The sequence below is a fragment of the Phyllostomus discolor genome, chromosome 2 (genome assembly GCF_004126475.2).
Source record: "Phyllostomus discolor isolate MPI-MPIP mPhyDis1 chromosome 2, mPhyDis1.pri.v3, whole genome shotgun sequence".
Classification (NCBI taxonomy): domain Eukaryota; kingdom Metazoa; phylum Chordata; class Mammalia; order Chiroptera; family Phyllostomidae; genus Phyllostomus; species Phyllostomus discolor.
This window is the reverse complement of record NC_040904.2, coordinates 39,105,472-39,177,560: the sequence shown is the minus strand read 5'-3', so window position 1 is coordinate 39,177,560 and position 72,089 is coordinate 39,105,472.

Below are 72,089 nucleotides of genomic sequence, written 5' to 3'. Positions count from 1 at the left end.
AGTGACTTAGCGATATTGCCTCTGTTTTATCTATGATAGCTTTACACCCCCTGCTTAAAATTTCTTCCCCTACTCCAGGGTCAACATCGTATGTCCTTGAAAATTCAATTTTGCCTTTGATCTATATCTGAGCTCCTTTTCCTTGAAAAGACTGTAGTGGGGGCTTATGAGGAATAGAGCCTTGAGTTTCTCCAAGAATTTAGAATTTATGACTACCAACTCTTTTAAATACTTTCAGGTCATTCACATCAAATACATCAAATAATAAGACAGCAGCTCGTCTGTCCATCACAGGCAATTCCTCTTCTCAAAGGTTGACAAAGGAGGTTAAAGACTTGTAGGCAAAGCTTCTTCTGGATGGGGATACAAGAATGGCGGTGAGAAAGAAGGATTAGGTCCGCCGAATCTCTGGAAGTTGGAGTTGGGGAAGATGCAGTCCCTAGAGGAGGATGCAAGGTAGTTCAATGACCTTGCTCCCTGGTGCTGCAGATCTCCCTGGGGGTGGGGGACGGTTCTCAAACATTAAGGCACCCCCAGCCCATCCTTGCCACTCAGGGACTAGAGTTGAGATGACCTGATTCCCATGGACTCTACTTAGTACAACACAATTTTTCAGAGGATTCCTGCTTACTAGTAGTCATCAGCTTTGGCTTTCCTGTATGGCAGTTGTGTTGAGGTAGCAGTATATACTGGCTTTGGAACCAGACAGCCCTGAGTTCTAGTCCTAGGTCAACTGTTATTAGTAAGTGTATGTTCTTGGATTGTAATAACCTCTCCAAACCTTAAGTTCTTTACTTATAAAATAGAGAGGCTGCAAGACTGTTATGTGAATTTCAGGCAAGAATCATAAAGCCATGGCACATAGTTAGGTCTTAGATCAGTGTAGACTTTCTTAAGAACAATACAAGGGATCATAATACCTATGTATACAAAGTCCTTGCATGTGTCCTAAGCATAATAGTGAGAAGTGTCTTTCAGAAAAGCCTGGAGCCTGATACCATGGGAGAACTGAGCGGGGCCAAATCCATCAGCATTCTTTTTAGGTTATCTCCCAGTGTGGATTGGCTCACGGTTAACAAGACTGTTTCCCGTGTGTATCAGCTAGAATTTTACAGTGATATAATGGTTTGGATTCATGTCCTTTGTTATTGAATTTTTTTCTACTTTCATAACTCAAAATGTACCGGCTCTTAGGCCATTATTATCCTGAGAACACCTGCAATATTGTGTTTTCTTTGGAACTTAAATGGCCAGATATTATATGGCCAAGGGCGAAAACTCAATTCAAGAAGTCCCTCGTGAGGTCCTCTCTGACTGGGCTGCTATCCTCACAGGCAGCATGCTTGCTCACACAGCCTGCATTTCTCTGACTTCCCTGCCCAGCATTGCATGTCCACAGGCCCCCCACCATGGCTGGCTCCCACCACTGCCTGAGGATATCGGGCAGGCAAAATGTGACTTTTGTTCTTTTTTCTACCCAGTAACTCAAAGACCAGGGCTGTGCTGTGGGTGGATGTTGCTGCAACAGATTCACGTGGGCACACATCTCCTATCACTGCCACACAGGAAGGGGGTGTCTCAAGCCAGCAGCCTCAGAACCTCTCTGCTTTCCCAGCATGGTTGCTCCAACCCAGATGCCTTCACAAACTACACAGGACAAGTAATCTGTCACTCAGGTGCAAGGGGATGGGAGTGGAAGGGACTACGTGAACAACAGAAAGCATGCCCCACCTTAAGGCCTTGACCTTGGGTTACTTTTTTAAAGAGCACACTGGCCAAAATAAATGAATCAGCTTGTTGTGAGCCCCACCCTTACCTAAAGCCAGTGCTTGCTCTTTGAGGACCTTAACATGAAGACGACGACGTGCCAGAAAAGCAAGAGATGGGGTTCGATTCTTGGCCCTCCCACCAACAGGCTCAGAGAATGTTAAAATACACTGGAATTCTCTAGGCCCAGTTTCCCCTTCAGCAAGATAAGGACATGAAGTCTCAGGTGAACATGAAGGTCCTCCACCACTTCTTGAGGCTCAGATTCCAGAGTTGTCCCGACCCACCTCTCCAGTCTCTGATCCTACCCAAGGCTGAGCGAGGTTTGGGGGTACTTGAAGCTTAAACAACTTAGGGAATCTTCTTTAAGAAAACTAATGCAAACTCATAAATATACAAGTAGACCAACAGTGAACATTTACTAAAAATGAGGAAAAAACAAAAACATCAACTTTTAAAAGCCAATGAATATCAGAAATATTATAAAACCCAGGAAAAAATAACAAAGTCTGTGTTAATTATGTGTTTGGCAACTGTATAAATGCTTGTATACTACATTTTTGGTGGCATAATCTTTAATTGTCTTTTCTTATGACAAAATTCTGTAATAGCCTTTCTACAGAGAGACAAAGATAATTCCATTTTTTCTGCAACATGGTTATCAAAATGTATTTACTATGATAATTTAGAACACTGTGACTTCACAGCTCATCATTGGCATTGTCATATATATTTTTAGTATTTTTGTCAAACTCAAAAAATTCTCCCTCATGTGTCCTTTATATGTCAGCTGTATGATTTCAAGCATTCATGTTTCCTTGGACAGAGACTAATCTGAAATATTCTTTGATTTGTGTAACATTGCCCAGGGGCTTGGAAAGGCCTCTGCTCTAATAACTTCTTACCAGGTTCCCTGCAGCCCCACCCTCATACAATGGAACTTCTCAGGGGTCCCTGAAACAAGGTAACCTTCACGATTCTGTGGCTTTGCAAATGCTGATCCTTCATTTTGAAGTGTCCCCACCCCTATTACCCTTCTTCAAACTGCAAGCAGACTCAGCGACCAATGCTCTGCATCGTCCCTGTCTTTGGCTCACACCACTGGGAGAGAATCCTTCCCGCACTGTTAGAGTTCTCTGTTCATTTGTCTGCCTTCCCTAATAGACTCAGATTCCCTCGAGGGAAGACAATGGGTCTTCCATCTGCCCAGCATAAGGCCTAGCTCAAAAAAGATGCTCACAAGTGTGTCACAAATAGAAATTGCTCTACATCACGAATTACAGGAATGCCAGAGTTCTTTACCTTTCTAAAACAAAACTTATTCTTCTCTGAATCCATATTTTCAGTTGGTGATAAAAAAAAAAGCCTATTTGGGGCATGTTCTTCCCTGGAGCTCAGGCAGCCCATGAAAACGGGGGACTCGTCCTTGAGGACGAGTCAGCAATGGTCACCCTGGACACTGTTTCCACTTCTGCTGCTGTAGGAGGTAACAGAACTGTCGTCCTCTCCACTCACCTTTGGCTGGCCCTCAGGAAGCCCCTCCCCCTGCTTTCAAGGTGGCAGCACTTGGTGGCAAACACCTATGCCACCAGGGTGGCCATCTTCCTTCTGAGGTGCTATCACCTGAGGAGGGCACTGACAGGAGCCAGGGACAGGTCTGTGCCAACTGCAGAATATTTCAGACTCATTTCCTTTAAGGGCCTAGAATCCTCCCAAAAGGGTTGAGTAAAGAAGTCATCAAATTTGTGCATCCCCATCAGTCTCAGAGGAAAAAGGAAAGAAAGAAGAAAAGAAAAAGAGGAGAAGGGAGGGGAGGAGAGAGGAGGGGAGGAGAAGGGAAAGAAAGTAAAGAAGTTCCTGGGCAAGGAAGCCCAAAACCCAAGAACACTGAGGCCTGGTCACCCTTTCGCTGTGGGTGAAGGATACAAGGCTTCTTCATCCATTTTCTAATGAGTCTGCTCAAGCAAGAGAATAATAATAATAATAAAATAAGGCACAGGTTAATTTCTACATTAATTTATTAACAGATCAGCCTGCCACAAACATTTATTGAATGCACCAATCAGCAAATGAGTTCTCGTGGTTAGTTCATGATCATAAATCTTTTTTAAAAACTACATAAGTATCATTCAGGGGAAAATAAACAGAGTCCATCTTCTCACACTGACGTAATCACCAGGTGAGAACAAGGATTAGCAGCCTTTCCCTCTCTGCCCTGGGAACACAGACGAGACTTGTTCACGTCGGCTGCAGTGACGGACTTTCCTTCAGAAAAGGGCTTTATGTTGATTCGGCATTTTGCAGAAAGTGCGTAAGGCAGGTGAGGTCTTGCATTTGGCTTGCACTGGCAAATTTCACAGCTGTATTGTTACACAAGAAAAAAACAAACACACTCCCTCACATCATCTGGTCATTGACTTATGTAGCAGAACAAAATGGCCCACCACGCTTTTTTCTAGTTAGCAGGATTTATTTCAATTCCTTTTCCTCCCCCCATCCTCCTTTTTATAACCAGTGGCAAATTACGAGTATTGATAAACCATTAGAAAATAAAATGAGACAATTTTATTGACAGCCAAATGAAGTAATGCCTAGGTTGTGTTGGTTTTCAGCAATCGAGCTTTTTGTATTCATTAAAACTCTGCAGGCAGCATGTGTTAAATTTTTGATATATGCAGTGTGAACTGAAATCTTTATCTATGTGAAGGGAGGCACCGATTTGCACCCCTGTTGCACCCTAATAGGCTGATTTATTGTGGTTTCCCAAGGTCTATCGATGAAGGAGCTTGGAGTTTTTTAGTGACCTGAATCAACTTCATCTCTGGGCTCAGCAGAACCCATCAAGCCCAGGTTCTCCCACTTCCTCCACTGCCAGTGTGGATGGATGGTGGGAGCTCCTGCGGGCTGTGCCGGGCCCCTGACAGACTGGCATGTGAGCTGGGGACGGCTGGGACATCTCCGCATTTCAGAGAATGGAATGACAAAGACTTGTCACAGGACTTCCCAACTGTCTTCCAGGGAGAGAAACACCTACAAAAAAATTCTTACAAAACAAATACAAATAAAGGACAAAAATAAAACCCACAAAGCACCAATCTAGAGGGACAATGGTCACTCTGCAATTATTAGCGCATCCTTGACACCCCCACCCCTGTGATGGCTTCTAATTTTCTTACTCCCCTATTTGAATTTAAGCCTCCTGTGGTTCTAATTTATTCAGTGATATTCCTGTAGCATGCAGTCCGAGCTCCTATTATTATCAATGGTTGACTTCCTCACAAGAGGGAAAAGAGAAAAAAAATCATTAAATAATTACTTTGTTTAACCAAAGTTTATTACCATTAGGGTAATGGACCTTAGAGAATCTGATGAAGGCTACAACCCCTCCCTCTCTCTCCAGAAGGATACTTGGCCGCTCATGAACATTACATTTTCAATACAATTTCAGGCTCCCCTAAATCCCTCTGGTTGGTGGCAGACCTCAGGGTAAAATCCCCTCTGGTCCACGCAGTGCCAAGAAACAAGGGTTGTTTCATTACTAGAGTTGAAGGGAGGGCATAGGCAGGGATATGTGAAGAGTGGGGGAGCAGAAACTGATCCAATTGGATGAGATGATCCTTTGCTCACCGTTCCTAGACATCCTGCTCAGTCAGTCAAGTGAGCCTTCCAAGAATTAATGTGATATACTAATCACTGTTCACAGCCCAGAATATATTAAAGAGATAATGAGCAAATTTTTTAAAAGCCACATAAAAGTGTCCTCCTTTCTCTTCCAATTTTGTTCGTTGATTTATTCCTTTGGTTGACTGAGTTACGGAGTTCTCTTTAGTGTAGCTGCCTCTTTATGGAGGGAGCTCGGAATACTCAGGAGCAGGCCTTCCTCTCCTGAAGCTGACTGATCCCAGAATTAAATTACTCCACAATTTTGCTGCCTTGGAATAGAATCCTGAGGACCTCTGAGCACTCAGCTGAGTCTGTGGGATCACAAGAGGAATTGGCTGCTGCCCTTCCTGCGGGAGGAAGGGGGTGCTGCTGGATTTGGGAAATGTTGGCTATTTACGTTGCTCTTGTTATTTTCAAGGCATTTCTCAGCAAGTCCACCACCTGATCAGGTCTATGGATTCCTGGACGAACACTGATGTTAGCATTTCCACATCACGTACTAAGTTAGGTTTATTTTGCCTATAGTTTCAGTCCCCAGGAACCTAAAAGACCGCATCTCACCCCACACAGACATGTTCTGATGTTTGTTGTGTTTTACGTCGTATGAAGGAAGTCTGGCGTAGAGCCAAATGTTGCCATCAGGATTACGAAACAGAGTCTATCATTAAATCCTGACACTTTGGCAGAATTCTAACAAGAAATACACTGACCACAAATTTAGGAGAACATGTAATTTAGGAATCAACAAAAAAAGAAACTGGTGACTCTGTCTCAGATGTGGTACAGTTTGAAATAAGACATGCCAAAATATCATACATCGAAAGCGTGGAGAATTGAGTTCATGGACATGGTCATTCTTGTGTGTCTATGTCAAAAATATAATAAAGGTGAAGCAGACTGGAAATAAAAAATAAATTAACACATTCTTGAGGAGGCCTTAAATATTACTTTCATAACAAGAGGAGTTTTTCGCAGTCAGGTAAATGAAGTTATACATTTTAGCTTTGCCACTAATTGACTGCATAACCTCAGGCCAGCTGCCTAATTACTTTGGTCTTTGGTTTCCTTACCTTTACAAGGGTAATAATAGTTACCGTATTTTTAGGACTATAAGATGCACTGGACTTTGCATCTAGAACCTAGATGCACCTAGGTTTTAGAGGAGGAAAATAGGAAAAAAAATTTTTGAAGCAAAAAATGTGGTAAAATAACCTGTGACCCCACTCCACCACTGTTCACCACCACCCCACAGCGAGCCAGGTAAGCTACATTTGGAATATAAGACACACCCCCATTTTCCTCCTAAATTTAGGTGAAGTGCATCTTACAGTCTGAAAAATGTGGTATACGTTGAAGGTAGTAGGAAGGAGTAAGCAGGATCATGTCTGTATGGCACTTAGAGCAGTGCCCAGAAGCACCAAATGTTCAATAAACAGAAGTTGCCTTCTTAGATCACTAAGGACCAATGAAGAGCTGAATAAAAGGAAAAGGGAACCACAGGGACTGACAGGACATTGGTGGGCTGTCCAGTCTTTAAAATCAAATCAAGGAGTAGCAAAAAAACAAAAACAAAAACAGAGATCTGTCCTTCAAGGCCATCTCCTTTGAGGTACTGTGGGGAGGAGCAAATGTGACTTCTAATAAGAGATGAGAGTGAGCAGAGTATCTCCCTGCCAGGTAAGTTTCTAAAAAAACAAAGTAAACAGACAAAACCAAGACAAATTTGTAGATATAGGGAACAGACTGATGGTGGCCAGATGGGAGGTAGGTTGGGGACTTGGTAAAAAAGGTGAAGGGATTCAGAAGTACAAACTGGTAGTTACAGCACAGTCATGGGGGTGTAAAGTCCTGGGTGTGAGAGCATAGGGAATATAGTCAATAATATTGTAATAACTCTGTGTGGTGGCAGGTGGGTACTTGAAATATTGAGCGAAACACTAGGTAAAATATATGATTATCTAACCCCTGCACGGTACACCTGAAACTAATATAATATTAACTGTCAATTATGATTGACAAAAAAATGTTAATTAAAGAGGGAGATAAGGGTGGTGGCAGGGAATGAGGCATTTCAAATTTATGACAGAAAAGGCAGAACAGTTGAAGGAATCATAAAAAATAAAATAAAACTGAAGTCCTACTGGTTTCACAACAATAAAATGTAGATAAGTCACTTTAGAAGGAGAGACAAGCACTATTGAAGCCAACAGAGCCATCAGTGTGTGCGCTCAGAAGGACAAACACGGCGGGAAATGCTCTCAGTAAATGAAAATAGATCCAATTCACAACAAAAGAAACACTGTGGGCCCGAAGCCAGAAACTATTCTTGGACTGAATTTTTTATGACACTAAATTTAACCAACTGGAATTCTTTTTAAAAATAGCATTCTAATCAACCTTTTAAATGGAGTTTGCAGTTAATGGGAAATATGTGCTTTATCACAGGGACAGAACTCCTGGTTTGGGTTACTCTTAAAAGAGCAAGACCCACATCACTGCAGATATTTTTCAGGCATGAGCGACGAAGGCACGCCCTTGCTCCTTTTCCCTACAAGTTATGCCCCATGGTGAGTCTTCTCCAAAGGGAGGTCACCAGTCTTGTCTACGAGGATAAAACACACCAAGAGAAAAGGCATATTTGTAGAGTAAATGACTGGTATAATTAACATATTGTTAAGGAAGGACTTAGTTATCAAAAGCTAAAAGAGTCAGCAGTAAGATTTAGCAATGAAATAATGTGCCATGGGCAGCTTCTGAAATTCTTGCTTACTTTTGGAAATTATGATGGGCTAATCAAAGAGCACCCTGATCCTATAATAGTCAGAGAGAATAAAGGGACTAGTGTAGGACAAAGGAACCCAAATGATTCATTTCTAAGACAACATCTAATTCTGTTGCTAAAAGCATCAGCAGGTTAATTAAGAAATCTGTTAGTGATGAGGCTGGCACATTTTCATTTCCAGAAAATACTGCTCGTTAACACATGAGCATAACTAATAGTTGTTGAATAGTGACATGCTTTTGAAGAAAGGAGGATTAAGAGATGTCTTCTTAGCTCCTGGAGGACAAGTCTCCCCTTGCTCACCCTACCCACCCTATTGTTACACTAACAAGAAAGTAGCCCTCCACCGCTGTGTCTATTGTCTGCCTAGGAAGAGACCAGATAGAGAACTCAGATGGCCACACTTCATAGATTTTAAACTATTCTATCTCTTTTCCTTTAGTAGTAAAAAAATGAAAGTTATTGACTGTAAGATATTCATAAACTGTATGCTATATCATTGCAGAAGCTTTTGATTGTAAGAAACAGAAAGCCCCAACTTAACAAAGAATTTATTACTGATTTCATCAAATGGAAAACACCAACTATGACACACACCTTTGTTTTATAAGCCACTGAGAAAGAAAAAAACCTACCAATTAGTATTAACACAATGCTCTCTAATGATTGAAACTTTTATTTTCTACCTGTTGAAAGAGAATTGTAAAACTCATTGAGACAGTTATTTTAACATATATCACAAATATACTATATGCTCTACAGCAGAAATGTATGTATATATACAACCATAAATTAAATATGTTGGTTCACATTCTTAAAGCATTTTCACAGTGAGTTTAAATGTTCTGATATTGTTTTAAGTTCAGAGCCATCAATCCTCCACCTTTTCTACCCAATATTATCCTTTGTGATATGGTGAGCAGCATTTCTGAAAAGATGGCTTCACTATAGCCCCTTGAATTTTCTTCTGAGCATTGACACTTTTATGGAAGTTTTGATGACGGTGCTTTCTCTGTCTTTCTAGAAGGTGTCCACGCAAGATGTTCCGACAGAAAACAAGATCCCTGACTCCAACATCCTTCAGTGGTTTGTTGACTGAACTGTTGAAGGGCTGCCGTTGTCAGTCCTGTCACTGGGACTAACAATCAAACTGACACATGAATAGGCAATGATGACAATGTCAGAACTGCCCCCTCCAGCAGTGATTGTAAGATATTATCATGATGAAGCGAAATACACTCTCATTTCAAAGACATTGAACAATAAAAAGATAGTGCAATCTAAAATCAACAAAAACCATTATCTTACTCAACAAGAATTCTTAAGATGTGATAGCTCTAGGGCAGATTAATTTGGTGGCTCAGTGATGTCCTCAGGGAGCCAGACTCTTCACCTTCGCACTCAAACTTCTTCAGTATAGCATTCAATATCTTGTGCTCAGTTCGCTGCCTTGATGGGCCTAGACGGTGTTACAGTTCCAGGTGTCATAGGCAAACGTGATGTCCAAAGGAGGAAGAAGCATGTTGCTACTAAGTGCCTGCTACTAACTTCCTGGCTCCAACCCTTCTTCACTTGGACTTGCACTTGCTTCTAATTTATCTGGACCAAGAGTTGTGAACTTTGGCCCTCATTTTCTTTAACCATCCCTTCAGTCTAATTTTTGCTATAGTATCTCAGGTTAGGCATCTGTCGATTCTCTCCAGATCTTAGTCTGACTTCACTCACGGTGCATAACCTCTGCCACATCTGCAAATATTTGACAAACTTCACAAGCCAAAACGAGTAGCCACAGGCCGATGACCTAAATAGCCGGCGTTCTTCGAAGTGCAATTGGCAGATAGAGAAATGCCCTTTCTCCAGCCTGATTTCCTTCCTTCCTTCCTCCTTCCCGCCCACCCTAACTCCACACCTTCCTTGTCTTCTTCACCTCCTTCTTCAAAAGAATGTTCACATTTTAAATCCTTAACAGTATACAGGAAATGTAGGCTTATTATAAAAAATAAATGAGAGAAGAATGAAAACCCAAATTGCCCATGTTTTCACTACCACAAAAACATCACAGTCAACATTTTGCTATACTCCCTCCCAGGTTTTATTTTTATTTTTCCTATTTCCAGTTTTGTTTATTGGTTGATTTTTTTTTTAAGTTTTGGTGGGTTGCTTATTATTGTATTAAAATCATCAAATAGTTTTCTTATCTACCTGTGGAAATTATCTGTAAAAATTATACCATTAATAATTATATATAGTATTCATTTAAAGTAAAAATAGATATTCTTCCCTCCTAGACTATAATAAAATGAAGAAATATTTTTAGTCATTTTTTTTACTTTCGCATTTTTTAAAATAGAATCCAGGGGTGTCAAGCTCATTTTCACCTGGGGCCACATCATCTTTGAGGTTGCCTTCAGTTGGCTGAATATAACTTTAGGACTGTGTAAATGTCACTACTCCTTAACAGTTAAGCGAGAAATCAGCACTGCCACTGGGTAGAAACAAGGTGCCGGGCCAGATAAAACAAGGTGGAAGAATGGATTTGGCCCACATGCCTTGTGTTTGCCACCTGTGGCATCGGCACTGAATGGAAGTATACTTAGTGGATATTTCAAACTATAAAAAAAAACAGATAAAATTGAGTAAATCCTTTCCTCACTAGTTAGAAATACTTTGTAGTATTGCTTAACCTACACTAGATCTCTTACCTGCCCAGGTTTGAGTAGAAGTCTCTATTTCAACCTAACCGTCTTTTGCTTTTCTGTAAATTTGAAAGCTGTCTGGGGTCACTGACACAGCTCCGGGGCGTCAGCCCCTTCACATGTGTGGCAGCAGAACCTGGCATGCAGTAGGTGCTTAAAACATGTTCGTCTTGCAGCTGTCTGTTGTTCTAGACCATTCCTTCCCTGAGTGAGGATACCTTGATTTTGAAGTGTCTTCGGGAATTGTGCTCATCTTCCTTAATTACTTACACTCTCCTGACTCCCGGTGCGGAAAAGAAAGGTGACTTCCAAATCCACGTGTCCACTGACTGAAAAGATATTTAAAAGTTGCAGCACTTCCCAACAATAGAATAGAAACTCCCAAAGAAGAAGGAAAGAAAGTTGATCTTCCCAAACAAACAAAAGACATTCTCACGAAACACACACGCACTCTCCTTATAGGAGGTGAGGCCCTTTCCTGTGCTCGTGTTCCTCTCTCGTGTTGAAGTAGCCAGTGAACATAAATTGTTCCAGACAATACTTGGCATTGTAAAACCAAGTTTTCTAGAACACTCTTGAAGAATTTTATTCAAATAAAAACTAACTTAATTTTCAAAAGAAATTAAAATCATTGTTAGCTCTGCATTTTTCTTTGTATTTTCTTGAGCATTCTTCATTTTAGTACAATACACCTTTTTAGATATCCCCAAAGATCTCTAAGTTTACACATAACTAAATTTCCTCACATAGATAAAGGCAATCAGTGATGAAGAGATTAGCAGACAGGGACCCCTGTTCCCATCCTCAGGGACTGTTTGTTTGCTAATTTGTTTAGCTACTACGTACTCCCACCATTAAAATACATGGGCAGACAAAAACGACTTTGCTACATCTGATAAAGCGGTAGCATGCACTTCTTTAATCTGCTATTCCCAAAGCTAACATTTGAGGGAAGTAGGTTTTTTAATCCAATCTTCAGTGTGCCCAGTAGCCAGCCCAGTGCTTACAATCCTTTCTGAGTCATAAAGGCCAATCGTGGTTTGCAGCTACTGCCACAATTTCAGAGAACCATAGAATTTTAGAGCTGGAAGGGAATTCGGATTATTTGTGACTTGACCTCCTTGACACTTTAAAGCCATTATTTGAAAAACATTATGCTCTGTAACTTTTCTGTTGCTAAACCATTATGCTCTTTGACAGAAATGGGCAGCTTGTTAAAGAGTTGTTTGGTGGAGTCCCTTTACACTCATAAAATTGGGTGAATTTTTTAGCCTTTTGATAAACACTGATCAAGAAATTATTTTCTGCAAGTGAGAACATGTGAAGGGGAGGAAGGAAAGGAAACCAACCTTTGTAGAGGTCCCAACAGGGGCCAGGTGACCAAATTACACCATCTCTTTTGAAATTCGTCTTCAAAGATTGCTATTGTCTGCATTTTACAGACGAAGAAACTGAGACCCAAAGAGGTTAAAAGTAACTTGTTCAATGTCTCAGAGTTCATGAGTGACAAACCTGGGATTTAAAACATTTAAACTCATGTGTGTCAGGCTGCATAGATAACGAATGTTCTATTTATTAGCCCCAACTGCTCTCCCTGGGTTTTATCCAAATGTCTGAATGTAAAGCACTTTGTGAGCCTCCACATGGCTTCATGAGCATGTAGACACTTCCCCACAGGTGAATCTTCAAAGCAGCATGTGCAAAACTCTCAAGGAAAGGGACTCATATTACCTTCGGTTTGCCTGCACGATGATGATAACTCGATGTGCCTGTGCAACGAATGGTTCCTTTATCTCAGATAGCAACACTTGCCCTTCAGTAGCTGCCTACTGCTGCTTTCTGCCAAAGACTCTACCTGCAGACTGTAAAAGTTCAAGGAACAAGACCAAGGGCAGATGCTGAGTTTTCACAAAGACATCTGATAACAAGGCCTTTGACACAGACAGGCAGTTTGATGGCTTAGAGGGCTTTCAGACCACCCAAACACAGGAACAGGTTTTTCCTTGAAGTTCAAGATGGCTCTGAAATCAGCACTGTCGACACAGTCCAGCCATTTGTCAGCTCCAATTTACTCAGAGGACAAAAAGAAACAGTGACCTTCTCCCCTCTACCTCCCTCCAACATGCTGGGGGTGGTGAGGAGAAAGCAAAGTTGATGGAATTTCCCCTTTCTGGACCCAGAACCCAGAAATAAATAAATATCTCTGCATTTTCTTTTAGCACTCTAAAATTCTCACGATTGCTTGCAGTTTTGTTTAGATTGGATTCGACCTCATTTGGTTTTTCCCCACTTCTCTCTCACATTGTCACGGCCAAGACCACAAGGTTGGGTGCAGAAAGCTGCTTGGGAAATGTGAAGAGGCATCAGCCCAGGTGTTGAAAATAACATAGCTGGTCTCCAAGGTGATTCCGAAAATCAAAAGTTAGTAGTAAGGTTGATGTCACCGAGTATGAATTCTGTTCCAATATTCTTTGTCAGATAGGCACTTAGTCTCAATATTTCTTTAAACTTATTGATCTAGTAAGACAAAGTCATACCTCATGGCTCTTAAGAGCATGGTTCTTAACAGCACAGGCCCTGCGACACTCACGACAGATTATGTTCTGTGTTCAGTGAAAAATTATTGTAGCTACTAAGAAAGATGTATTTTGTTTAATTATCTTTTTATTTATAGATATCTTCCTTCTCTACCTTATTTTACCACTTGGCTCTTCCTAGGCTGAATGCCTGACTGTGTGACCATCACAAATCCTCGTCTATTTCTTTCTTGCTGTCTCTAGCACCTCCTTCCTTCACCCACATGCCTGCTTTAGTTCTGCTCATCTTCTACAAAGAGGCACGTCTGCCGTTCTCCTTCAGTGCAGAGCCCAGTAAACACAGCACAGAGCCTGCCTCTGGGGTTCGGTGCTCACTGGCTCTGCAAGGGTTACTCCCTTTTACTTAGGCGGGTAACTTACTTTCCTTTTCTTTCACCTTTTTAATTGCTCTCTCAATACATCCAGCCAAAGTCAGATCACGTTTCTAAAGACTCTGAGATGTGTAGCTGGTAAGCAGCAATTTATTTTTCTCACCCTTGGGAAGTGTGTCTTGTTGATGGCTTTCACTCAGTGACCCAAATAATAAGTTCCTCTGGTGCTGCGGATGCCACAGGCGGAGAAGGTTTTCCTCAGGTAAACCGGAGAGCGCACACAGAAGCAGGACGGGCTTTGCCAGGTGGCCAGCTTGTGTCTCCATCCAACTACAAATGATAAAGTAGGGACATTTTAGTAAAACTAGATAGGCTACCAGACAAGAAAAACCATTAATTAGGGGATGGGAGATGAGGGTTTTTTTGTTGGTGGTGGTTTTTTTTTTTTTTTTTTTAAAAAAAAACATGCTTGTTAAACCACTGTGACTCTAGAATATGGAAATTTTAACATTTGTGGCTTTATTAGGACATATTTAGATTTTTCAAACACTGGGCTAGTTTTTGTTAAAGTTCTTAACTCAGCAAAATAGGGATGCACTTGACCAACCACTTTTTCTGCCTCCAATTTAAACCCATTTATATTCCGAGAGAAATTTAATCTGTACATTGATGAGTCACTTGTGCTTAACTTGTCAAAATGTTAAAAGCTGTTTGAAATAAAGGAAGTCTTTGGAGTCCTACGCTTACATAATTTTCACCCCTCAAATCAGAAAGCTGTGCTTTTGCAGAGAATCAACAGTCTGATACTCCGTGGGCAGGTGCATCAAACACGAGAAATCACAGGGCTCAGGGGCATCACAGCTGTAGTGCTGTTACCTTGAATTTTAACATACAGCCATACATATGTACATAACACAGGCTTTAAGCAAATTTTCTCCAAGCATATCGTACAATTTAAATGATGACTTATTTTAAATGGAATTCCTAATTATTCCTCTTCTTGCAGGGCCACTATGCAATGTTGTTCAAATTGTATACTGCACAATTCTGGGAAGTACCATTCTCAAAAACAGTATAGCCTTCACAGTGAGTCTGCTTCCTGGCATTCTTAAATCTTGGTTTTCTTTTTGCAACTCAGAATTCAGAAAAGAGCATCATCTAGGGATATCACCAAGCTGCAGTATCTTTATTGACTATGCCAAAACTTCTATCTTAACTTGCCAAATTTGCAAGGACTTGCAAGGGCCTTGTGCACATTAATTTAAGATAGATAGTGACTGGTAAATTTATGATCAGGCTTTGGGTTTAAGTCCATGTTCAGTTAATTATATCTAGATGTATGTCTTTGGGAAGTTCCTTTACTTCTTGGAACCTGTGTCTTTGGATTAAGAATTGGGATAGCTCTATTTGTCTGAGAATGTCAGTTGTATGGGCCTAACCAATACATCGTGGCAGGGTCACCCCGAGCGTTCGGTGTGAATGGCTCACAGAGTACGTGAACAGAGGCAGAGCAAATCCAGAATGTTTGAAACTGTCTGGCAGAAGAGGAGAGCAGTTCAGAAAGTCTTTGGAAATGGCCAGTTGGTACAACAAACCTGGACTGATCAGAGGTGGCATAGAGACTGGGGCAAATCAGAAGGAAGAGATCAAGAACGGTGCCAGGTAGCAGAGGGAGAAAAGGGAGCTGTGAATGATGACAGTGTGAAGCGCTCTCCTTTCACAGGAGAACTAGCTCACCCTGTTCCGCTCTCAGAAGGGCTGAACTGGGGCAGACAATTATAAGAGCTGAAGGATATGCCACATTTAATGTTCCCAGCACAGCACCCAAACCCCATATGAGATCAATACATGTTAGTCCCCTTTAGTCCTTTTTAGGGCATGGATCCATCTTACCACATCAAAGCATTATGGAGGACCTAACTTATCAACTCCTACTTGACAAACATACTGGGCATTGGTTGGGTTTTCTAATCTCCCCTCCAATGTTTCCTTTTGGAATCTGCCTTTCCTCACTCCATGTCACTCCGGAGGGGCTCACAACCATAAGGTCCTGTATCACCAACCACAGGGGAAGACACATAATCCAAATTGAACAAACAGTGCACACATCTGAAACATGGCCAATCAGAGTACTCTTTAAAGAATTAATTGGATGATGAGAGAAAAAAGACCTCTCTGTTTCTGAGATTGCAAGCTGAATGGCTCACCTGAACTAGAAACAGTTGGGGACTAAAACTAAGGAAATCAGAGTCAACATATTAAAAAAGAGATGGATAGCACCTGGATCCTATGTGCCTGAAGCCCTAGACTTTTCAGTTACATAAAACAATTAGTGCTCTTCTTTAACTAAATTAAATTTGATGGGCTTTCTATTCCTTACAACTGATAGACCTGACAACATTGTGGGGATTATCCTTGGCAATTAAATTTTACTATAGAATATATAAAAATATCATTTTCCTATTTTTTATATTGATATTAATCTATTTTTTAAATTAAAATAACTAAAATTAAATTGAGCATTTCTGTGCTTGAATCAGTGGACCAATTATTGGGATTTTTTTTTCAGATGTTCCAGGCACGATCATCTTTCTGTCCAGGTGGAAAGATGAGGGCATTGGCAGAAAGGTGGGTGCTGTCCCAGTCAGTGAGAATATCACAGGCTGATGTGGCCACAGGCAGTGTCTGCTGCCAGAGTCTCCTGCATCAATCAGGAGAACAGGGTTGATGGTCAAGCTTGTGTCAGGGCAGCGGGGCCTCCCAAAAGTCGATGAGCAAAGTTGAGCTTCAAATAACTTGTCTTAACAAAGAAGGAGGTAGAAGCCTACATCTAGAGACTAATCATGAAAATGGGAAATTGGAAAATCAAAAGTTAGAGATTAGGGGACCAGTAGATTCTGCAGGGAGAGCAGGAGGGGAAGCCAGCATTCAAGCCGTATCATCACTGGATCTGTATGCTCTCCAGGTTACCATAGGGATTAAGGACAGTGGCATGAAAAGGCCAGGGTGAGAGCAGATACTTACAGGCTATGTCAGGAAATAAACATCCATCCATTTACTCATTTGTTTATGAACTCATTATTTTTATTATAATCAGTCCTATATGGAGCATTTGCAATGTGTATGGTGTGGTACTAACAAACGAATAAAGAAAAACACGAGCAGTGGTCTTTGCCTTCTAGGAGCCACAGCCTAATTAGTGCTATTTCTATGTGTGCACAGGCAGCTAGCATATCAAGCAGTGTGTGATGGTTAAATGTCACCCAAAGGTTTCCACAGCAAAGGTTGTGAAATTTCTAGGGAGGCAGCCATTATTCTTGGGAGGTTAGGCGAGCTTTCTTAGATGTGGGGGGATAAAGCTGGGTGGGTGGTCACTACGATGAAGGGAACCACGTGGGTGTGAAAAGCAGATTGGGCTCTAGCACTGCACTCATTAGTTATGAGGTTTGGGGCGAGGTCTTAGCCTCTCTGCATCTCATTTTAACTCCTTTGTAAATGAAAAATAACATTTCAGATGCCCAGGGTTGGGGTCAAATGAAATAAAATAAGTAGTTCTGGGCTCCAACAGCCTCAAAGCGGTCCTCACATGGCAGAGTGGCTCTGGAGGAGCAAAGTGACTGGGAGTAACAAGAAGAGATCTGTGAAAGGGAGTTAGGAACAATCTAATTGGTGAGTGGATCCATAATCTTTCCCATTTTGCTTTGAAGTCTGCTTGGACTCTGCAGTGCTGAAAACCGGGTCCCGAACCCCTCCCCCTCCTCCAACAGCTCCATGCTCGCAACACACCAGCGATCACCCCTCAGGAACTTAGCCGTCCCTCCAAGGAAAATGGAGAAGAAACCCTGAATTAATTGAGAGTAAGTTTCTGGCACCAGGCAGGGGCTCAGAATAGGAATTAAGTTATTTTAGAGCAGGTGAAAGGTTACATTGCTTGGACAATGGAGTTTAGGAGTTACAATTCACACCAATGGATATTTAAAGCACTCGTAGGCAATCAACATATATTTGTTCTCTTTCTCTTTTTCCCTTCCTCAACATTTCAAGGAATGGATATAATTCTGAATGGAATCAATGGAAGCAGAGCCATCAGGTAGGGGTAGCCTCTTACAGATCTGCCTTTATGGCTGTAAAAATAATTCGAAGCACATGTTTCTCCTGATGGCAGGAAAGTAATTTTACTGCCACATAGAAAGAACATCACATTTTTAAAAAATCATTTCTATATACTTCCATCTATGGCCTCTCATACCAGAGAAGTTAAAAAAAATGTGATTTATCTGTGACCAGTTTTTGAAAGGCATGACAATGGAACCAAGTATCCACTTATCTACAAGTAGAGTGTGTGTCCTCTAGGGAAGAGAAAATGTCTTTCTCTAGTGACATTTAAGAAACTGGCGGGGACAGGTATCATTCAGTGTGGCTTGGCTGCAGAGTCACCCCAAGGCAGTGTCACAGTTGCTGAGAGCAGGGACTGGGACAGCTCCCGGGGTTGGAAGCAATGGGTCGGGGCTGACAGCAGCAGCGGTAGCTTCGTCCTCCCCACCCCGGTCTCCCCGTCCCAGGCACTCCCGGCCCGGACCTTTGCTCAGTCACCTCAGACAGTGAAGTCAGCTCCTCTCTCTCCCTTTGACTTCCTCAATCTGTCCCTAAGGTTGACGGGAACACAAATCTCAAATGGCTCCCCAGATAGACTTTCCATGCAGAACAATGGTGAGAACATCGGAAGCCTTATTCCTGACTTGCCTGTATTTAATTTCTTTAGCACTAGATGCCAGAGTTTTGTATTAGACGATAGGCAACGTGGAGTCTGCGTTCATATTTTGAGCTTGATTTAATGTAGGCAGATAAGAGATGTTATTATAATTTGAAAATGTCTTCACTCCTTATTTATCTAGCATCATCACGAATGAAATGTATATGAGTTCATGTTACGGATAATTGGTCTTTACCCTTTAAGCATGAACACTTCCTTTTAATCTGAATGTATTCCATTATTCCTTCACTTGATAAATACACCCTATTAAGAACTCTTACCACACTTTTTGGTCAGCCAGGGCCACTGAGTACTGCTGAACTGATTTTGTGCAGGTGAGGGGGGCTGGGCCATAGGTTCCCCCGCTACACTGTCTTCAGGCCCCTACTCAGGTCTAATCTGTGAGACATCCGTCACATCCCAGGTTATAGGATCACACAGACAGAATCTCCACTGGGCCGGCCGAGTCAATATCAGCTTCCTTTCTGATAATAACAAACTACGAACCATTCTAGGGGAAGAGTAGGAGAGCGAAGTCTGGGACCCAACCAGCCTCTCCAGGTAAGGAATGGAGGGAGCTCTTTGAAGGAGGTGAGACTAAAATGTCTTGTGAAATTTGGAAGTCCATTGCATGCTGTCTGCTGGCTTCAGTTTTTACTGGCCCTTCTACAACCAAGGTCCCTTTGCCCCTAAAGTCTTCTTAAAGGGTCACATGATTTCTTGACATTGACACTAACATGATTTTTATCCCATCACAGGTGGTGGATTTGTGATGTTGGGTCCACTAGAACCTCCCTCACTCCTTAGCGCTTCCAATCTGATATCAACTGTGATGGAGAAAGAATGAAAGGTGCCAGAAGAGCGCTCTCACTCCCCACACGCACCACCAGCACCGATGCACAGCATCCCAGAGATTTCGACGTTGTCCTGATTTCACCTGCACTTCTAATTCAGTGTGTCAGAAGCTGGCTGGGCAACTCTGTCCCCTCATATACCAAGGGACCTGGCCTTGGAGAGAATTATTTTCTCCCACTGCACCAAAGAATATTTCATTTTTTATCAAGTCACAGCTACATGCCAGGCAATGCTTCTAAAGGTTTAAAACAAAACAAAACAAACCTCCACTCCACAGCCAGGGTGGTTTTTTCACATGCAAATCTGATCCTGTCACTCCCCTTCAGCAGCTTCTCACTGTCCTCAGAGTCAAGTTCAAAATGTTTAACAGGTCATTTGGGCCCTAGGGAACCCTCCCCCTCTTCTCTTTAGCCTCCTCTCCCATCAGTCTCCCTCACCCTCTGTACTCACCAGCCAGGGGGTACTATGTCCAGGCCCTCTCACTAGCCCTGCCCTCCCCTGGCCCAGGGCCTGGACAACCACTATTCCCTCCACCAGTTAGTATACCTGCTTCCTTGACAAATAAACAAATAGAAACAAAACACTCATCTTTCTGATCTCAGCTGAAATGTCAATGGCTCCCAGAAAACTTTCCTGACCACCCCGCAAAAGACTAAATCCCCTTGCAGTAGCTACCCAAGACCTGCCCCAAACCCAAGGCTCATTCCTCTTGGAATTATGCTCTCCAAGTTCCTCTCTCCTCACCCTGTTCCATGGGAACAGTGACAGAGCAGATGCAGATTTTGTGGTGCCTGGGCTTCTACAGTGGGGAGGAGACAGGCTCTTTAAGAAAAACAATACAAAAGTACCTTGCTTTGCATATTTTAGGAAAAACATACGATTGATCCTGTGAATCCTTTTCTAAGGCCTCTCCAGGGCTGCAATCGAGGCTATGCTCTTGAAGGAACCTGAGGCTTCTGCTACTTTATTTAGCTTCATGGTAACTCTTTCTGGGCAGTGACTATATTTGTCTTGTTTACAGCTTTGCTCCAGGCACCTGACACAATTTTATTCAGGTTATTATTGTCTATTAATCTTGTAATCACTGAATGAGGAAAAGGAGGAACTGGAACATCTATTTTAAAAAAAAATCAAACCAGTACATATTTGTGGGTAGAACTACACAATCCGACCAGGAATGAAAGAAGCAGATTGGCTCTCAGAGGGTTGAGCAGATCTTGTACGAGAAGATACCTGATCCCTTTGCTTCCAGGAGAGACGGTTCCCAGACAGGACTGTCAGCGTGGGTGGGGGGTCAGGCAGATCAGAATCTTTAGCTCTGACTCCATGGAAGGAGTCTGTCTCTAATCATGAGGTTCTTAACCAGGGAGCCTGGATGAACCCACATTGCTTATAATATTGGGAATTTTTGTTCTATGGTCATATCTTTTGGAGACGAACCTGGCTTTCATCAAATTCTCAAAGTGAGTCCTGGCTGGCGTAGCTCAGTGGATTAAGTACGGGCTGCAAACCAAAGCATCACAGGTTCGATTCCCAGTCAGGGCACATGCCTGGGTTGCAGGCCATGGCCCCCAGCAACCGCACATTGATGTTTCTCTCTCTCTCTCTTTCTTTCTCCCTTCCCTCTCTAAAAATAAATACATAAAATCTTTTAAAAAAAATCTCTAAGTGATGTGAGTCTTCCCAAAACATGAACAATTACTGCAGAGGAGTCCAAGAGGGCTGCATGGAATCAGGGCAGATGTCCCAACAGCCCAGTCAGATCAAGGTTCCTCCCCCAGCCCTGCCTCTCAGTAGATCTTCACAATTTACTCAGCCTCTTTCAGTTTACTCAGCTCCATAATGGGACTACTCAGGCTTACTCACAAGGGGACTGTCCAAGTTCAGATATAATACGTATATACATAACGTATAATGTCTGGCCCAGTTCCTGTCTCACGGAGCAACTCAATACATATTTGTTCTCTTCCCTTCTACATAAATAGCTTTTGATTGCTTAGTGTAATCTCTGTACTAAAGGTTCAGCTATTTAAGAATATTGTGTTCACTCACCCGTCTACTCATTTTAAAATTTTATTCAACATCAGCTATGTGCCAGACACTGTGCTAGGAACTGGACGAGGGTAAGGTGGCAAAGATCAAAAAAATAATTAAAAGTAAAGACAAATCAATACACTTTTTAAAAAGTCAAGAAGTAGTTTTGAAAATTTCCCATCTTACTATGATTATGTATTCTCTCTTGGAGATGAGCCTCTTAGGCTGTCTACATATTTCAAAATATCTGGATAAAAATGGAAAAACTTAGTCAGTCATGTGGCTTTTTATGCAGAGGATAGCAATCATCCAGATGTTTCCAAATATTTCATGTCCACTGTTATCTAGACAACCGCTTTTGGAAGACTGAAATTTTTATTTTCAATGAGATGGCATTGCTTTGGGTACACACAGCTTTGTCAGTTCATGTTACAAACCAACAAATATCCTGTCTCTGACACAGACCAAATGCAACTTGTGCTTACAAAGCAAAACCTAACCAAAAAAAAGAAAAAAAATTATGAAAATAAGTGGGTTCTTAAAGCCAAACACACATACACGCACAAACACATACACGAGTCAGCCCTGCTCCGTCTCCCTCCTCCTCCTGCCCTGCCACGCACAGCACCCCCATCATTCCCAAATTAGTGAGGCTTCCCTGAGTGCACAAGTGCTGACCAGTGTGTCCACCACATGCACCAAGGGTTGCCAGGTTAAATACAGGGTCCACGGTTAAATTTGAACTTCAGATAATCAACAAATAAATGTTTAGTGTAAGTATGTCTAGCTATTGCATGGACATACTTACACTAAAATTTTCTTTTATTTATCTGAAGTTCAAATTTAACTAGACATCCAATATTTTATTTGTTAAGTCTGGCAACCACACCCCACCTGTGGCCTGTGATCAGGTTCCTGCCACTCTCACTCCTTCGGGCCTCAGGGCCATTTCCACGCTGGCACGTGCCAGTTGCCTCGATGGCACTCCTTCACTGGACCCCACTCCAAATGCCTGCTCTACCAAGCCCTGCCTTTGGTGCACCACCCCCTGGAATTAACCTGCCCCTGTGTTCCGTAGAGGTGTTATGACTCCCAGCTTTTCTTTCTTGTGCAGCCAGAGCTCCTGGTCACTGGTCTCCTCTCCATCAGTGACCTCTGTTACTGGATCTCTTCCCCACCTGGGTTCCCTCCCACCTGAGGAAACTGTGACACAACCCTGACCCCTGTGCAGCCTGCCTGGTGGTTACCCTGACTCACTACAAATTCATTTCCAGACTACCTAGTGCATCCCCAGTAGAGCAGCATACCTATATTCCCATTAACTGAGATAAGGATTAGTGTCCTTCACAAGCTAAAATGAACATTAGCAGAAGGCCAAACTAGTAATCAAGAAGAGACTACTTATTTCTTAAGAAGAAATGTAACTAAATGAGACTATACCTACCAGACCAATAAACACATTAATCGTTACTCAAAACATGATTTATCTCAGAGCCTGTAATGCAACCACATAAGCACTCATAATATCAAAGCTTTTTTTTATTTCCTCTAAATTTGTCAAGGTCTTATTTAATTGCTATAAACACCTAAAGACATGAGCAAATTAACACATAAAATTGCAGGATTTTAACTGATACATATTCATGAACTCATGTTGTTGTGATCAGGCATATAATGACCTGAGACATTGATAAATTTGGTAAAAGCAAAAGAAAAACATAGCACACTTAAAATTCTCTGCAGATCACAGAATGGAATCTTTGATAAGTCCTTTTCTAAGAGACCATTCATAACAATTATCGTATTTCTATAATTCTTTCAGGAACAAGAGCAGCAAATGTTTAGTCAGTATGCTTCATAAAAATACTGTCCCCAAAACACTTGAAGGCTAGGTCTGTGCAAAAGAATGCTGGCTTCTTGGAAGGCTAATCCAGGCCCTGTTTCTCAGAATTAGTCTCACATTCTTACTGGCATTCTTGCTCCTATATCCACTGCCACTCAGAAAGGACTGACAGTTTTCCAAGCATTTGTGGGAATCTCAAGTTACAGCTATTCCAGGGTCTTCAAAATGAATGTCTTTGATTTGGAAGGAAATGTACAGCATGTGTTGGCTCACCCAGAGCTGCTGCAATAGAGTTATTTTTGAATCCCCAGCCTGCTAACCTCTCTCGTTAGAACCCATCCATACACAGCTCCTACTCATTAAGTCCTTTGCTCTCACCCAAGCAGGCAGTGACCCTGTGGGCTGGAAACTGTACTTAGTCTGAACATAGCTGCACTGGTCCTGACAACAGAAGCGGAGCGAATGCCTAAGGCAGGCAATGAGGCTGAGAGGCAGAGGCACGGGCTGTGACAGGCTCTGCAAATGGCTCTGGAGAAAAGAACGCAATTCTTTTCCTGCCCACCTATGCAAATGCTAATTGATTTCAGCAGGACACACAGTAAACCTCAGAATCCTTCTCAACACAACGTTCTAGTCAGCCATTTCCAGTCCACCAGGAGCAGAGCAGGGAGCACTTCAAAATTCATGTGGTGCCTGCTCAAACTGGGCCTACAACAACACTGACACCGAAATAATATTTTAAAGGATTTACTGTGTTTCAGAAACTATAGTTTATACACACACACACACACACGTATATGTGTATGTGTATATATATGTATATTTATTGCTCACAAGAGTCCTATAATGTAGGTGCCAATATCACCCCAATGTGTAATAACTTGCTCAAAGTCATATACAATGAGGTTGAAGATCAGCATTGAAATACAGGCCTGTCTCCCTTTACATCCTGTGCTCTGGGCCATGGAGCTGACAGCTGGACTACCATTAAGGGGGGAGAAATTGACAGCTGCTTGTGTTGTGTGGCTTTGAGGGATAATGGGAAGATCCTCTCTGAAAGCAACATCTTCAAGCTCTCCCTCCCAACACAAATCTGTTTGCTTTAACCAGACGGGAAGACTCGGTAGAAGGGAGCAGCATGAAATGCAGAGTCCCCTTTTGGCCCCTTCATAGCAGTCTGACTTCGGGTCAGTAGCTCAGCATCCCTGGGGATGACCGTGATGATACCTACCCCCCAAGATTGAATGGGCATCAAATGAAACATAGAGAAGCACATTGTGAGAATAGCACGGAGTGTGCAAGGGTTAGTTACTATTATTATGATCCAGAATTAGATAAAGTACATGCTTCCTCCCAGAAGTACATGCATTGAGACAATGAGATTCACACTGCAATTCTGAATAGAGTGGGAGAGGGGTTGGGATACGGGCCATACAGAAGTCATAAGGAATCGGAAGCCTGATGTGGCTGGAATGCCTGCTCTCTCTCCACTTGTACCCAGGAGATGTGGCTAAAAGCATCATCCCCAGATATTGTACATACTCAATTTGTATATTATTTTTGTCATAAAATTCCCAAGCTATCATATACTTTCTAATGAGCTCTTATAAAACACAACTGGGATAATTAGAGAGTAGTTATTAACCCGTGGGTGAGGATACAAGCATAGGATTCTTTACGAGGGGCCGAGGAGTCTGAGAGCGAGCCAGGGACAAGAACTAGTACATGTACTCCAGTCTCTGGCACAGGGTCAGCATAGACCAGAGCACTGTGATTCTTTCATATTCACATCACGCTTTGCCCTCAAAGGATCTCTGTGACCTCCTCTGTGACCCTCCCAGAATGACCTCAAGGGACCTCTATGGAGTCTTATCTCCATTTTTAAGCAAAGGCCATCTAATACTTTTGCAAGTCAGTCAAGCCCTCTTTGGGGCACACCTAACCCATGTAGTCCAGTGGCATTTTATCTCTGTAGGCAATCTGCACATTCCATGGGGAATTCTGGTTATTTGGACACTCATCAAGGACAGGAAATAACCATGCAACCACCCCTTGGGTCTTTCACATTTGTCTGGGTTACTCACAGAGCCTTACTTGACAGCTGAGCCATAAGGTGAATCTAACTGAACTGGGTAGAATGGAATTGCACTGAGTTGAACTGAATTTGAGTCAGGTGAACTTCTTGCTTTTCCTAACACTGAACCAGGTAAGGTGAGAGCGAGGGTCTATTTATCCGTCTGGCCACTGTCTCAGGCCAACCCTATCTTGGTGCACCCCATCAGTGAATGAAACTCATCTGTCCAGATGCTGGAACTCATCTTTGATAGCACTTCCTCCCCCATCACCTTTACCTCCCCTACAATCCATCACCAAATCCTGCTTATTTTTATCTCATGCTCACCTTGGGAACCGGCATTCACTTCTCTCCATTTTTGCCACCACAACCCTTGTCCAAATCACCGTCGTCTCTCATCTTGATCATTCATACAGCCTACTGAATAGTCTCCCTACACCTTCTCATGTCCCACCCCTCATACAGTCTCTCCTCCGGAGCTTGAGTGATTTTTTTTTAAAGGCAGCAAAACACCAAATGATCCTATTTCTCCCCTGGTAAAAACCATAAGGGCTTCCCCTTGTCATTAGAATACAGATAGAAGTCCTTGGTATGTAGCCCATGATCCTGGTCTTTCTCTCCTGGACAGCTCACGCCACTCTGGCCACAAGTCTCTGTGTGTCCCCAGCCATTCCGGCCATGCAGTTTCTCAAGTGTTCCATGCTCCTGCATATTTCTGAGCCTTTGCCTACATTGTCCACTCAGCCTGACTGCTCTACATCTGAACCTCCACCCCTGCACCCCACTTTCTAATACCTAATTGACATTAGTAAACATGTTCTTCCTTCCTGCTCTATCAGGTCTTATAGCTGTCCACTCCTAAAATACGTTTTCCTCATAATGCATATCCCAAATGGTCTATAGGTGTGTGATTTTTTTTTATTAATGTCACTTGCCCAGGAAGCAACAATCACTATGAAAGAAGGGACCAGGTCTTTCTTGCTTATTATTTTCTCCCCAGGGCCTAGCACTGGGCCTGACATGGGGGACAGCAGCCATTTGTTGCTTAATGTTGAGTCACGGGACACCACTAACCCTTCTAACTGCCTCTGAGGACTCAGGGAGCAGGAGAATGATGAGGTGATATGACCCAGGCATCTCACACTTGACCCCTCCTCCTATTGGAAGCTTCAGAAATGTTGCTTCATTTTGGTTTCAGAAATTTTGGGTTTATAATTTGCAGTGACATTTCAAAGATGGGAGACCATACTGTAGGTCACAGCTATACTCAGTTTGGTGGTTGACAAGCTTTTATTAATGTGTGGAGCATATCAGAATAGTTCATTCCTTACAGGGCACTGTTTAGAACAGTTCCTGTCATACTCATTAGAATGCTGACCCTAAGGGCTTGTCAGGAGCTTGTCTTTCCCCATCGCAGCAGTTGGCTCTTGGAGCAGGCCAGGAAGGAGGCTACCTCTCTGGGTTTAAATGCCTCCCGTAATGGAGGAGGAGCTCCCGACCTCATTCCACAGTGGAGCAGCTGCACTTGTTAGAGAGTTTTGCCTTTTATTGCGCTCATTGTCACCCTCCCTTGTGTTCTTGGGCCCACATTCCATGTAACCGTAGACGCGTGTCCACACGACAGCCCTGCAGTCATATGGAGACCACTGACGAGCCACAACTGAAGCCTTCTCTTCCATATTTTATGCCTTTTCCAGCCTTGATTTTTTATTTATGGACCACATCTATTTTTTGTGTGCATTCTTGTAAGCTGCCTTAAATCCCATGGAATAAGGCCATATACTCATATCATAAATCTTTGTTGCTTTCCTTTAGGCCAGCAGTCGCCAATCTTTTTGGCACCAGAGACTGGTTTTGTGGAAGACAATCTTTCCACGGACTGGGGGTGGGGAATGGATTCGGGATGATTCAGGCCTGCTGTGTGGCCCAGTACCTAACAGGTCTGGACCTATGCCGGTCTGTGGCCCGGAGATTGGGGACCTTTGCTATAGACAACTCCAGCTCCACCTGACAGTTTCCTCACCAACCTGGCATTATTCCCACAGTTGTATTCCTGATATACAACTATACACACACGTGCACACACACACTAGAATAGGGAAAAGTATAGAGGTTTCCCCAAACTCGATCTTCATCGTAGATGGTTACCGTCAAGTTCATAGGCAGTGTCTCTGAGTGCATTGTCTTAGGACCAACAGTCAGAGTTTGAGAAGACGAGTGTGAACCCAACACTGCTGTTTCACAGAAACAGCTGTTAGTGACATGATGAAGCTTTGGAAGCCCCTAATACCACTCACCCCTGATACTTGAGATGATAACCCAGCCTCACATTAACTAGAAGGTTAAGGTCACAGGACTACAACTCCCAGGTGCCCTTCCACTCTGACTCAAAGTCCACCCCTCTCTTTTCTCCTTCACTGCCTCTTTCTGCACCTACTTTTGAAAATATGTCTCTCTACTCAGTCTTAACCCCTTCCTTTCCACTCTATGAGACTGGTTCCAATAAGTATCCCTGTTATAAGAGTATTCCCATCTTTCCCTGACACCTAGCAAGCCTCCCTTCTGTACACAAAATACTCAGGTCATCCCTAGCTAAAAATTACTAGTGATAAAATATTTAATATCCTATCTTAGCCCAAAGCTCACATCCTAGCTCTTTCTGTTCAAGCACGAATAAACCTCTGGAAAGAAGTATTGCTGTTACGCAAGAGTGGGTCCAGGATTTTATTTATAAATAAAAATCCAGTATAAAACTAAGTATTAAGAATAGAAGAAAAATTCAATGAGGTACAATTTTTTTAAAATGGATGAATACTACACTATCTACCAATGCTACAAAATCTAAAAAATTATGTAATATTTATTAACTGTCTGGCCTCTATAATGTTTCCTCCTACATGTTTTCAGAGACATTCTTTCAGATTCCTACTTTATTTGGCAAGAATTCAATCTGTCTTCCAGCATAGTTAATAAAAAAGTTTGCATATTATTTATGGTTTAGAAAAGTTTTAGCTTCCTAATTCATTATTGGTAATATGTACATTTGCAGGATTTTTTCCCCACATTTGTAAAAATCGCTGATCAAGTTTCTTTCATATCTGAGCTGAAAGACTTCAGAACATTTCAAGGTATTTTTTTGTGCTGCAACTAATCTTAAATCTTCTTTGAACTGACAACACCCCTTAACCAGTTTGTCATTGATGTCTCATCACGGTGGAATATTATAAATGTTAGGTTATCCTATCTGATAGGAGAGAACTTGCTTTTTGACTTGGCCTTGACAGGAACTGAACCCTCTTTGGGCAACTCTGCACATCTCGTAGTTGGAAGGACTGTCTGCACACGTGGCGCTGGCTCTGTACATTTCAAACCCTGTCTCCTCCGCCTCCACGTTTTTCCTGATGCCAGATGTCGAAGGCACTTTCACGCTTGGTTTCACTGACACTTGTGTGGATGCTGAATCTGCCCAGTGGGTGGAGTGAAAATTCCTAAAACTGTTAGCAATAACTTAAGTAGAGTATTGATGACATGCAAATCACACAGTGTATTCCCATAAACCCTAATCTAGTTCCCTAAGCTGATGCTGGAATACCATTCAACAGCTGGAAAGTTGTGAGTGAAGAAGAGCTTGAACAGAAAGACACCGTAGCCTTAACTGACTGCAGCTAAAAATTGCTACAGACTGAACATTTGTGTTCCTCCAAAATTCATGTGTGGAATCCCCAACCCCTCCCGACAATGTGATAGTATTTGGGAATGGGTTCTTTGGGAGATAATAAGTGTTAGAATTGGTCATGAGGGTGGGACCTACACGATTAAAATAATGCCTATATTTTATAAAAGAAGATCTCCGTGCGTGTGTGTGTGTGTGTGTGTGTGTCCCACCCATCCGCACCTTGTGAGGACACAGGGCAAGAAGACACCATCTGCAAACCAGAAAGAGGGCTCTCATCAGAACTCAACCATATTGGTGCCCTCGAGTGTCCGACTTTCCAGTCTTCAGACCTGTGAGAAATACAATGATGTCACTTACGCCAACCAGTCTGAGGAATTTTGTTAAAGGAGCCCAAAAACTCAGTCAGATATCTTACATGTATAAGTTTCACAGGTCACACAGCTGTGGGAGCACATGCTGGTATATGTCCTAGGACCTGGGACAGGTTAGGGTGGGTGAGGGGCCTGGAACAGAAGCCTCATTTGCTTCCTGGTACAACAGCCTTGGCTGTTCTGTATCCTCAAGAAGAATCTCCAAGCCCTACCCTCTTTACTCAGATATACCTCTTTGCCACTTAACCCTTAAGAGTCTGGCTTCTACTTGACCTTCAACCTTCGTGTAACTTCGTTAGCAGGGACCAGCTAACGGCCAAAACACTATCTTCCCCCAGTCCTTATTCTTCTCTACCCTCTGCCTTTCTTCTCTGAACCAAGCTACTCCCACACCTCTCACCTAGCACCTTCCTGCCCCTCATATCTACCCCATGGTCCCATCTGCCCTTTGCAGATGGGACCTCCCTAAATGAGGGAGCTGTCTTCAGTTCTGCCCTGACTCCTCCTTCCTTCTATCTGTAGAGCACTCTTCCTCAGAAATCTCATTCACTCCCATCACTACCTCAGTGCATGTGCCTGGTCCAGTTGCCTCCTCTCTAGAGAAGAAATTTCTCTCTAGAGCCCATTTTGTTGCCTGCACTCATCTCGTTCACCCAGCGTCTGTTCCCCACACTAGCTCTTCCTCCTTGGCCTCACCTTGTCTATTCATGCTCAGAGATCACTGTCGGCCCTGTTTCTCCTTTAACCACCACCTTCCTTTCTCCCCCTTCCCACAGCCACTGCCATTCTCTAGCCTGAGCACCTCTTAACTACAGTAAAAGCCTCTCAGTTGTTCCAGAGAATTCTACAACCAAATGCTTTTCCCCTCCCTCCACCCAGATTTTTTTTGCCTTTTCCTCAGAACTGTCACATTCTTTTTATTTCTCTTCTAGGATTTATTGTATTTCATGTGGTATTTACACAGAGATAACTAACGCAAAGTATTTGCAATGTGCTAAGCATTTTGCATTATCTCATTTAATTCTCACACCCACTCTGTTACTGGCTACTATTAACATGATTATTACTTCCATTTTCAGGAAAAACCTGAGCCTTAGAAAAACGGAGTAACTTGCTCAAGGCCTCATAGAAAGTAGCAGAGCCAGAAATTTAGATGCACCTCCCTGACTACAAATAACCATGGGCTTATCACCAATAACAAATAATGACTAATAAAAATAATAGCTATGTTATTACATGCTTGCCATGTGTTCCACGAACCTCCTATTACCCTATGAGATTTTACTCTTATGACCCCCTTTTTCTAGAGGAGGAAACTGAGGCCCAGAACCTCTGTGTCATCCTCCTGAGTCAACACATGTTCATCACATGTGTTGTGATGGAGGCACATGTGCATGTGCTTCCAACTATGATAGAAGCGCAAAGCTCGGGCCATCGGCTGGGAGCCCATGCTCGTTACCATGGCACCAGACTGCCTCCCTCTCCACTCAGCTCACTTCGTCTCGTTGTCTCGGCTGTCCTGTTCTAACGTAGGCTCCCTGAAGCACGGGCCACTTCTTATTCATTTTTAGTCATACTAAAGATGATTCTTACTTTGAAATCTTTTCAAAATTACAAAACATTGCAAATACAGGGCAAAAATATTTTATCTGAAGCATTTCAGAGTAAGTTACCAACATGGTGCCCCAGAACAATTTAGTGTAAATGTCCTGTGGACAAGGACATTCTTCTATATAACCACAATAAAAGCATCGACATGAGGACATTAACATTGATACACCATGCCTATCCAATTTGAGACCCCGTTCAATTTTTAACAATTGTCCCAATGATGTCCTTTTTTAGCAAAAAAATCCAAAGGCAATTATAACATTGGGTTGTCTGTGTCTTTACTCTCCTTCAGTCTGAAACAGTTCCCCAGTCTTTTCTCAACATCCATGTCCTTGACACTTTTGAAAATTTCAGGCCAGTTATTAGCAAAATGTCTCTCAATTTGAGGCTGCCTGATGTTTTTTCATGACTAGCTTCAGGTCACATATCTTTAGCCACAGTGTCTCAGAAGTGATACTCGGTTCTTTTGTCTCCCTAACAAGTCGTCACAATTTCTTTTTGTCCCTTTTCTGGTAAGGTTAATTTTGATCACTGGATTAAGAGAGTGTCTTCCAGGCTCCTTCAAATTACTCTTTTTTCCTAAATTCATAAACAATGGATGAAAGTCCTTCTTTCAGATATATAAATATTTTCTCCTCATCAAACTTTCATACATGTATTGTTAATATCCGTAGATGTGTCTTGGCTTAATTACTACTGTAATGGTTGCCAAATGGTGATCTTCTGATGCATCATTTCTTCTACATTTATTAGTCATCATTCATGTCTCTCAATTTATTTATCCATTGATTTATTTATATTAGTATGAGTTCATGGATATGATACTGTTTTGCTCAATGGGTAATAATCTTTTGAAGCTCATCTATTTTGAAGCTCAAATTATGCCAGGCTTTTGGTCCTTTGATGAGGCTCCTGTACAGTTTTATCATGTTCTCACCATTCCTTGAGTACTCCCTTACGTTTTAGGACAAAAGATAGTCCAGGTTTTTCTTATACTTTCCCTTCCCCAGTCACAGAATCAGTAAGTCCCAAAAGCCATCATGGTCACTTTTAGTAGGGCCTGGGGTTTAGAATCGAAGATCCAGCCTCTAGGTGGCTTGTTGCAACTACGGTGTCACTGCCCCAGGGCTCTCTCGGTGGCCAGAGCTGGAGAGCTAGGAAATGTGTGTGTGTGTGTGTGTGTGTGCACGCGCGCGTGCATGAGGTGTGTATGTATAAAAAAATGAGTTTGCATCAATGCCTCCAATTCCAATCTACCATCCCATTTTCCTCTTTTCCAAATGTATAACTCATTAAATAGCATAAAACCGCTGTCCTCGTTTTAGTTACGAATTGCATCCATCTCCCAATATGTACCAATCTCCTGATGCTGCCACAGCCCCGCATCCTCACATGGCTGCCTTTCTTACCCTACTTAGGCTCCAATTCTCCCCCCGCCAGCCTGTGCCCACCCCAACTCCATGACCTCACCATACCACACAGTAGCCAGTCTTACTCATCCCCATCTAACGACCTGCGAACCTCTTAATTTCATAATGAATTTCTGGACTACCAAAATGCTCTTTGCTGACTGGGCTTGAGTACTCAATTTACATTTTTTAATAGACTAAAAATAAACACTTGCCCACTTGAGGTTTTTCTACATAAAAATTAGTATTTGTTAAAAAAACAAGATGGTTTATACATATTTATTATAAAAAGACAAAACCTCAGAAAGAGCAAACCTTAAGAAAGACATCAGCTCTTCCTCAGCAATCTAAATTTAACTGTGAGGAAGCACAGACAAAGCATGCAGGAAAGGTCATCACTTCCCCTCCGTGTCTGGCCTGCCCCCGTGGCCACAGAGTTCCTAACCTTTGTTGTTCCCAGGCAACTAAAGAAAAAAGGTTTAAGTTTTCTCCGAAAATGTCTTTGTTCCTTCAGAAATTTGAACTGAATGCTGTTCATTTTTCTCCGCCCACGATGATGAAAGTCTGCTGCCTGGAGTTTAGAACCCCATCATGGGGTGACTGTGACCCATCAGAGTCTACTGCCTTCTCCTATGAGGGTCTCTCTCTGTCCAAGCCCACCCCCTAAGAACTACTCAGTCTGAGAACATCATTTCTCCACTGCACATCTTGATCCAGGAGAGTTTTCCTTTCTAACTTTTCAAAATTATAAATATATTATAAAAGGTTATGTATAGTTTTTTTCCACAAATATTACATTTCAGTTGGCTGACTTATTTTCAAATTAAGGTGCACACAGATATGATGTGGTTATAAAATAAAGAAATGTGTGGCTTATGGTTTCATTGCTTCTACAGTTTACTGTAAATATATTAAAACAAAAATATCTTAAAGAGTATGCACTCTTTAGGGCTTCCAGAGAGATTATAGCGTATGGCTACCAGAAAACAAAGGTACAGAATCCATATTCCTTATGCTTAAATTAAAACTTCTCTATACTTTTGTGAAGGCTTGGAGTGAAAATTTGACTATTGAATAACTTCTTTCAAAAATTTGCAGCTCCGACTCATCAAGAGTAAGGCAAGACAAGAGTCTAGTGTCCATTACCATCAGCTGTAGATTGTGTGATAACAGTAACAACTCGTAGGGGTTACTACATGTATTATTCCCAAGGACCCTTTGACATAGACACGATAAGAGTACAACATGATTGCACAAGTTCACATATCTTCGAGGTAGCAGAGTTCAAGTGTTAACTCAGGTCTTCATTCACCCCACGCATCGTGCTGCCTCTCTAGATTAGACTGTGTCTGTAATAGCTTTCCAGTTTCTCAACCACATCGTACGCTGTCCACGCAAACTCCTTTCCATCTGATGAGGTAGGTAACTCAAGCCAGCCAAGTCTAACCTCAGGGGGGAAATACCTTCTGAAAACATGCTTTCCTTAAGATAACTAGCTTAGTCAGAAAATCATTTTCCTTTCAATCTGAGGAGCAAGGTATCTTTAAGAAATTCTGAACTATATTATATTCAGAAATCAGAATACTCTTCTAATATTAATTATGGTCATATTTTTAACTGACAAAGGAGAGTGCTGCTTCTTCAGATTATTTTTATATGAAGACAGCATATTAAATTTTATTTAAAGACTATTTTTCAGGCATGCTCTGCTATAACATAAAGCTCTAGGCTGGAAAAAAGGAGTCAGTTACCTAACGGTCATTGCAAAGCCCAACAACCACTTCTTCAGTTTTTGATGAACATATTACTTCAGCACTTTAACTAATGAAAATTCAAAAAATTCCATTTTTTCCTTTTTTTATTATTAAAGTCCTTCAATTACAGTTTACATTCAACATTATTTTGTATTAGTTTCAGTTGTATAGCATCATGGTATATAGCTTATACCACTTGTAGTATTTAGTTTGATGTCAAATAGCATGTAATACCAATTTTGTTCTTTGTTTTCAAGATTGCTTAACTATTTGGGGTCTTTTGTGTTTCCGTGGAAATTTTTGGATTATTTTTTCTAGTTCTATGAACCACACCATTGTTATTTTAATAGAAATTATGTTGAACGTATAGATTTCTTTTGGTAGTATGGACAACTTAACAATGTTAATTCTGCCTATCCATAAACATGGTATATGCTTGCATTTATTTGTATCTTCTTTAATTCTTTCCTCAATGTCATAATTTTCTGAGTACAGGTCTTTTACCTGCTTTGTTAGATTTACTTCTAGGGGGTTCTTTAATGCAATTGTAAATTGAATTGTTTTCTTAGTCTCCCATTCTGATAGTCCATTATTGGTGTATAAAAATGCAGCCAGTTCTGGATATTTCCTTTGCTTCCTGCTACTTTACTGAATTTATCCATCAGTTCCAGTAAGAATTCTATTAATATAAGCAATGTTTACTGTGTCTTATGACTATAAAATTAACACATGCTCATTGTTTTAAAATGTAAAAAGTTATAAAGAAGAAAATTAAAGTCACATATTCTTATTACCAAGTGATAACAACTGGTTTCTGTTAAATATGTTTTTTCACACATTTGTATGTCTGGTTTTGTTTTTATTTAAAATTGGCATCATATAGCAGAGTTTTAGTTTCTGCTCTTTCCATTTATACAATAGCATTTTCCATGACATTAAACTCTATAATGTGACATTAGCAGATGAATAAGTCTATGCAATGTACCTAATTTATTTAACCATAATTTATTTAACTATTATTAGAAATGTTGACTATATTTTCACTATTAAAAATAGCAATGAAATAGTTTTGCATATAAATCTTTGTCCATAACTTTGGATAGATTCCTAGAAGTTTATTCCATGAAAGAATATGAACTCTTTTAAGAATGAAAATTCATATAGTTAAACACATTTCTAGGAAAACTCTACCAGTTTACACTTGACCAAGCATATTATCAAAAAATTCTTGATAGCTTTTAATATAATTTTGCCAATTTTATAATTCAAAAATTATATATCATTACTTTAATTTGCATACATTTGACTATAATACCAAATATGTTTGCATATTATATAATTTCCCATTTATATGTGTGTTTACATGTTTTTTCTTCTGTCTTGTTTCCATTCTTCTAGTGAGATATTTATATTATTATCTTCAAATATATATTTCCATTTGTTAAATACAGAAGCTCTTTGCACATTTCTTGCCAATGTTATTTAGCAGTAAGTCATATGCTTTTAATTTTTAGTAGCCAAATCTTCAGCATTCCACTATGTATTCAGAGTCATAATGTCTTAAACATATCATTACACATTTTGGTAAATAGAATCATTTACCTACAATCTGTTCATTAGAACAGTAGACATTAAGCCAAGAGGTTTGAGGGGTTCAGTAACCCCTTATTGAGCAATCTCCCTGGCAGTTTTGTAGAGCAGTGAAGCATACACAAACACCTTTCCAAACTCTGCCTTTCATAACCCATATTTGAATGGAGTTTTGAACTCATCTAGAAACCTTTGGGAACTTTGTTTCTTTCCAGCTGCAATATTATTTGATTATAAGAACTAAATTTTATCAAAAGCACCTCAAGAATCTTCTAGGGGACATAGAACGCCTATTGCCAAACAGCATTTTGATGATTTAAGCGTAAATGAATGTGAAACATATGGACTACATTTCCTTTAAATAAATAAGTATATAAAATGGAAAGGTACCTGGCCAATTAGATTTGGAACAGTTTGGAAAGAAAAATACTTTAATTTGAGCCTAAAATATAATTTGCCTACCAACTATATATGTGATCTCCAAATAAGTTGGGTCTCCACTGGCCACATCCATGAGAGAAGATAAGAATCCCAGGTGTATTTCTCTCCAAGCTACATTACATGTTCCTTCATGGCAGCATTGTTACAAAGAGGGAAGAACACACAAAAAGTATATTACTTTTCCTTTTATTTCAGATCTGACATTGTGAAATATTAAGATTCACATCAAGCCAGATGCATCCTTCCAGCCCACTCCACGCTGAGCCAACCCAAATGCGTGTAGGAGAGACCAACACTGGTAGCACAGAACTACCTTCGAGGAATCAGGATGATCCCAGCCAAAACCACCATCTGTCCACAGTGAAATCTGTCAATTGTGGCTATTTATGAAACCTCTAGAGGAGCCTATAAATGGCTCAATCTTACCTAGCCTACTCAATGTTACTCCCTTATCCAATATTTTATGGAAACCTACACATTCTTCTAGGAGAAAAAGGCAAATGTAGAACTGCTCCTAAAAAATGTTCATTAAATGTAGAGTCTTATGGAGAAAAATGGAAAGAGGCTGGGCTTTGGGATCAAACGATCTTTGAGTCAAATCCTGATTTGGTATTGGACATGCTATTAACATCTCTGTGCTTCAGTTGACTTATCTGTGAAGCAGGGCAGTGTTGTCTCTCCTGCCTCAGTGTTGTTTCTCCCCCCTCACAGATGGTGGGGGAAGTCACCGAGAAATAAGCACAAGTGTCTGGTCATCCACAGCAGTTATACAGTACATGACATTGCCATAGGCCTTCCTTGTGATGTTCCAAGTTACAAACAGGACTGGGGAGAGGAGCAGAGACTGAGTTGCATATGAGATTAAAGATGTTGTGGGAATGTTTAGATTCAGCCTCTACATTTATAAATCGGGTGGAATAATATGAACTTTGGCCAGGAAATAAAGACATAATTGTAAGATTTTCTTAGACCCCGCCGAGGAAATAAACAGCCAATCAGCCATGGAAACAGGCAGATGAGCTTTATTGTGGAAGTTTGTGCTCCCGGGCGATGTTTTCCCGCCCGGAGAAGGGGCTAAGAAAAGACCCCGCGGGAGAAGGGAAAGGCTGGGAGTTTTATATGGCTGGACTTCACGCGGGAGCCAAGGATTGGGTCTTGGTGAACAAAGAAGCAACTTAGCATTGGTGGCTCCTGGTCTGATGTCAGTCACCTCTTCTGGGTCAGAGTTCAGTTGCCATATTACTTGTAGTCCAAATGGTGGCCATATTTGTAGTCCAAAATGCTAATTGTAACTAGATTCCCACTTGTCCTACCCTGCCCATCCTGACAATAATAACTATACTATACCCAAAAACATGTGAATTGTATTCCACATAACAGTGGTAAAAGTTAACAATGTATAGAATATTTACACAGAAATGTTACTGTTCTCCTTGGATGTTTGCCTTTAAAACACAGATAGATAGACACACACACACACACACACACATACACACACACATACACGCACACACAGTTCTCAAAGGCTTTGGGGTTAGTCATTCTTTCTTGTGCTTCCAGCACTGAAGCCATCACTGCGTTTTAGCACCACACCTACAGCTTCACAGAGTGGAGAAAACACAGGTGCTTCCTGAATGCCCCTTTACAGAATATGTGTTTTCTTGGTAAGTCAGAGGTTTTCATACGCATGGTCTTAGAAAGTCACACTCTCCTCTTTGGATCGTTCTCCTTTTTTTAGTTAAGTGGGTCTGATGGAATTACCGCTGATGTCTTCTCTGGGTCTGTCTTCAAGGATTAATTTTAATAACTGCACCATTATGCAATAAATAAGTTCATTATGCTCAAGTGAATACCCAAAATGAGAAAATGAGACCTTAAAACTATCTGCATACTTTAATTATTCTTACCATCTTTGACTATTGTGACAAATAATCTCTCCTGATTATAATAAGCTAGACTCACTGTGTTTCTCATAAAATGAAGTGTGTGATGAACACCATGCAGAGAATGCCGGTTCCATTTCACTAAGAAGCTGGGTCTTAGCTGTAGACTTTTCGGAAATGATTAAATATTACAAATGTAACCCACATGTAGGAGAGCATAAAATGGTTGACTAGCAAAACTTCACTGAAACAAGAAAGAGAAAACTTTTGTAGCTCAAGGTGAAGGGTCAGGATAGGCTGGGGGAGAAACTGGGGTGAAAGCGTAGGGAATACCCGAGACATGGGGAAACAGGAAAGGAGCCCACGGGTAGGGATTCTACATAACGGGGGAGATTATTCAGGATCCCTTAGACCTGGATCATTGTTTCTTGGTGTCCTTTAAACTAGGAAGATTTCTCAACTTCTTCACAGCAGGCAGTAGAGGCTTTATTGCTATAAAAAAAAATCAGGTAGCTCATCCTTAGTAGAAGAGAGCTACAGTTGCATCATTATACAGATTTGTGAAATGACAAATGAGAGTTAAAGCAATAGGCTGTGGATGGCACTCCATCGCTGAGCCAGAAGTGCCATGCATTTCCAGACTGGAGGCGACACACACAGAGGCGGGAGAACTCTCTTCGGTCAGGATGGGTAGTGTGGATTAAGAAAGTGTACGGGATGGGCATGCAAAGCAGGTCAGACACAGAACCCTTATGATGAAAGAGAGAAAACAAACAGATTGGCTACCAGCCTTGTCTTTCTTAAGCAGCCGAGCAGTGTGGTGAGAGGTAGAAACGTGAGGGGGCCAGACTGCTTTCTTCCAGGCTCTTCCGTGTGCTCTCCATGTGGCCTGATCGGCCTAAACTCTCAGAGCCTGTTTCCTCATCTGAGCAAAGGAGATAGTATCTGACCTTTATCCTCACCCCAACAGTGTGAACTGACTGCCAGCTGTGTGAATTCCTTCCTCCTGCAACACAAACCCTCCCTCCTAGGGCACTGCTCCGTGGGTATGGTGAGCAGGCATCTCTTTGCCTCCCTATGAAAACGTTTGTATCTCTTTGATAAAAATTATTAAATCACTGCTCAGAACTTGAATATCCTTAGGGAAAAAAATAGTAAGAGTTCCGCAAAAACACAAACTATGTTATTCCTCCTCCCCTCCACCAAAGATTCAATTAACAGGAGGGAAAAGATGGCATGTTTTTAACAAGTTCTTCACGCTGATTTGCGCAGAAACGTACATTAGGCCTTTTTTTTAGTAATAGGAAAAAATTATCTCGTCATGACTCAACTCTCTCCCCCACCTCCAGCGGAGGACGGCAATCAATCAGCTGGACAGCAAGATTGATTTTCTAATTAAGTCGGCATTTGTATCTGCTCGCAGAGCCACAGAAGGCTTCCTTACTGTACCTTCCCAGCACTCTCCTACTTGTACCAACTTGCTCTCACATTTAAAGCACTTTCAAAATTGGGAGAGAAAAAAGATTAGAAAGCTGCTCTCTCCACACAAATATCCAACAGAATCATTGGCTGCTTCGGGGAAGAATGACGTCAAGTTATTGAGCAAAAGCGAGAAGCATTGACAGGAGTCCATTTGGACTCGATTCGGCTCACACACGGATGAAATTTGCCACCGTGGCCCTGCTTCCCGCACCACCCCCACCCCCGCCCCCACAGGCCCAGCCATGGACGCAGCTGGACCAGCCTCCGCAGATGGCTAGAGGCGGCAGGCTTTTAGCATTTCTAAAAGCTCCCTTTCAAGCATTGCTTGCCAAAATGGTATAGCAGGCTTTTGTATGGGCCTTGGTGATGAGATGTGCTTGTGATTTAATTTACTTAGGGGAAGAATATGAAACCCTGAACGGCTCAGCCGGATTCAGCGTCCTTAGGGACTCAGTTGGAGGAGAAAACTTACTTTAGCGATTCTGGATCCAATGTGCTTGTGCCTTGTTGCCCATGACCTCCCTTCAGTGAGGGACACTGGGGAATAAGGCTGAAAGCAGTAGAGAAGCTCGCGGGTTTTTTTTTTTCAGTTCATTCCTGATCCATCCATTACCTAATATTTTATTTCAAAGGCAGGTTTTTTACTAATTCAAAATGTTAATTTTTATTTGGGGAGCATTGTGACCTGAACTCAGATGAATGTTACTTATGTTCAGGGAGGGAGGAAGGGAGGAAGGGAGGAAAGGAGGAAGGAAGGGGGAGGGAGGGAGGGGGAAAGAGGAGGAAGAAGGAGGAGAGAAGGGGAGAGAGTGGGAGAGAGGAAAAGAAAAAGAAAAGAAAAATAGACAAAAGATGAGAGTGGCTGAGGCAAAGTGACTAGGGGGTAGCTGTGTGTGACAGGCTTATTCAAGAAACAATTTGTTTAAAAAAAAAACTTTAAAAGGTAGCCATTCGAGGAGCATCATTTGTATTCATTAAGTAGCGTCTGGTGTTCGGTGGCACGGCTCCAGTCATTCACATCCCCCGGGCTGCACAAACACAACGTGTTCCAAATTGAACTCACCTTCTTTCCCGGAAACCATGTCCTCTTTCTGACCTCCTTGTTCCTGCACGTGGCTCCTCTATGCTCCTAGCCATCAGGTTCAAAACCTGGGGGTCACTATCAACTCAGTGCTCTCCTGATCCCCACATCCGATCAGTTGCCTAAGTCTATGAAGAAGATCTCTAGCTGTGTCCAGCATAATTTGTCATCATCCCCTATCTGTATTATTGCAATAACCTCCTAACTCTTTCCCTTGAATACAGTCTCCTGCTTGCTGTCCACTATTTCACTGCCAGAGTAATATCCTAATTCCTTTAAAGAGTATCTTAGATTCTGTCATTCCATACTCAAGGACTTTCCGTGGCTCCTCACCAAATTCTACTTAGGCGTAAACTCCTCAGATCAGCAGATATTTCTAGGTATTCTCACGACATCCATGGTTCAGTAGTTTGTATAGCAGGGTGGTAGTGTCTCCTGGACATCTGGAAATTCTGTCACAGTTGTGCTTGTTTGTCTCCATGACTGGAGGTCATGATGTCATTAGCTAAGTAGAACATTTAACATCTCAAGCATCACATGCCACAGAACACTGTTGAGAAACATTGCAAGTCTGGCCAAACTTACCTTCATACTTCCTCAAACATGTATCCCCCTGATTATGACCCTGTCCACCTTCAAATCCATCCAGTGTACCACTTCTGCCAAGCAAACTGTCCAGATCACCGCCCTGTCTTCAGCATGCACACACACACACACACACACACACACTGGGCTTTGTCTTTCCCATTCCTGGATCTCACTTAGGGAACCCATCGCAGTTCGCCTTTCACAGATTGACCTGGCAATCCCTCCAATAGACTGTAGGCTCCTTGAAAGAAAGTACTTACCGGCGTCCCCTATTATCCCTGATTTTACTTACTGTGGTTTCGTTGACTCGTGGTCAACCTTGGTCTAAAAATATTGAATGAAAAACTCCAGAAAGAAACAATTCCTAGGCTCTAAATCGGGTACCATGCTGAGTGGCATGAAGAAGTTTCCTTCCATGCCACTCTGTCGGGCTCTTCTCACCTAGAACAGAGAATCCCTGCTGTATACACTGACTGCCCATTGGTCACTTAGTAGCCACCTCAGTTTTCAGATCTACTGCAAAAGTATCATAGTGCTTGTGTTTGTGACCCTTATTTTACTAAACAACGGCCCCAAAACACATAAGTAATGATGCAGGCAATGCTAGTACACCAAAGAGAAACTGTAAAGGGCTTCCTTTAAGTGAAAAGGTGTGTATGTAAAAATGTATGGAAAAAAACATGGTATATGTAGGGTTTGATACTATCTGCAGTTTCAGGAATGCACTGGGGATCTTGGAATATATTTCCCATGGATAAGAGGGAAATACTGTATTTTGCTCATTTTTATATTCCTGACACAAGTTATAAAATGCTTTATATACAATAATGTTCAATATGTAGTCATTAAATTGACCTTGGATGAGGTTCAGTACTGGTAATGGAAGCTAGAGGCCCAGGGAGTCAGGCAGAGCCTGAAGAACTAAGAGGGTAGGAAAGGCAAGTGCAAGCTGTATTCTCATACAGGGGAAGACTGGCCAGGTAGAGAGAATCGGTAGCCCAGACAAGCAGTCTGAGGAGGAGCAGCAGCAGTTCAGATGCGAGGCAAGGCAGCAAGAGCTCAAGGCCCCTTGGTCAGGGCAAACTAGCCACCAGTGAGCAGCAGCTCAAAGAGGCCTCAGGAAACAAAAGGACAATTGAGCATTAAAAATTATCTTATCAAGTGGCTAAGAGCCTGGGTGGGCCATGGTCTTGGCAGGCTCTACCATGGGGCTCACAGATGAAGGGGAGCAGCTGCGTGGCAATGGAACTGAGACCCAGCTGAACTCCTGCTTTGCCCCAGGCTCTGAGCTCTCGTGTGGTTCCTCTGAGTGTGGGCGTCCATTGTAACTCCATTAGTATGAGCCCTGCAGGAGGGGGTAGGCTGTGTATTCACAAGAGACAGCAGAAATGTTTAGAGGGTAAAGCCAGAGGGTACGAACATTAACTGTCTAGCTGTTTGAAGAGAATGGCTGTGTGTAAGAGAAGAAAGACAATGTTTCAGAAGTACACTCAACTAAGGTAAGTTGCAAACATGACTGACAGTTGGGAAGAAAAGTAACTTCGGGGAAGAGAAACAACACTTGAAAATGAATGTTGCAGAAGGAAAGGGAAGGGAGAAATGTTAAACAACAGATGTTGTTTAAAATGTTAAAACACATAGTGAAAACAACTGTGCTATGTGCTAGCACTGAAACTATGGGAAGAGAGAGAAGAAAATTTAAAAATGTGCCAGAAAGAGAATTTCAAAGGCAAAGAGATCTCAAAAATGCAGAGTCTTCCTAGAGTGGAGAAAACAAAGTCAAATAGTCAGTTAGAAAGATTGTGCAAAGTATAGAGAGATCCCTTAACCAGAAAGACCACACTGGAGTGGAACAACCCATGAATAAGGGGAAGAGTTGGAATGAGAGTAAGGACTGAAATTAAGTGCAAAGTCCATCTATTTTGGAAAAGTTTAAAGCATTAACTATGGCAAGAATAGCCGCCCCTCCCCAAATTCATCAATGGTTATTTGTTGGAGGAGTATTTTATATGAAGCATCTTATTAGAGGAGGTGACATTTGAAATATTCCTCAAAGGACAGGAAAGATTTCATCAGGTAAAGAGGAAAGAACTTAGCATTCCTAGACAATGTAGAAATCATCACTAACAGCCTAAGACCAAGAAAGTATATTCCAGGGATATTGGAAAGACAAGTCTACTGGACAAAGGAGAGTGGAGGAGAGAGAGGAGAAACAGGAAGAGTTGATTGGCAGCACTGGAAAATTTAATCATCACCTATCCAGTGGCAAATCATTAAGTATCATAGAAAAAAAGGCACAGATGTCGTGGGGATATTGACAAAGTATTTTCACTAATATATGAAACATTTATTTGGTTCTGTGAAGAAAGATAACATCCAGTTTATGTTTGAAAGAATCCGTACTTCTCCCCTTCCCTCTCAAGCCACCCATATTTTTAGCAAGATTTTTGCATTAAAATCTTGGGAGGGGAGGAATCCTCTGAGCTTCCTGAACTTGGCTGCTGCCATCCTCAGTGCCTCCCTTTATCTTGGAGAGTCTCGGTCACATTCACAACACAATGATGACACAGTTCATCAGAGGAAAAGTTAATTAGAATCTAGATCGCCTCAAATTTCTCCCTACCTTCAGCATTTCCTTAAGTTCCTAAAAGTGCTGCTCAGAGGAAAAGGTTTGCACTGAGGCAGAACTTTGTGGCTGCGAAAGTAATTCCAAAATGATCGCACAGAGAAGGATGTGACTTGTAAGTACAGGAACACTCGGTGTTTTCATTTACAACGGTTTGCTATTTAGGGGTGACTCTGGATGTCAGGGACAGCAGGTCCCTGGAGCTGTCTCAGAGCTGACTATTCATCTCCCTCAGTGAAAGAGGCCCAAAACTGGGTGAGAGAACAAGGCTGAATAATTCTCTCTTCTCCACACCAGGACCAGTTTCAGTAGCCAACTGTGCCATTAATCTAACCCATGGCTTTTTTTAACCCAAGGTTCTGTTCAGAGAAGTCTCTCCTAGGAGAAAATTGACATTTGGAGCACAAAGGCAAGCAAGCTGAGGCTGAACGATATGCTAGACCAGTAATTTTTTTTTCCGTTTTCTTTCTAAATATGGGTAGGAAAGTGTGACCCCTGAAAGGCCTTTTTTTTTTTTTTTTTTTGCATTTGGGTGATACATTGCTACCACTTGTAAAAGAAGAGAAGATTCATCCCCAGGCATTCATTTTGACATCCTGGAGCCAAAATTCATATCAGGGATGGGGAGAAAGAAAAAAGATTATTATAGCATAAATATATATATATGAGAAAAGGGGAAATCTGTTTAATATGAAAAGTTCCTAAAATGAAATGAGAGTAAGTAACTTCTGGAGTCAGACTTTGGGCTGAATCCTCACTTCAAACTTACAGTCAGAGGTCTCTGAACTGCAGTTTCCTCATCTTTAAATGAGGGTAATGATACCTGCTTCTTGTGGTCATTGTGAGGACAAAAGGAGACGACATGTAGAAAGCTGAGTCCAGGCAGCAGGCATTCTATGAAGGAGAACTGTGTTGGCAGGAACTCAGAAAGCCACAGGAAAGCCCTTTACTAAACAAGGTTAATGTTCAGGTGGGAGGGCTGGAGGCAATCATGGTTTCCACAAAAACAGCCATATAACCAGACTTATTTGCCTATCTCTGGCTAAAGTGAATACTTGTCCTGGCGTCCAATAAAATGAATCTCTAAACAAAGAGATGAGTGCAAATTCAGCATCTATTATTGGTATCTTTCTTAACGTTTTCAACACCATCAAAAAAGTAGACCAGCCAGCCAACTGGAAACCATTCAACACTAAATAAACATTTGGAATAAGCCCATGCCTTTTGCAAAATTACAATTTGCTTAAAATAGACGGCCTTAGAGGTCAGATTCAAATATACTCCGTTGGATGTTCACATTTGTTTACTTCCATCCAAAGGAAATTTGGGGACAAGCAGCTCTCGCAGCTGCTCGGGGCATTAGGCACTGAGCACAGACACTGCTGCTCCTTGGACAGGATGTGCTGCACCTCTGCTGCTATTTTTAAAAGGCCTCCCTCTGCCATTGTCAGAGAACACAGGGGCCACCAACCCCGTGTGCAAGCCTTACACATGGCATTTAAGGAGGGAGGCAGAAATGCGGGGAGGAGGAGGGCTCTGCCCACATTTCTGATCTGGAGACCTACTGGATCTCTAACTGCTCCTACCCTAAGCAAAATGATTTCTTGCTTTTCAGGTAGGTAGGTAGGTAGATAGATAGATAAACAGACAGCCTTTGAAAGCTGATTGGAAAACTACATGTCTCAAAAATTGAAGAGCTTTTCACAAAGCATTACATAGGTAAACTAAATCAAGAAAATGTAGACTAAATATTTCCCCCAAATAAAGGCACATGTTGAAAATAAGGTGAGATGTTTATGGTAATACTTTCTTAGGTTTCAAAAAAAATCAAACACTTAAAAATTGATTTTGTATGTTAGATACTCTTCCCTTTTTATCTCTAATAAAATAATAATAACTATAGTATCAGTATAGGCATTTTTAGGAGAGAAAAAGTTTTAATTGCTAACAACAGAATTTCCAGACGTTTAAAAGACAAGTAGGCTATTGAAACACTTTTTAGAAAATCATTAACACTGAGTGTACTATGTAAACTAGTTCTCAAGTTTTCCATTGATCCATCTTAAAATGGGGAATAAAAGGTTCTAGCAAGTAAGAATTCTCTTAGTATTTGCAGAATATTTACTTTAAGAAAAATATCAATTCTACTGAGAGAGCCTCCCTGACTATTCCAGCCTGCACTGATTTTCTGCTTTGCTGAATTTTTGTAGAACACATATATAGTTTGTTCACTCCGTTCAGGAGCTAATTATCCACAGCTCGTGTTTTTACTCAATTGTTTTACATATGTTTGGTTTGTCTCCCCAACAACTAGTGAGCATTTTAAGGACAGTGGCTATGCCTTATATTTATTCTATACCTATCAGTCACCTGTTCAGTGCTGATTACAAGCAAGTCTTGTGTAAATACTTACTAAATTAAAAATAATATTTTTATTGCTAGTTTGAAATGGAGAGTCTCTTACATGAAATGTTTCTTCAATTAGTGTTATAGTCAACATACAGGCACATTGAAATCACCTAGTTGCGTATAAGAATCTCCTAGGAAACCTTCCAAACATTCATATGCCCCATGCTATATGTTAGATTAAAACATTGACAAGAATCATGCCTTAGCCATCAAGAAGATTACCAATCTATGTCAGATTCATTCCTTCTCCTGTTCCTCCACCAGAATGAAGGCATCTCTGGGTCTCTCTTTACTTACCTAAGAAAAACTTGTCTTTCCTGGAATTTGATTCATTTAGGTTTCTTTGAATGCCTCCAATCCCTGATGAGTTAAAAATAAATCTATGGTTTTGTAGGTGATCCAACTTATTCCCATTGTTAGGATGAAAGCAATGATCTCTTGGGACTTTCTCCATCCTAATGGGAAGTACTCTAAGGAGCTTACAGTATAAAATGAACAACACAATTTGGCCACTTGTTACAAGAATAATACAGGGGTAGAAGCAAAACACAAGAGTCATTTTTATTAATTCAGACTTCAAGTGAGTAAAAAATATAGGACTTTACTAACTCATGAGACTTGAAACCAAACTACTTTAATAAATTATGTGATAAGTTATTTGTGTAACTTGCAAATTAATTAGATTAATACATTAATAAAAATTTTTGCATAGGTTCAATGTCTTATCTTTGGTGGGCAATGTTCCACAGACTCAGATAATAAAACCAGAATTTGTGAAACCCTACAAATCATGTAATCAAACATAGCTCAGAGAACTCTAGGTATCTGTGTAAGTCTATTAAGAGCTGCCACAGGATTTTAGTGAAAGTCTGGGGTCCTTTTCCTCAAACATATAAATTCATCACTTTTATTAGTTTTCTATACTGAATTCTGAATCAGAGGTCATTTGAAGTAGAAATCCTGATCCTTTCAAAACTATGAAAACCACAACCAATCAATTCCATATACATACACACTTCTAAAAACACACACCCATGTACAGGGATATACATACACATTCTTGTTAGGGGAACTGAGGCACAGAGTGTAAAGTGCCTCCTGTAAGGCCACACAGTTGGCTAATAGCAGACATGGTACCAGAATCCTCCAAATCCAGTTCATTTTCTTCTCCACGTGTTCTTTCTCATCACTAATTAGTCTTACCATCCTAGAATATGTAAGTCTCTACCACAGTGGTTGATTTCAGTGCGGAACCAGGGATGAGCAGGTTTAGTCAGATTGATAAATGAATCCTAGGGCTTCAGAGACTCACACGTGACATCAGTTGGGCCCAGGTGAAATGGTAATCACCAGTGTATAAATGATTTGGACACTGTAATTTCCCCCTGTGATTTAGCTTGCTTTCTTCCGCTGATTTATTTAGAATGTGCTCTGCTACATCTCCCAACCTTGCTACACTTTGAGTACCAATAAATGTCAAACAGATTAGACAGGCCCATTACTCAATGGGCGCATTTCTAAAAACAGTACAAAGGTGAAATCCCAGCAGTTTGAGATGATTGGAGTATTTACAGGATGTTAGGAAAACATCTGCTTCAAAGATTCTGAGCTTCAAGAGTTGATATAATGGTTTATTAGGAGCCTATACCACCACTAGTCACTGTACAGAAAATATTAAGCCATTACAGAGTGAATGAGTTTTGAGTACCTATTATATAGAATAGGCTGTACAGAGATTGGCCCCCTAATAGCCACTTAGAGTGAATATATTTTGCTTTTATCAAAATAGAAGAGAATGGAACTAGCTTTTATAGCTTTGCTCAAAGATAAATTGAGTAGAAAGAGATTTTTTTCTTCTGTACTGACCACTTAGATTTGAGCACATAGCATCCTTGCTGTGGTATAATGTCACCAACCCTCAAGAAGCAGACAAAAGTGGCAGCGATTCACTAGAACTAATCTTGACTTTTTGTTATCTTCTTTGTTACCATAGTGACCATTAATAAATCACTTACAGAACCAAACACTGTGCCCTATCTCATTTAATCTTTATAAGTATTCTAAGATATAGGTACAAGTATTCCCATTTTACACCATGAGGAAATTGGGGCTTGGAAAGGTTAAGTACCTTCCTTGGGGTCACTCATTTAGTAAATGGCAAGGCTGGGATCCTAACCCAGTCAGTTGAATTCTGATGTCCTTGCTTTTGCCACTATTGTCATCACTTGTACAAAACACAATCAGCCTGAAATTGAAATAAGCACCATAAGAATAGGTTGTTCTAGTTATTTTATACCCACAAGAAAAGTCTCCTTCGAAGAATGATCCAGGGGACATCCCACCATTACAAATAAATTGGTTCCAGAATCACACCTCTGTAATCTCCTCTTCACCAAAATTCAATTACATCTCCAGCGTTTTTTGTGATGCTGTTCCCTTCCCATAGCTAATTAGATAGTTGGTGTGGAGTTTGCACACAAGCAAGCTGTACGCCTGAAGTGGGAAGAGATAGAATATACACAGGGCTTGGCAAGGAGCCAACCAGTATTTCCACTCTATGATGCTAAATTCACCATATAGTTTTATATATATACACACAGACACACACGTGTATGCACACACCAAAAATGGAACAGGGAGAGGAGAGAGGTACTGCTTTCTTCTTTTGGGTTTGCATTTGTGAGGAAATGGCAGTAGGATTCATCATTTATTAATCACAAATTTTGGTGCTATATCTTAGACTAGAGAAGCATCACTTGACTTTCAATGCAGATTCTGCTAATTGGTAAGTTTTGCCTCCCAACTAAACCGTAAAGGAGGGGGGTGCATACTAAACCCATTGCCCTACTTAGGCAGCTTCTGGCAGGAATGCTGAGATGGATTAACATGCATAACAGAAGGCTTATATGACCCTGGGAGACAGGAGAACCTGAAATAACCTTAATATCCTGTCAACTTGCATTATCAGACCCCACTGAACAAGTAAAGCCTATTTAACAGTCTGTCTTGGAAGGAAAAATCCATATCTTGTTTTTTAACCAGGATTTTTCACCCTGTTCTTTTTTTATCCTGGGGATATTTTTTTTCCACCTCACTTCTCAGGGCAACATCACTGCACTAGACCAAGTTACAGGGTATCTTGATTTCATCAAATTTCTCAGCAGGTATGCCACTCACTCCATAGTCCTCACTTCTACACAGATACTCTTAGATATCTGGAACTCGGGGTCAGTGTCGAACAACTGGCAGTCTGGCGCCCGGCAGTGTGTTTGAGCAGAAATAATTCCATCCTGACAATGGTCCTCCTTCCATGGTAGGAAGAGGCTTAGGCTCAAGAAAGAGGGGAAGAACTAGTCAAATAAAGAGTTAAAATGCAAGAAAATCTGAATAAGCACCTGGGCTCTCTCAGACACACACTCCCAGATGTCTTGTCAAGTTGTCAACTGCGTTTGCTGAAGACATCCTGAGGTGCCTCGGAATGCCAAGTGCTTTATATTCCTCAAGGGACGTGTTTATGGGAAAGTTCTAAAAATACCAGCGCACTAAAGCAAATCCAAAATAATTGAGTACCCACAGCTAAATCTTTAACAGCACATTCAAGAAATAGATAATTCCCTCAGTCTTAGTAAGTACTTTCCCAAATTTCGAATTTAGATGTCAGTTCTCAAGGTTTCAAATCCCCTCCATCCACAAGATATGGCTTAGCTCTAGATTCCATTGTGCCTAATCAGAGGAGTTAAAATCATGTTTTTAGAAAATCACCAGGCAAGCATGCAAAGACTTGGATTCTACGAGTTAGTAGCTACGTGACCTCGGGAAAGTTACTTCTTTTCTCATCTAAAATATTAAAAAGGGGAAGGTATTAAAATTTATTGAGTTATTGGGAACTTTACCATCATTACCTTATGTAGGTTTATACTAAGTGGTTTTCAATATTTCTTCTAGTTTTAATGTTCTGTTCTATTTATTGCCTACTTAAGTTGATTTAGCAAATCTTTTGGGGAGATTTCATGGGTCAGGCACAGTGCTATGCACTGCAAGAGTCATTAAAAATAATTTGAAAATGAAATACTAAAAGATTTTTACAAAGTTCTTTTTTTTTCATTACTAAACAGGCTTCCGGGTTTCTTTTTCCATAAAATTCAGATTATTTTCTTATGGCATTAATGCAGCCAGTGCATTATACCCCCAGCCCCCAGCCAGGTCACATATCCTGTCAGGAATTTGGTGTTTTACTCCTTGAGGAATATTTCAATTTTTCTAGACTCTGTCTGGGTTCCACTTTCCTGATATGAAGATTTTTGGAATCAATGACTTAGCTAATTCCTAAAATTTTCCTACAAATCTGAGAATTTGTCTCAAACCAAGATGTGCCAAAAAAAAGGTAAAATATCTCAATTTATAATATGGATTATATAATAAAATGATAAATATTTCTGGTATACTGGGTTAAATACAATATATTATTAAAGTTTATTTTACTTGTCCCTTTTTACTTTTTATTTTCATATGGTTACTGGAAAATTTTAAATTACATGTATAGTTTTCATTTGTGGCTCTCATTGTGTTTCTGTTGGTCAGCACTGATCTCAACCTTCTCAATTTCCCACTTACTGAAAAGCCATCGGCCTGTGAAGAGTGAAGTAGGTCATATTGTTCTGGTCTGAATTTTTTTAAAAAGCAGGAAGACAAGGAAAGTAAGGAAGCGAGCTTTGCCCATAGGGGATTCACCGTGCCCGCTCACCCTGAAAGCCTCTGTTTGCCCTCATGGCACAGGACCCTTGCTGGGCAGATTGGACTATGAACACACCTGAGAGCTAGATCAATGGTGAGACCTACTAGCTTTATATTAGAAAAGGCAGCATGAAAAAGCACGAGTCACTGAAAGGAAAAAGGGCCTGGGAGAAAAAAAAATGAGCTGGAACAGCCTGGAGTTGAAAAAGCATTTTAGGGGAGCTTGAGGTGGTGGGGAAGAGAGAAGGCTCCGGATGGCTGACCAGAGCTCTGCCCTCTGAATAAAACACTCTCTCTGACTACACCTCTCCATCCCTTTACTGCCCGTTTCATTCCCTCCTTTCTACCTTGCAATTCATTTCGTCAGGCACCAACACATAAATACTTCATTTCATTGTAATGAGTCTGTGAGGTCAGCCTGATTATCCTCCTTTTACAATTGAGAAAGGGAAACTCAGAGAAGTTATACAACTCTCCCAAGGCTGAACAGCTAGTAATGATAGTGGAGCCAGCATCTGAATCCCCACCTCTTGACTTCAGTGGCTGCGTTTTTTCCACAGAACCATAGCACATACATTATATTTCAACAGCTCTTTCCTAATTGACTTGTGGTATATTTTAAATTCAGCTAATTCTCTAGTTGCTCTATGAAGACAGCTTGGAGATTATACTACTTCACATTTTAAACTGCTTCCTGAAATGTGACAGGGCTAATTTTCCAAACTTCTTTTTCTCACTGCTAACTAAATACTGTCCAAATATTAATCAGATTTGAATACTTAGGCTAATAAAATAAGTAGGCCTACAGCTCATTTGAATAGCTCAGCCAAACCAGTGAAGAAACACAATTAACTGATACTCTATCTGCTGAGTAAAAGGTTTTGGGGGAAAAACATGGAAACATTTTAGCCAAAAGAATTAAAATTAGTTTAGTTGATTATGAGAACTCTATTAATGCAAATGCTTGGACCTAAACACAAAATCTTGACCATATATTTTCTGCAATTTAATTTATATGGCAGTTGCAAAATATTTTTTTTCCTTTTTACCTGCATGAACCACAGAAAAGAAAATAAATGAAATACATGCACTGTGCTTATTTGAAATAAAGTTCTTTGGTGTTCCATCTGTAATACCACAATGCCAGCATTAATCTATCTCTAAATCCATGAAGCTTTCAGTTGAGAACCCCAGGAAGGCTGGGAATACATACAGACACAGTGCCAGCTCGGCACCCACAACAGAAACCAGTGCACCCTGAGACTGGGTTGGGAATTAGACTTCAAACAAATCCCTAACTTGAGGATTTAAGCATACATAAGAGTTTGGGTTGTTTTTTTAAGCCTAAGTAACAGAAAACACAACCTTCAAAATCATTTTATTCATTATTCCATCTCAACCTGCATTTTTCATGTGCATCGCCCGCAGAAAACCCAAGATGGTGCAAACACACACTGACAGATGCAGGAGGTAAAAACTGCCCTCGTTGCCTAATAAGTTCTTACTTGCAAAATAATTCTCTATGTTGTTTTAAGTAGCATTTCCTTTAGTGCATTTAATTATGAATATGTATTTATAGACTAGATTGGGATAAAGGATAGTAACTAGAAGTCACATGATAGAAATCAATCAGAAATTAAGATAAAGTATCTATAAAACAGTACACATTATAAGAAATTTAATTTCTTTTAGAAATTTTTAGTGCTTGAGAAACTCTCATAAATATCTGTATAACATAAATGAAGGTATTTCTGTGCATAAATAAGATATAGTTTGATAGGTTGGTAGGTACATAGGTAGGTAGATTAATAATAGAATAGATACATACAAGTATATTTTTTCCTTTTCAAATCAGGAAAAGTATAATAAATACACAAGTATTTGAAGCAAAGAAAAGTCGGAATGCAACTCAATACAAAATAGTTTCAGGTACACTTCACCTTATATCAGAATTAAATTTTTAACAAAAATTATATTTATGGGAATCAAGTATTCTAAATGATCCCAAGTATGGTCATCACTTAAAGAAAACCTCTGATAAGTTCTCTATTTTGAAACAATTAACTGCTTCCTCATTAGATGAATGAGGAACCAACTATGTTCCAGGCACCTAGCCAGCATGGTCCCACAGTCAAGGAACTTAGAGTATACTTGTGCAGACAAGTGCATAGACAATTTCATAGAATAAGTGTGAGGTGTGCTGAGTGTCATCAACGCAATAAACATGGCATGTGATAGATAGATAGCTGGGGGTCTATTTTAGACTGAATAATTAGGGAAGATTTATCCAAGGAGATCACAAATTGGCTAAGATCTGAAAGATAAGAAGGAGCTCACCCATCACTGAGAGAGGAAGAGAACAAGAATGTATGTTTTGTTGGGTACATTTTGGTAGCAGGAATCGCATTTAAAGGACTGAGGGATAAAGAAGGAAGACTGGAGGATGATTAGGAAGGAAGGGAAGGGCCAGAGAAGGGGTTACATAGGCTGGGGCTGTGAAAGGAGATTGGAGTGTAATCCAGTCCATGTCTGTGAACAATCACTCATGCTATCACGCAGACAATTGATTGAAGATGGGTAGAATGGAAGCCAAGCCACATGTCAGGGGGCTATTGCATAGTTGGAAAGATGACTGTAACTGGACTAAATGGCTGTAGTGGAAACAGAAATAGGTCAGTAGACTTAAGAATAGAAGCAACAGGGCTTGTTGATGGATTTAGTGTGGGGCTTGATAAAAAAGCTTGGATGAAAGATGTCTCACAGTTATTTATACAATCCAGATCTTCATATAAACTCTTCTGATTTAATATAAGAATTCTGTTCTAAAAGTATGCACTAGTCCACTGCATCTGAGAATGCATTCTGGCTTGACAAGAATTCATTTAAGTTTTTCAAACACAGATCGTTGGTACAATTTATCACTAAATTTTGGGGGGAGGGGAAGGAAGGTATTGAGTCAAACGGAAATCTGCAATTATCTCTTCCCTTCATAATTCAAAGTGAGTCTTTACTTACTTTTTTTCCTCTTCAGAAAATTTTAATAGCCTCCATCTATATTGTTATTGTTGTTGTTTTATAAAGCTAATTTAAATCCTCACTGGTTAGAAATGATTAAAGAAATTAATTTAACTGAGCCACTGCTTGTGTGGGGCATTTGAGTCCTCTACCTAAGTCTAAGCTATGGATTCAAATGACCAGAGAATAGCTGGGATAACAAGAGTGACCTAGAAAAATAAACCTTCACAAAATAAAGGAAACAGAAGAGCAAGTAAGACAGAATTCAACATGCACATACTATGAGACTAGTGACTAAATTGCTGCACTACCTTGAAACTTTAAGATTTAGGAAGAAAAAAATGACATTAAAAATTGCTTGGAATGCTTTGAGGTGTCAAGTTCATTGACTTTCATTATCGAAGAATGCTTAGAATTTGAGTTTCCAAAGCTTACAAACCACATCCCAAAGCTCATATAAACCTATCAATTTCTAGTACCAATCTTTTCCTCTGCTACAGTTCTCATCAGCTCATGTCAACTGACTAGATATGGGAGTACAGACTCTAGGTTTTCTCCCAATATTTTCCAAGAGATGCGCCTGGGCATTGGAGTGTGCAGAATGGCCAACAGCAGATTATTGTAGCGTACTTGACAGACAACTTACAAAGAGACCCAAAGATGTCAGTGACCCACTATATTGACCCCAGACAGTGTCACAAGCAGAAGCAAACTACTAGGAAAGGAGTCACTGTGAGAGCGTTGCCTATGGCTCTCACCAAAGGCCTGGTTCCCATTTGATGCTCTACTGACCCATGTGAAGATTGGATGATTTTCTCCATATCTGCTCCACTCACTTTCTCATCTGTTGAATTCCTATGAGCTTTTATACAAAGTACGACTGTTCTTTGACTTGTAGGATCATTGTGAATTTTATCTGTATACATCTAGGTCAGCCTCATGAAATGCTTAATATCCCAAATGGGAATAGACAGATGCTTGAGCAGAAGAGATTCATTATTGGTTCCCATTTAATATTATTTCTTCTCACTCCTTTTAATTTCTAAATTATAATTTCTAAATGTCTAACAACAGGATTTTAAGTGGTTTGAGGAGTATTAATAACAATTACAACTAAGGTGGAGGTACCAGTCAAGACCCAGCCTCGATCTTGTTCACTGTGGCAGAGCATCACTCTCCCTCTGTCCCTATGTATAAGGGTTCTCTGGGGAAAGAATACCAATAGGATATACATGTTCATATACAAGGAGATTTATTGTAAAGAATTGGCTCACATGATAGAGGTTGGCAAACCCAGATCTTCAGGCTAGAGGCCCGGGAGAGACAACGTCGCAGGTGAAGTCTGAAGGCAGACTGTTGGCGAGTTTTCTCTTACTTAGGGAAGCCAGTCTTTTTATTCTATTCCAACCTCCAAGTGATTGTATGAGGCCCACCACTTTATGGAGAACAGTGTGCTTTGTTCTACTGATTAAAATGTTAATCTAATCCAAAAACACCTTAGAAGAAATGGTCAGAATAGTCAATAACCATCATATCTACCCATCCATCATCCCCTCCATCCTACAAGCACAAAGTCCTACCATGGAAAGAGCTAGGCTTTGAATTTCAACAACTGTGATGCTTAACTGACAATGCAGTGTAGTAGGAGAAATGCAAGTGTGCTTTGGTATCAAATATACCTGGGTCAACCCTCCATTCACAAGTTCAGCTCAGGGACCTCAAGTAATTTAACTTCTCAGAATCTAAGTTTGATTGTTTGTGGAGCAGAGATTACAATTTCTCTCTCATAGGTTCATTATGAGAAATCAAGTGAATAACATCCCTGACAGTTCCTGGCACAGGACAGGCTGCCAATGAATCTTACCCTAGCAGTTGTCCCAGCTGCATGGTGTGCTACTGATATTTAGCTGTGTCTGGCTGCCTGGTAGGTGGGGCTGCCAGGAGACTCATGGCTTCAGGAAGTGAAGAGTCTCCTGAGAAAGAATTCATGCAGAATGAGACTGTCAGATGAGCTTGGCCCAAAAAGAAAAAGCCTCAACGAGCTGGGGAAAGGCAGGCTTTGACTATCTGGTGCTGCACCCCTCCCCCAGCTCAGTCCCTTCCAGATGTGCTCATATCACAGTCCGGGGAAGAAAGGAGACTGCACAAAAACAAAGACAGCTCTTTCTTCTAAAAACATCTGGCTCATGCTCTTGTATTTCTTCTACTCTTTTTTCCACACACTCACAGTCACTGGGGAGAATTCTGGCTGCTCCATCTGCCCTGGGACTGTCTTCTCTTGGACTGGTGGGTCTGGCTCACTAAGCCTAACTCTGTCCTAGAACCTGGATTCTCTGCTTGGGTTTCCTGAATTAAGTAAGCACTGGGCTTCCTTTCTGTCTTTCCCAAATCTGCATTCTTTGGATAGATGAGCATTTACAAGAACCTCCAGTGGGTTCTTAGCTTTCTAACCAAAATATGAAAGTTCAGTTCCTGATTAGTAACAGGGCAAACCACCTGTCATACTGACAGACACATTCCCAGGTGGGCCACTGTGTTAATTTATTCCCCTACACTACCCCTCTAAACAAGAAAGCAGATACTCAGTGGAATCAGGACAGCCTCAGGAATCCGCCTTGGGAATTGGCCCAGACATACACTGGAATGGCACTGCAGACATGCATGAGTTTTACAGACTAATTAGACGTTATCCTTTCAACACTGAGGCTAACTTTGTTTCCCCAGTCAACATTCCCCACCCTGTACTGGCCAGTGTCTTTCAGTGGATAAAACAGTTCTGCTTTTCATCCCCACCAAAGACAGTTCTTCTAGATTAATGCTGCCCTGTTAAATTCCCTGCAATAATGAAAAGGTTTTATATCTGCTCTATCCAATATGATAACCATACATTTCAAGCTATTGAGCACTTGAAATGTGCTAGTATAACTAAAGAACCAAATTTTTAATATTATTAAATAGTTTAAATTGCTACTGATGGCTAGTGTCTGCCATATTGTACCACACATACCTAGATAATCAGTCCTCTGACACATAAGACACTCTCTGTCATCCGATGGATCCATACCCCATTTTCCAGGCCCTAGATCCCAGCTATGTGGTCCATTCTCTTTGTAAGTGTCCAATTTTAATGAATTTGAATTCCACAATGAGGAAATTTATATGCAATAATATCTAACAGAAATAGCTCCATACAACCCTCCAATAATCCTGAGACAGTCAGTTATAAATTTAATCTTAGGGAAGTTGTTTTGAGGTTCATCACTTACAAGCCCCAACAATAAGACCCAAAAGATAAATACCAGTTGGGCTGTCTTTTCAATTCCTAAAGACCTCTGAGCTTCCTTGTTTGCCCAAGATACTCCCAATGGATCTCCTTCTGTCATCCACTCTGCCTGCCTGTCTGTTCATGCCCTCCCTCCAGTAGACTTCTAACCCCTGAAGGCCAAAAGCGTATTTCCCCCCACACAAAATGTTTTAAAACTTTGTCATTGTTTTCTTTGTTGTTCTGGACAGAGACCATTCTACATGCTATCTATTTAAGGTTTTCAGAAGCTTGCCCTGGTGGAACAAAACTAAACGGTCTTCAAAATCTATTTTCAAATTTCACAGCACATAAGACCAGGACAGATTCACAGATGTGCTCTTCATAGTACCATTTAGTAGGTCTCAGGTGACACACAGAAATTTGCATTTTTGCAAACACCCTAAGGCATACTAATACAGGCAATTCTGGTAATTCTTGGAATTCATTTTCAGAAAACCTGAACTAGAAAAAAATAACTGAAGTCTCTTAATCTCATCTGTGGAATCTGTATAATAATTTGATAGCAAAGTTAAGAGCAAAATGAAAAATGCATCCTAACACACCTTCCAATAATCAAAGGCATGTTCGCTGGTCTTTACTTTTCTCCTGAAACTTTCAGGTCAGTTACATCCTGCAGTGATGTGCTTGCCTCTTTCCCAGGAATCGAAATCAAAGGACCTCTTGAACCCACCTCAGAAACTGTTCTACTCAGAACAATGCCATGCCACACCACAATCCAGCTGCCTGGTGACCTCCTACCCTGGTGTCATTTGCAGGGCCCATTATGCACAGGCATTAGTCATTGCTTCTCAGACCACCTCCACACCTCTATAGCTGGGGGCTTTGCAGACAGCCTGTGACACTGTATGCTCTAGCTTTTCCTCACATCCAAGGGGCCAAGCTTAATTTATCTGTCTGGACTATGATTCTACTCCTGCTGCTAACCTTGGGTGTTTAAAGCTCTGACATATAACAACAAGGCTTTTGATAGCAGCAAGTCTGTGACGGGCGAGAACAACTTGTGCATTAAAATATCAGAAAGCTCATGGGTTCCCGGAACCTTCAATCCTGCCTAAGGCTCCCAGAGGTTCCTTGTTTCTAGAACATATTATTTTCTGTCCTCTGGGGACAATCCGTTTGACACATACTTGTCATCTACAAATCAACAAACAAAGCACATGAATAGGATTATAGGACCTTTGGAATTTAGGCTAATTTGGGCAGGAGTCACAATGGATGCACAGGAATATAGGAGGAGGGAGGGTAAATGGAGCTGGCAGAGACTTTTAATTACTGAGGAAGAGGAGGGACTGGGATAACTGATCCAATGCAGCAACAAGCACTGGGGGGTAGATAAGAAGATTCAAAGGGACAAGACCCGGCATTTGAGTGTTGGTGTCAGTATTTGTTTGAAGGGCACAATGGTGAGAGACCTAAGCAACAGCAGTCATCCTGGGGAGGTATATACTTTAGGATCCCAGTGGAAATCTGGAGCTAATGGCATGCTGTAGAATACAGTATGGTTATGGTTTGGTTTTAAGCAAGGCAGTAAATTTGGATTCAGAAATGCAAATTTAGGCAGATAGATAACAATGGCCAGGTGGCTATAACAAAATACTTCTTTGTTCTGTCAGAATTAGCCCGGGAACTAGCATGACATGAAGGACTAGCAGTCATGTTGTGCCATCCGTGTTATTACTCATTGGGAAAACAGAACCAGCCCTGGCTGGTGTAGCTCAGTGGATTGAGCACCAGCCTGCAAACCAAAGGGTCACCAGTTCAATTCCCAGGCAGGGCACATACCTGGGCTGTGGGCCAGGTCCCCAGCTGGGGGTGCATGAGAGGCAACCACACACTGATGTTTTTCTCCCTTTCCTTCTCTCTTCCTTCCCCCCTCTCTCAAAATAAATAAATAAAATCTTAAAAAAAGAAAAGAGAACCATACTTCTTGACATAGGGACTCTGATGTAATAATCCAGGCTACATCACAAAACACACCATCTGCACCAGTTGTAGGCTCCACACCCAGACTTCTCACCTTCTGTCCTTCATACCACCATTCCAGTCAGAGAATCCTCCAAAGGAATCAAGAGGGCCCGGCTGATGCACAGGATTATAACAGGGCTCTGCATTCATTCAACTCATCTGGTTGGGGCATGTCTGCCGAGTTAACCCTCTGAGGGTACCCTTTGTTTCCTTCTTCCCTGTCAAGGGAATATTTGAGCCTAGCCTCGCTGGTCAACATTTTGGGGGTGAAAATAAAAATGGTTGTGACAGGTATATCAATGCCACCCAAATGTTAAAATAAAATCAAAGGTATAAGATCATCAAGTGGAAAAAACTACTGTTATAATTTGCAAAAGTAAATTTTTCATGCTTTTGACAAAAAAAGAGGTTAATACAAAAAGAAAATGGAAAAAACGATATGAGCTGTGTGTAAGCTAAAAACCTATTCAACCCAAATGTTTTCTGTTCAATATAAACAGGTATTCATTTGCATGTGTCTATTACTCTTATTTTCAAGCATATTGGAGGCCAATTAAGAAATGGAGGACTTCCAGCAAGATGGAGGCACAGGTGGATACACCGTATCTTCACGCACAACCAAGATTAGAACAACAACAATTTAGAGGCAGAATAACACCCAGAACTGACAGAGAATTTACCTGAATGGAAGTCGGACAACCAAGAAGTTGAAGTAGACCCGTTCATCCAGACCAGTAGGAGAGGCAGAGAGGAGCAGCCGGCTTGGGCACGGGTCTCGGAGCATGGAGAACAGGGAGAACTGGGCACGTAGGGCAACCGGGAGCGTGTAAGGCATCCAGGGCACACAGGATTGCAGTGGGTGGACCCTGAGTACGCAAGTGGCAGCTGGAGGACCCAGTGAGCCAGCGATTGTGGACCAGGACAGAGCTCGCAGCCCAGGATCCCAGGGAAGGGACTGAGATCCCGGGAGAAGGGAGCTACTGCCATTGTTCCCCCCCCCCCCCCCCCCCCCCCCCCCCCCCACCCCCACATACAACATCACAATCTAGTGACTGGGGTGCCCAGCCCTGGTGAACACCTAAGGCTCTGCCCCTCACCATAACAGGAGCGACCAGACCAAAAAAAAAAAAAAAAAAAAGAGAGAGAGAGAGAGAAAGAGAGATAGAGACTTGTCTCAAACAGAAAAACAGATTAATGCCCCAGAACTCATCCTTTTGAGCGACCAAGAGATAGCCAATCTATCAGATGCACAGTTCAAAACACTGGTGATCAGGAAGCTCACAGAATTGGTTGATTTTTGGGTGCAAATTACATGAAAAAAGTGCATATTACCATAAAAGACATGAAGGAAGATTCACGGAGAACCAATAGTGATGGGAAGAAAACTGGGACTCAAAACAATAGAGTGGACCAGAAAGAAGAAAAAAACAACCAAACAGGAAAGAATGAAGAAATAAGAATTCAAAAAAATGAGGAGAAGCTTAGGAACCTCCAGGACATCTTTAAACGTTCCAACATCCGAATTATAGGGGTACCAGAAGGGGAAGAGGAAAAGCAACAGATTGAACACATATTTGAACAAATAATAAAGGAGAACTTCCCCATTCTGGGAAAGGAAATAGACTTCCAGGAAGTCCAGGAAGCTCAGAGAGCCCCAAAGAAGTTGGACCCAAGAAGAAACACACCAAGGCACATCATAATTACATTAGCCAAGGTAAAAATGAAGGAGAGAATCCTAGAAGCAGCAAGAGATAAGGGGACAGTAACCTACAAAGGAGTTCCCATCAGACTCAGCTGATTTCCCAAAAGAGACCTTACAGGCAAGAAGGGGCTAGAAAGAAGTATTCCAAGTCATGAAGGACAAGAACCTATATCCCAGATTGCTCTATCCAGCAAAGCTTTCATTTAGAATGGAAGGGCAGATAAAGTGCTTCTCAGATAAGGTCAAGTTAAAGGAGTTCATCATCACCAAGCCCTTATTTTATGAAATGTTAAAGGGACTTATCTAAGAAAAGAAGATTAAAAAACACATGTATAGTAAAAGGACAGCAAACTCACGATTATTAACAACCACACCTAAAGCAAAACCAAAAGAAACTAAGCAAACAACTAGAACAGAAACAGAACCCACAGAAATGGAGATCACATGGAGGGTTAGCAACAGGGGAGTGGGAGGAGGAGAGAGGGGGAAAAGGTACAGAGAATAAGTAGCATAGATTGTAGGTTGAAAATAGATAGGGGGAGGGTAAGAATAGTATGGGAAATGTAGAAGCTAAAGAACTTATAAGTATGACACATGGACATGAACTGAAGGGGGGGGAATGTGGGTGGGAGAGGGTGTACAGGGTGGAGGGGAGTGAAGGGGGGAAAATGAGACAATGGTAATAGCATAATCAATAAAATATACTAAAAAAAGAAATGGAAAACACTCTTTCCTGAAAAGATTAAAGGAGAAAATATTAACACACCATTAATACACTCACCAGAAATTAGAACTCAGCCATCTGGCTGAAGGTAAGTGTCCATGTTAACACAACGAGATGGAAGGCTAATGAAAAAGCTTTCCTTCTTTTCACACCTCAAATAATGGGTGAAATGGAACCTCCATCTGCAATATAACAACAGATATACGTTAAAATGTTTCATGCTTGAAAAGCAGTGTCTGTCAAACTCAGGAAAAAAGCTTTCTACTACTTATTCATGCAAACTTCACAATTTATACTGGATTTGAATAATTAATAGTATATTCATTAAATACTCTAAAAAGTCAAGTTATTTGAGGGCTATAACTATTATCTTCAAGAGATGCCCAACCAATATGCACAAAGTTTAAACCGATTGAAGAAGAGGCTTGGAGGAAAAAGAAATCTCTAAATGAAACCTCTATTTTGACCCCATTATACATCAAGAGTTTTTGGGAGAGTAAGTCATACCCCTTGCCATCGGTTATGAGAAAATGCAACATTGGTTTTGAATGGAACTAAAGGACCTGTCTATCTATAATTCATTCATTCTGCAAACCTCTGTTGAATATCTACAGACATTCTAGCTGATAGAGATTCAAATGAACCAATGAGTAATCTTCAAGTTGAAAAGTTGTTCCCCATTGCTTCTGTGAGTTGCTCTCCCATTATCAGTCAACCCATTGAGAAATGGAAAATGGAAAACAGCCTAGGGATGTGGTAGAGGAGGAGAGTGTTGAGGTTAAATCCATAGGCAGATGACCTCAAGGAGCCTTTTACTCCACACAGACAACATGCTCTCTGGAATTTATTAAGGTTTGAAACTGAGCATTAATGTAGTCATATCTTTGTCTTAGTATATTTGGAGATAGGATCGAGGTCACGGTCAAACTGGCAGTAAGTGGTAAGTGGGTTACTAATGATCTGTTGCTGTGATGAAGAGACAAATGCAAGGCAGTTTTGTCTGTCACAGGGGTGGTGGAAACATCCAAACATGAAAACATTTAAGAGATATTTAAGAGCCTCCACTGGACTAAGTGATCGAGTCACTCATGGACACAGAGGGAGAAGGCAAGGATAATGTTTCACTTCATCTCCCTGAACCCTAATTTTCATACATACAGTGAATTTATTATCATACTAATGTTTGCAGTGCAGGTTGCAGGGATCAAATGAAAGCAATAAAAGTAGAATCACTCTGTAAACTTTGAAAGGCTCTATTAAAACATTTGTTTAAAACAACAACAACAAAGGTGTTAGGGGAAGAAATTCTCTTCTTTGGATCTCAATTTCTTTATCTACAAAAATGGAGCAAGAATACAACACCTTCTGGCTCTAACATTCCTTGGCTCTATGACACTTTCCTTGACAATATGGAATAATTCATCCACTTCCTTGAGATGAGAGGGAAAGACAAGCCCGTGCCACCACTACAATTCTGAAGGTGAGCCTTTAATTCTGTTCTGTGCCCAAATAGGTAGTAGGCAGGCATTTGTCCATGCAAAGCATCTTTACTATGCACTTTCTCTCTATGCCAAGTCTGGACATGAGAATGTGATTAAGGTGTGTTTTTTTAGGATGAGCTACTTAGAATCTGAGATGACTTTGCATTACTTAGATATAATTTATATTCTGCATATCCTAAATAAACTTTCCTCCCTCCACCTTGAAGACCAGCCAGCCCTCTTCACTATCTTTCAGATGAATGACCTATTGCTTTCCAGAGAAGTTCTGTCCTTCTTCTCTAGACCTCTTCATATCTGCCTTAGTTCCCAGTGATGACACCCAGATCTCTTCCTAAATAAACTTGAACAAAATGTATGAAAAACACAATTCATTGGCTGTGCCCTTAAATAGTCGTAGTCATTATAGTTGCATTTCAAGTTTTTCCAATTAATTCTTCATTAATTTATCCAGGAAGGCTAACCAGGGGCAGGGGGTGGGGGAGGAAAAAAAACAAGTTCACCATTCAAGACTGTAGCCTTAACTGGTAAATATAAATCATTCTACAGTAAATCAGGAACCATCAATATTCCAGTTGTTTCCCCACTTCCCTTTTCAACTTTAGGCCAGTCTTGAATCTTGTAGGATCCCTCAAGTTTCCCTGGACTTGCTTTCTTCTCAAGTTTGTATTGAATGAAAACAAAGAACAAAAAATATATATTTGTTAAGCTTTTCTCTACAGGGTGAACTACTTGATGCCATGCTGATTAGGGAGAAATACAAGTCTCTACATTTTTTCCTGGCTGAAAATTATAATTGTCTGCATTCAAATCACTCTTGAAAGTATTAGTTTTACACTTGATTTCACTTAAGTTTAAAAGCCACCAATTATTCTTCCCCTTGCAACTATTTCTTGGTTACTAGCTATAGTGAAAAAAGTACAATCTACAGGGGATAAGAAAAAAACATCAACTTATTTCTACTTGGAAAAGCATGAGAACAGAGAGACTAAAAGAAATCTATTTGTTAATCCAGCCAACCACCAGGATAATTCAGAGATAGATGTTTAAAGATATATATAAAAATCCGAATTCAGGAAATAACTATTCTAATCTTGTCCTAGTTTTTTTTTTAAGATAATATCTGTTCCATTTTTTTCCAAGTATTGAGTTCCTTATTGTTTCTAGCTCATTAACTTTCCTCCGTCTCTCCCAGAACAACACATTTCACCACCGTTTTGCATATTTGAGGCATAAACAAAAGGAGGACATTTTAAGGCATGATCCCATGGGGCCTTCTAGAAGTTTATATTTCACTGGAAACTCTGAGCATCTTTTGCCCAGCTAAGGAGAACATCTGCTTCCTCTTAGCAACTTTAAGTACACTTTGATCCTGACGTCTTTCAGTATCACCCACACAGCATGTTTGAGGTTTTCCTGAATAAAATGGGAGAGCAGAGTGACATTTGAGTTGGGGGCAAACTGCCACTTTCCAGGAGACATTTAACTAAAGGTTTTGCTCAGGAATCAAAAAGCACAGTTTTAGTGCTACTTATTCTTGGTTCTTCCTTAGAAACCTCTTTCTGCAATAACACTTAGCATCTATGTGGCATTTTTAAAACATTAAACAAATTACTCCTCTACCAACTCCTTGTCAGGAAGTCAATTAGATAGAATAGAATTTGTAGATGGAAAACCAAGCAATGAGCTGACTGAATTAGAATTCAGACACATACTCCTCCTTCCCATCATCATTCTCCCCAACCACCAGCAGATTTCATGGGGCAGCATGACTTCAGCCAAGATCTTTATGACAGTTATTTATTTCAAGTTTAAAATGTTCCACCAACTACTTTTCTTCAGGTTCCTTTATTTATTAGTCCATTCCAAAAGCACCTACTGAGTGCATAGTAAGCTTTTAGACACTGTAGTCTGTCTACCAAATTAAATAATAATCTAACTCAAGGGTCAGAAAACTACGGCCCCTAGCCCCTATTTCTATGAATAACGTTTTATTGAAACACAATCACACCCATTTGTCTAGAGATTCTCTGTGGCTGCTTTTGTCATTGAAGCTTGCTTCAGGAGTTGGGAGAGAGATCACACAACCCACCAGACCAAAATGTTTACCATGTGGCCCTTTATAGAAAAAGTTTGCCAACGCTGTTCTAGCTCAGTGATTTCTAAGCACCTCGTCTAGCTGCACATGGATCTCTTGAGAATCCAGTTAAAGGCACAGACCCCGTAACCAAAAGATTCTGATTCAGTAGGTCAGTGGGAAAGGCATGCAGAAATCTGTATTTTTTAAAACCTCTTTTAGGTGATTGGGTTGTATAACGCCATTTGAGGAATGCTGTCCGGGTGATACAATTTAAGACTCTTCAAGAGACAGGTTTTTCATTTGTTTGTTTTTGTTTTGTTTTTTATGGGAGGCATTTCCATGGAATAACTTTAAGAGAAGATTTCAAAGAGATGATAATTATCTTCAAGTTTTCATAGATTTAGATCATTAGAAAACCCTAAGCTTATTTCAGGCAGTAGGGACAACAGTTGTGAGCCAAGATGTGGAGATGGGAAGGCACAAGAATGAGTGAAAGAGTACAGTAGTAAAACAAATCTAACCGAAGATAGAATATCACTCAGGATTCATGAAGAAAAATATCTCATGTATATGGAGTTGTTGATCAGAGCAATAGATGCCCTTAACACTTACTGAAAACACTTTCAGTCTAAATTAATTGTGTGGGATCTGTGCGTTGCAGTAGAGCTGACCCAGCCAAGCAGCATATCCCAATCTCTCTGATGAACAATGGGAGTCATCTGTAATACTATAGGTGAGGTTAGGAGACAGAATTAAATCAGTAGCTACTTCAGAGTTTGAACCTGCAACTCTAACCTCATAAGCAATGTCTTCAAACTTTAAAGTGCATCAGCAACACAGGGCACACTAAAACTTAGAAAGCTGGGTTTCCTGTCAGAATTTGATTTAGTAGGTTGGGGGCCAGACCTGGGAATCTGTATTTTTAACAAGTCCCCCTATGATGCTGATGCTGCCGGTCCAGGGACCATGTCTGAGAACCACCACTCAAATCAAATGATAACGATGTCTGGAAAAAGAGGGTCACATAGTGTGCCCGTAAATGGGCTTGGTCACACTGAAGCTCACTCCATTTCTACAACTGATACACTGAGATAAATGCACTACAGTCCTTTAGGTTTGGACTTTTAGAGTTTCTCACTAGTGTGGATGGAAACCAAGCTGAGATCACATAATCATAAACAATAATAGAACAAACAACAGAATAGGCCTTGGAGAGCCTTTGGTCAACCTTTTATTTGACAGACTAGATGGAGAAACAAAAATCAAAAAGGTTACATGGTTTATCTATATCCAGTTTCTAATAGCCACCCAAGGGTGTAGTTCTTCAGAAGGAACCTGCATAATAAAAATGGGTGGTATTTAATATTAAGAAAATAAACTAGGGCCTTGGCTGGTGTAGCTCAGTGGATTGAGCACGGGCTGCGAACCAAAGTGTCGCAGGTTCGATTCCCAGTCAGGGCACATGCCTGGGTTGCAGGCCACAGCCCCCAGCAACCGAACATTGATGTCTCTGTCTCTCTCTCTCTCCCTCCCTCCCTTCCCTCTCTAAAAATAAATAAATAAATCTTTAAAAAAAAAAGGAAAATAAACTAGGACTGAGTCCATGCCCCCTTGGTTTACTAAACAGCTGACAGATGGCAACAATGTATGAACTCATTTTAGCCATTATGCCAGAAATGAAATCCTCATTGAAGGGAGTCCCACACTGGCAGAAAAAAAAACACCAATAAAATTAATCAAGATTAGAAATCAACTTTGACTCTTGAGCAACTGGTCCAAAATTTATTCATTTATTACCTCATGGCTTTAAAAAGTAAACCATTATGTTACTAATATTGACTCTATTTTATTTAGTTCTTGACTGTTTTGCTGATTTCAAGTGTAAGGAAATTGAAGCTTGATTCAGGTTCAAGTCCTAGTTCCAGATTATGGGTAAATGACAACTCAGGTAACAGCTGCAATTGATTGAGAGTGACATCTAAGCAGAGAAGCTTCAGCTACTTCTGGGCTCCCAGGACACTTAGAAGTAATTCAGATATGGTTTCTCATCAGCTGGGTATTAGCGGCCTATAAATATGTGTCCACATGCACATAATGAGTTCTGACAGAGTAAAAGCCACCTGGAAACATTTAAACATCCTTCTTCAAGAGGTGGTTTAGCTACTTTTTCCTCAAGGGACAACCGATCAACGATACATTATTTTAGTTTGTCGACATGTGGGATGTCAGGCTTTTGTTTTGTCTTGTTTTGTTTTTCATGTGCTTTCATTCGTTTTCTGTTTGTGCTCTTCATTCATCTTTAAAACACAGAACAAAAAGGATCAGTTTCCTTGTCCAGCCTCATGCCGTATATAGATAAAAATGAGCTAATCTTTAATGAAGCAGAAAGTGAGCTGTATAAAGTCAATTTCCTTCCAGGCTTTACATGATGGCTCTTGTTCATTTTATTGGGTTCATCAACCAAATGGTTATTTATTCATATATCTATCCATCATGTATCAAACACGACTACGTGCAAGCCATTTTAACTGATTTGGGTTCCCCCCAACATTGTTAATTATTTGAAAAGCAGCAGCAGCAAAGGAACACTGCTCCCACACTAGGCACCTTTTGAGCTCTAACTTCCCTTTGTTCGCTCATGGTGTAATTCCTGCACTCTGGGCTGGTTAGTTATTTGACAAACAAGATTACTAAAGTGGTGAAATAAAGGATTTGATGATTTCTTTGCTTAAAAAGTCTAGGTATTATGAAATATTCTATTCTTTATAAGTTAAACACAGTTTTCTCAGCCTGATAGTTTGAGATGTTCTTTCCAAACTTGACCTAATCTTGAATGAGGCCAGTACCCAAGTCAGGCCAGTTTATGCATGAACTCCCACAGAGGTGTCAAGGACCCCACTTTGGTTTGGCCTGCTCTCCTTCAGCCTGAATAAACTCCACTTCCACAAAGACTAGGAGTTCCTTGAAGACCAGCGTGAAGTTCGCCTCCCCTACTAAGCTCCCTTGGGAACCATGACACCATAATGAGAGCTTTCTTTGGACTTTCAGGACACTGAGCTGTCTATGTCACTCATCTGACAGATCAAATTTTGCCTTATATCATGGATTATTGTTTGAAATAGGTGTACTATAAGCTCTTTGAGAACCAATAATAGGGCACACATTTCTGTGTTTACCACATAGAATTTAACTAATTTTTTTCATATACATATTTTCTTTATTCAAAGAAATCAGTATAATAAAAATGAATGTTAGAAGAATGTATAATTTCAAAAAACAAATAGTAGTTGGCTAGGTATGAATAGTTTTTATACATTTTTCTGTTTTGTAGTCTTTATTTTTATATTGCTGTTAATTGTTGAAATATCTGTTGCTAGCTGCATTTAATAACCCCAGAATAGTGCATTATACAATATCCTTAAGCTGAACTAGGTTTTTTTTTTTTCACATTCTGTGTGTCAGAATTAAGTCAGATCAGAATCACAATATGTGAAACTAGTACACAACAGTGTTGAATGCAAACTATAATTGAAAAGTACAAAAATAGGGTTGCAAAATACTTGATAAGTTACTAAGACATGTAGAATATTGAGAAAACACAGAGAAACAAGAAAATAACTATAAGCCTTACACAGGAAGAATGCTCCTGTTTAACAACATGTAAAATGTATAAATATACATGCATTAGTGAAAAGACAACATATAGGACACATTATATGTGCACCTTGTGATAAATGCAGATGTATGTGATAAATGCAGATATAACCAGTTAAACACATAAATTTTTTCTAATAGAATACTGCAAATACTGTGTTGTGATCTCCTTTTCCACTCTGTATACTGCAATAATTTTTCATGTCCTTAAATAATGTTTTAAAATATTATATGTAATGGCTGCCTATTAATCCATCTTCTAACTTAATTATAATTGAATTACAATACCATACAAGATTTTCCAAAGAATTGCTTTAAAATACAGTACTTCAGTGAACCTCATAGATAAAATTTATGCATGATCATTTTCATTTTTAGGATAAATTGCTAGAAGTAGAATTTCTGTGTTAAAACATGAGCATGACCCTAGCCAGTGTGGCTCAGCTGATGGGAGCATTGTCCCCTAACCAAAGGCATGTGGGCTCAATTCCTGGTCAGGGAATATGGGTTGCAGGTTTGTTCCTTGGTCCAGGTACATACAGTTCCTGGTCCAGGCTCACACAGGAGGCAACCAACTCATGCTTCTCTCTAGCATCAATGTTTCGCACTCTCCTTTCTTCTCTCCCTTCCTCTCTCTCTAAAAGCAATTTTTTAAAAAATGTCCTTGGGTTGGAATAAATTTTTTAAAAAAGATAAGCATGCAGTGCTTATTACTAACTTGGCTTCTAGAAGGCCAAAATCTTTAATTTCACATTTTTTATTTGTTTTTTAATGTATTTTTAATTAAGTGTATTGGACTGACATTTGTCAGCAACGTTACATAGTTGAAAGTGTACAATTCTATAATAATACATCATTGTATATTGCATTCTATGCTCACTCCAAAGTCTCGTCTCCCTCCATCACCATATATTTTGTCCCCTGTGCCTTCTTTATCTCCCCTCTCCTTCTCCTCTGGTAACCACTCTTCCATGGTCCATGTCTGAGTTTGCTTGTTGCTGTCTGTTTTATATCCTACATATGAGTGAAGTCACCTAGTTCTTGTTCTTTTCTATCTTGTTTTGCTTAGCATGATACTATCAAAATCTATCAATGCTGTTGCAAATAACAGCATTTCATCCTTTCCTATATAGCTGGATAGTATCCCCTTGTGTATATGTACCACATCTTCTTTATCAAGTCATCCACACAAAAAGTATTTAGGTTGTTTCTATGTCTTGGCTACCAAGCATAATGCTGCATAGGGGTAAATATGGGGTCTGTCCAGAAGATTTCTCCACGGAAACTATTTGGGTGATTCAGAAGGCTTTCAGGGATGATGCAATGAGTGCAGTGCAAATAAAAGTGTGGCTTAAACACTTCAAAGATGACCAAGAATCTGTTGAAAGTGATCCACATGCTGAGAGGCCTGCAACAAGCAGAACAGCTGAGAATGCTAAACATGCTGTACAGGCCGCAATCAAAGATCAGCAACTGATAGTGTGTGAGAGAAGTAGAGGTTGATCTGGGGATTTCAAAAATTACTGTATCTGAGATTCTGATGCAGGATCTTAGCATGAGAAGTGTCATGACAAAATCTGTTCTGTGGCTTCTACTACCAGAGCAGAAGGAATATCATGCTACAGTTGCTAATGACTTGATTCTAACCACTACTAATGAACCGGATTTGGCACCCTGTGACTTCTGGCTTTTCCCAAAACTTAACTCACCTTTGAAAGGGAAGAGATTTCAGACTGTTGATGAGATTCAGGAAAATACAACTTGGCAGTCGAGGGCAATTCCAACAAAAAAATTGCAGAGTGTTTTGAAGAGTAAAAGAGACACCAGGAGAACTGGGTGAGGTTCCAAGAAGCCTACTTTGAAGGGGACTGAGGCGTCATTGTCCTGTGTATAATGTTTCTTGTATCTTGTATCTTCTTCAACAAATGTCTTTATTTTTCATATTACATGGCTAGGTACCTTCTGGATAGATCTCATATATCCATCTGAATAAATGTGGCGGGGGGGTTCTGCCCGCAGAGCGATGGATGAGAATAAGTCTACCAAGACATGATCTGCTTGGGGAGGAAAGGCTGACCAGTCTCTCAGAGGAAAGGTCTTGAGCCTCTCTTTCAATGGGATTTTATTGAGTTTAGCTTGCATAGGGATGCATATCAAAGAAAGGAGGTATGGTTTACAGATAATGTTTCTGGGATCACGGGGTTCCTTTTAAGTCAGAGTCTAGTAGACAGGGTGATGCCAATCAGCTGTAAAACCTTGGGAAACAAACTCATTTTGTGCTTGGACCCTTAACACTTAAATTGAGGATATTCTTAGCAAAGCAGGTTTCACAGGACTTTATGCATTCTTTCTTAGGCCCAATCGCCCCCAGGAACTGTTGATTTTGGCACAGGGCTGCATCCCCCTTTGGCATTGTTTCTGGTCTGAATCAGGCAGGGGAAGCAAGGCAGCCAAGAGATTAGGAGACCTTTTACATATAGAATGAGGACTTGAGTTATAATAAAGCCGAGGAGTGAGGGTTTTTTGTCCCTTCTCACAATCTCCTAAGTCCTTCCCTGATGGCCCCTTTGCAACTGTGCCTGTCTTAGGTTGTTCCTTCCTTGAGGAATCTTACCTGTCATTGACTATCCAGGCATCCTCCAGGGGCCAAGCAGGGTGAAGTAAAGGGGCAGAGGCTGCGCCCCTGCTGGAAGGATAAATTTTGTCTCCTTAGTGGCTTATGGTCCCAAGTTCCCCTAGCTGTGAGGCCTTTTCACCTGTCAGCGGGGTTACAGCTCCTGAAACCAGGCAGGACAGTTCCCAACAAATAAACATTTTCAAAATTTTCACTAGACACTGAGAAGGGGGTTGCTGGGTCATAAGTAGTTCTATTCTTTTTCTGCTCTTCTTTATTTAGTTAGTTTTTTAGATTTGATTGTTGTTAAATATGTATTTATTGCCATATTATTATTCATATATTTTACCTTTTTATTCTTCTTCTTAAAGAAAACCCTTTAACATTTTGTGTAATACTATTTTCATGGTGGTGAACTCATTTAACTTTTTCTGGTCTGGGAGGCTCTTTATCTGTCCTTCAATTCTAAATGATAGCTTTG